Consider the following 72,089-nt stretch of genomic DNA (forward strand, 5'->3'; position numbering starts at 1 on the left):
TGCATGATCAGGTTATGGGTGTGTGTCAGTTGGAACCTTGATGAGATTATAAGGTGGGTTTTGATCTGTGAGTCATGACCATTGTCTGGAGTCATGACTAAGTGTCTGGTCTGGTGTGTATTCGGATCTGTCTTTGGGCCCCCCCCCCCCCCCCCCGATCACGTGGTCGGGCTGGCAGCTGCTGTCTTAAAATGAATACTGTTTGCTTTAAAATGGATACTGCTGGCTTAAAATGGAAACTGCTGGTTCTCCCAATGTGGGCCTTGCTCCACGATAAACACGGGGCAGTTTATCACCCCCCTTCAGTCCCCTAATCATCTTGTACACCTCGATCAAGTCACCCCTAAACCTTCTTTTCTGCAATGAAAACAGCCCCAAGTGCCTCAGCCTTTCCTCATACGATCTTCCTACCATACCAGGCAACATCCTGGTAAACCTCCTCTGCACCCATTCCAGTGTCTTCATATCCTTCCTATAGTATGGCGACCAAAACTGCACACAATACTCCACATATCATGACTCACTGCATCATAATTTCCCTGCCCCTAGCAATAACTCTTGCCCTGCAGTGCATACTTATCCCTCTCCACCACTAGACCAGTTCCACCACAGAACACACCAGATGGCCTCCTTCTTCAGAGACCACAATTTCCCTTCCCACATGGTTAAAGATGCCCTCCAAAGCATCTCGTCCACATCCCGCACCTCCGCCCTAAGACCCCACCCCTCCAACCGTAACAAGGACAGAACGCCCCTGGTGCTCACCTTCCACCCTGCCAACCTTCGCATAAATCAAGTCATCCACCGACATTTCTGCCACCTCCAAATAGACCCCACCACCAGGGATATATTTCCCTCCCCACCCCTTGCCGCCTTCCGCAAAGACTGTTCCCTCCGTGACTACCTGGTTAGGTCCATGCCCCCCTACCACCCCCCTCCCATCCTGGCACCTTCCCCAGTCACCGCAAGATTTGCAAAACCTGCGCCCATACTTCCTCCCTCACCTCCATCCAAGGCCCTAAAGGAGCCTTCCACATTCCTCAAACTTTTACCTGCACATCCGCCAATATCATTTATTGTATCTGTTGCTCCCGATGCGGTCTCCTCTACATTGGGGAGACTGGGCGCTTCCTAGCAGAGCGCTTTAGGGAACATCTCTGGGACACCTGCACCAATCAACCACACCGCCCTGTGGCCCAACATTTCAACTCCCCCTCCCACTCTGCCAAGGACATGGAGGTCCTGGTCCTCCTTCACCGCCGCTCCCTCACTATCAGACGCCTGGAGGAAGAACGCCTCATCTTCCGAACACTTCAACCCCAGGACATCAATATGGACTTCAATAGTTTCCTCATTTCCCCTTCCCTCACCTCACCCCAGTTCCAAGCTTCCAGTTCAGCACTGTCCCCATGACTTGTCCTACCTGCCTATCTTCTTTTCCACCAATCCACTCCACCCTCCCCCCTAACCTATCACCTTCATCCCCTCCCCCACTCACCTATTGTACTCTATGTTACTTTCTCCCCACCCCAACCCTCCTCGCACTTATCTCTACACCCTTCAGGCTCTCTGCCTGTATTCCTGATGTCGATTTTCCTGCTCCTCGGATGCTGCCTGACCTGCTGTGCTTTTCCAGCACCACTCGAATCTAGACATTGCTTTCCAGCATCTGCAGTCATTGTTTTTACCTACCGGACTGCAGATGCTGGAAACTAGAGTTTGATCCAAGTGCACAGCAGGTCAGGCAGCAAACGTGATGACTGCAGATGCTGGAAATCAGAATTTAGATCAGAGTGGTGCTGGAAATGCACAGCAGGTCAGGCAGAAAAGGTGAGGACTGCAGATGCTGGAAACCAGAGTTTAGGTCAGAGAGGTACTGGAAAAGCATAGCAGGTCAGGCCGCAAACGTGTTGACTGCAGATGCTGGTAATCAGAATTTAGATCAGAGAGGTGCTGCAATAGCATAGCAGGTTAGGCCACAAACGTGAGGACGGCAGATATTGGTAACCAGAAAATGAATCAGAGTGGTGCTGGAAAAGCACAGCAGGTCAGGTCACTAAAGTGAGGACGGCAATGCTGGAAACCAGTGGTGCTGGAAAAGCACAGCAGATCAGGTGGCAATAACAAGAACTGCTGATGCTGGAAATCCGAATTTAGATCAGAGTGGGGCTGGAAAGGCACAGCAGGTCAGGTAGAAAAGATGAGGACTGCAGATGCTGGAAACCAGAGTTTAGATCAAAGAGATACTGGAAAAGCACAGCAGGTCAGTCCGCAAAAGTGAGGACTGCAAATGCTGGAAGTCAGAGTTTAGATCAGAGTGGTGCTGGAAAAGCACAGCAGGTCAGGCTGTAAAAGTGAGGATGACAGATGCTGGTGTTAGAAATGGGGAAAAGTGTTGTTTTTGAAGATATAGAAAAAGTATGCAGAAAAGGGGTCCAGCAGGAAAACTATTAACTCTGCAGGTACTTAGGGAAGTGTATCTTTACTTTTAGTGAATAATCATGGTTAATTAAATACTAATTCTGGAGTATAATTAATATAAGCAAGTTAACTCTTTTATAATTAAGTCTTCAGCAAAAAACTGAGATAACCAAAATGTCTGAGCTGTACAAAATGATACAAAATTATGATACAAAATTGATGAAATGTACAGAGAATGGAATGTACCTAGTATTGATACAAAATGTATCTTAACGAACTGTCGACAAAATAATTATGGTCATGTCAGCATTAACAGAAGGGAAAATTGCCAACATGGGGAAGGGGAAGTAACAAGGGTGGAGCGAAGATGGGCAGTTGTATTGCCTAGTAAGACAGATTGGGTAATTAGGAGTCGAGAGAGGTGACCTCACTCAGCTCAAAGGTATAACTGTGTAGTACTTTGAATTCTCTTCATTTCAATTGCTTTCTGCAATTGGGGTCCTTTCTTGAAAGATCGTAAAATAAATTGTCTTGTTTCCAGCTTTGGTGGTCTCGTATAATTTTATTGAGTTTGTTTCTTACAAGGGGATCAAAGGTTACGGGGAAAAAGTAGGAGAATGTGGTTGAGAAACAGATCAGCTATGACTGAATGGGCAGAGCAGACTCGATGAGCTGAATGGCCCAAGTTCTGTTTCTCTGTCTTATGCTCGAAAAGTGCGGCAATGGAAAAGCACAGCAGGTCAAGCAGCATCCGTGGAGCTGGAGAATTGTAGTTTCGGGCATAAGCCCTTCATGAGGAATGTGCTTATGCTCGAAAGGTCAATTCCCTTGTTCCTCGAAATGCTGCCTGACCAGCTGTGCTTTTCCAGCACCACACTATTCGACTCTGTTATCCAGCATCTGCAGTCCACCCTTTCTCCTTATGGTCTTCTGATCAAAGGCAAATTTTGATGGAATTAGACAGGAGTTTGAAGAGGTTGATTGGAGTAATCTGTTTGCAGGCAAAAGGGACATCTGGCAAGTGGGAAGTCTTTGCAATGAGATCGCTAGAGTTCAAGGTCTATACGCTCTTGTGAGGGTTAAGGACAGGTTTCGCAGGAATAGGGAACCCTGAATGACAAGAGATATTGAGGCTTTGATCAGAAAATGGAGGAGACTTGGCTCAGATACAGGCAGTTGGGATCAAGGGAAGTCCTGGAGAGATATAGGGAATGCAATAGATACTGAAGAGGAAATCAGGAGGGCGAAGAGGGGGCATGAGATAGCCTTGGCTGAGAAGATTGGAATGAATCCAGAGATGCTCTTTAAGTATATTAAAGGAAAAAGAACGAGAGAGAGAATATGACCCCTCAAGGACCAAAGTATGCATGTATGTGTCAAACCACAGGAGATGGGCAACCTCAATGAGTATTTCTCCTGTGTTTACCGTGGAGAAAGACTTGAAGACTTGGAAACTCGGGGAAGTTAGTAGTGATATCTTGGGGACAGTCCATATTACAGTATAGGTGTTGGATGTATTAGAATATATGAAGGTGGATAAGTCTCCTGGTACCAACCAGATATGTCCAAGAACACTTCAAGAGGCAAGAGAAGAAATTTCAGGGCCCTATAAAGTAGAATGTAATAGTAGAAGGATACTTGTTGGACTGGAGGCCTGTGACTAGTCGAATGTCTCAGGGGTTGGTGCTGGGCCCATTACTGTTTGTTGTCTGTATCAATGACTTGGATGAGAATGTGCAAGGTATGATTAGTAACTTTGCAGATTACACTAAAGTAAGCAGTATCGTGGACAGTGAGGAAGGTTCTCAGCAATTGCAACAGGGCCTTGTTCAGCTGGGGAAACTGGGTGGAGAAATGGCAAATGGAGTTTAATATAGATAAGTGTGAGGTCTTGCATTTTGGAAAGTCAAATTAAGGTAAGAGTTTCATGGTAGGGCCTGAAGGACAGCAGTGGAACAGAAGGATTTGGAGTTCAGACAAACGGTTCTCTGAAAGTAGTGTCACAGCTAGATAGGCTTAAAAGTGGCCGAGCAGAGGCTGATAGCTAAGTTCTGTACCCATGGGGATGGCCTCAATGGGGATATTAGGTTCATGTCACACTACAGGTGACTCCATTACACTATATACACACACACTTTTACAGACCATCTTTCATACGGTCACACATACACTCCCATACATACCCTTTCACAGACTTATTTCCCCTTTACACTCACACTCAGACATATAATCTCTCTCACAGACACTCAAAATCCCACCCACCCACATACACACCCACATGCACATATAAGTTTGTGGGGTGAATTTGTCCTTGCAGAATTATATTTTACTTTGTTCAAAAACTGCAAGAATTCATGTAAGATTCTGTAAATCTGTTTTTTAGATTAGAATCAGTCTGACCATTGTGGCCCAGACAGCCTCACATAGGGAAGCTCACATACCTTCAATACATTATCTGGGCCGACATGACACCAATTGTTAAAGTTCACTTGAGAATGTAACTTTTCAAAAAACGTTTTGTGATTTACATACGGAAGAACTGAAATCTCTGTGGCAATTCTAAAAAGATGAGAGACTTAAATAATCTAGGTCTTTTTCAATATATAATTTCAGTTACATCACACTGTAAACTTTTGTTGTAAAATCTGTGTCTTGCAATCTTATTCTCCACAACCACCAGATGAAGGAGCAGTGCTCCGCTTCCAAATAAACCCATTGGACTATAACCTGTTGTGTGATTTTCAACTTTGGAACATTAGCCTTCATCAGTCAGGGCACTGAGTGTAGAAGATTGCAAGTTATGCTGCAGTTGTACTGAATGTTGGTGAGGCTGCACTTCGAGTATTATGTTCAGTTTTGGTTACCTTGCTAAGGGAAGGGTGTTATTAAACTGGAAAGTGTGCAGAAGTAATGTACAAGGATGTAGCCTGGACTCAATGGCCTGAGTTGCTGGGATAGGTCAGACAGCTAAAACAATTTTTATTCGGGTGAAGGAGACTGAGAGGGTTCTTGTAGAAGTGTATAAGATCATGAGAGGAATGAACAGGGTGAATGCACTCAGTCTTTTTTCCCCAGGATTGGGGAATCGATAACCTTAAGCTCATGCCTTCTTGGTTTGAGGGGAAAGAATAAAAGGAAAACCGAGGGGCAACATTTTTATATAGAGGGTGGTACGCATACGGAATGAGCTGGAAACAGAAGTGGTTGAGATAGATATATTAACACCATTTAAAAGGCATTTGGACAAATACATGGATAGGAAAGAATTAGAAGGACATGGGCCAAATGCAGGGAAATGGGATTCCATGGATGGACGTTTTGGTCGGCATGGACCAATTTGGGCCAAAGGGCCTGTCTTGGTGCTGTAGGACTCTATCCTTTATAATATATTTCGGCACATTCCCAAGGTACTGTCAGGCAAACGCAGTTTGGTTTCAGACTGACTGAGTTTTGGGAATCTTTGTGTAACAACCTGAAAAAGGTAGCTTACAAGTACAGTAGGTAATAGAGAAGGCAAATCAACTGCTTATTACGAAGGGAATGGAGCCTAAAAATAGGGATGAATTGCTAAAACTACGCAAGGTATGAGTCAGACAACACCTAGAATATTGTGAATGGTGCGAGTGCCCGAAAGATTAGAGGTAAGGTAGAGAAGCTCACTCACCTGATTTTGAGAATCAAGGACTATCCTAAGGAGATGGTGTTGAGGAAAGGTTGAGTCGGTTGAGCTTGAACCCACTGGTGTTCCAAAGAATGAGAGAGAAATTGAATGAAACACTCAAGATTCTGAGGGGCTTTGCCATGGTAGATGCTGGGAAGTTAGAAAGTAGAACAGTCCAACACAACAATAGGCCTTTCGGTCCACCATAGTTGTGCTGACCATGATGCTATTCTAAACTAATCCCATCTGCTTGCACCTGATCCATATCCCTCTATTTTCTGCCTGCTCATGTTTCTGTCGAAATGCCACTTCAAATTTTTGCTTACATTTTTGATTTCAACACCTTCCAAGTCACCTTCCACCCTCTATATAAAAAAATCCTTGCATCGCATACCTCATATAGACTTTCCCTGTCTCACCTCAATCCGATGCATCTTTGCATTTGACTCTTCTACACTGGAAAAGAGAGAGATTCCGATGTCCACATGATCTCTGCCTTGCCTAATGTTATAAATGTGCACCCAGTCATCTCTCAGCCTCCAATATTCTGGCAAAACAATCCATGTTTGTTCAGTCTTTCCATATAGATCATACGCTCCTGGCACAAGTGCTCCTAGCACAGGCAACATACTGATAAACCCCTTCTGCACTCTCTTCAAATCAACTACATCCTTCCTATCACGATGGGAGCTACACACAGTAGTCCAAGTGTAACCAAACCAAAGTCTCAAACAGTTACAACATGACATGCAAACTTCTATACTCAATGCTACGACCGATGAAGGCAAGCATGCCATTTGCTTTCTTTCCCAGTTGTGTTGCCATTTTCAGGGAGCTATGGACATGAACCAAGATCCCTCTGCATGTCAATATTCCTCAGTCTCCTCACCTTCTTCTTGCATTTGACCTCCCAAAATGCATAATCTCACAACAGTCCACATGAAACTCAGTTTATCATCTCTCCACCCAACTTCCAGCTGATGTATATCCTGTGACATAATTTGACAGTTTCCTCACTATGCACAACTCTACCAATTTTCTTTTCTGCAATAAATATTGTTCCAATTCATTTTGTTTCCATTGTGTGAGAATCTGTAGCCAGGGGGCATAATATCCCAGCAATGGCTCATTCATTCAAGAGAGATGAGAGGAATTTATTGACTCTGTGGATAGTAAACTGCAGAATTCAATGAGACAAAAGGGCAGAAGTTAGGCCATTTGGCCCATCAGGACTACTCTGCTATTCAACTATGTCTGATAAGTTTTTCAATCCCATTCTCCGACTTCCTCCCTGTAATGTTTGATCCCCTTGACAATCAAGAACCTGTCGATCTGTTTTGAACATACTCAATGAGCTGACCTCCACAGGCTTCTGTGACAATGTATTCAACAGATTCACCTAAAGAGGTTTTTCTTGATCTCATTTCTAAAGAATCTTCACTTTACTCTGAGGGTGTGTCCTTGGGACTTAGTCTCTCCTGCCAATGGAATCATCTTCCCAAAATCTATTCTGTCCAGGCTGATCAGTATTTTGTAAGATTCAATTATTTACCACCTGCTCCATCTAAACTCCATTGAGTACAAACCCAGAACTCTCAAATGCCTTTATAAAGTCTCAAAATTATATCCCTGCCTAAATATTCTCATCATCTCAAAATGAATAACAACATTTTATTTGCCTTCCTAATTACCGACTCAACTTGCAAGTTTACCTAAGATTTCTGAATTATCTTCCCATTTATAAAACAGTTCTTGCCTCAATTCTTCCTACCAAACTGCATGACTTCACAGTTTTCCACACTGTATTCCATGTGCCACGAATTTGCTCACTCTCCTAACCTGTCTAAATCCTTCTGCAGCCTTCCTACCTCCTCAATGCTACCTGACCCTCCACCTATCTTTGTATCATCTGCAAACCTATCCAGATTGCCCTTAGTTCCTTCACCCAGATCATTAATGCAGAAATTGAAACGTTGTGGTCCCAACACTGACCCTTGCAGACCATTAACTTCCACCTCGTCACCAACTTCCATCCTTAAAAAGGACCCTTTTATCCCCATACTCTGCCTTCTGCCAGACAGCCAGTCTGCTATCCATGCTAGTACCTGGCCACTAACACCATGTGCCCATATCTTTCTCAGCAGAATCCTGTGTGGCACCCTATCAAAGGCCTTCTGGAAGTCCAGACAGATAGCATCCATTAGCTCTCCTTGGTCTTACCTGCTCATTTACTTTGCAAAGAATTCTAAAAGATTTGTCAGGTATGATCTCCCCTTGATTAAAGCATGCTGATGTTGCAATTCCAAGTATGAAGAAAACTCATTCTTCTGTAATTCCTTACTGAAGGGATGTTGAAACTGGGTCATTAAGTATACTTAAAACTGAGATGGTCAGGTTTTAATCAATCAGGGGAATGAGGGTAATATGGAAAAGGCAGGAAAGGAGGAGTGAGGATTATCGGATCAGCCATGGTCTCACAGAAAGACAGAACATAGCCAATGGGCCAAATGTATGGTCTTCATTTAATCAGTTTCAAATTCAATAAAAGACTGCATAATATTATGGTTCTAAGCACACAAATGTCCTTTCCGTTGAGATTACTGGACATTTATCTTTACACAATATGTAATCGAGAATAGCCCATTTTCTTGATGGCTCATTGACATGCTATTACAGTAAACTATCTCGTACATAATCCAGGATTCCATTAATTACAGCACTGATACTCATTATTTATCTGGTCGGGATGAAGATTACTGTCACACACAGTTATTGTACTGCCCTTACTACAGGTATATTCAATTTCCTATACAATATCATCACGGTGCTGCATTTACCCAAAGTCCTACTAACGGTTCCTTCCTCATGCTGCTTCTCAGCTCCACCCAAATAGACTCCAAAAGTTGATCTTCAGATCCATGTGGCTGTCTCACTAATGCATTAACCTCACCCTTTCCTCACAACATTACTGGAGTTTGGCTTTTTGCCCATCCTGCCTAAATCCCGACAACACTTCAATATTCACTCCCCAGCCATGGTCATTCTGCAGCCACATCTCCATAATGACAGATTTATCATATCTGATCACTTCACTTAATGCTGTCATTCTTAATCCTAATGTAAAATACAATAACCTACCCTACATACCCCTCAACTCACTGCTATCCATGTGCATGTCCAGCAGTCGCTTAATTTTCCCTAATGACTCTGCTTCCACCACCACCGCTGGCAACGCATTCCATGCATTCACAACTCTCTACGTAAAGAACCTACCTCTGACATTTCCTCTATACCTTTCTTCTAATACCTTAAAACTATGACCCCTCGTACCAGTCAATCCTGCCCTGGGGAAAAGTCTCTGACTATTGACTATATTCCTCTTACCTTGTATACCTCGATCAGGTCTCCATTCTTCCTCCTTCTCTCCAGAGAGAAAAGTCTGAGCTTATTCAACCTTTCTTCATAAGGCAAGCCCTCCAGTCCAGGCAGCATCCTGGTAAACCTTCTTTGCACCCTCTCCGAAGCCACTGGATCTTTCCTATAGTAGGGCGACCAAGTATTCCAAGTGTGGTCTCACCAGGGACGTGTAGAGATGCAGCAAAACCTCGTGGCTCTTAAACTCTATCCCTCAGTTAATCAAAGCCAAAACACCATATGCTTTCTGAACAACCCTATCCACTTGGGTGGCAACTTTGAGGGATCTATGTACTTGAACACCAAGATCCCTCTGTTCCTCCAACACTGCCAAGAATCCTGTCTTTAATCCTATATCCAGCATTTGAGTTCGACCTTCCAAAATGCATCACTTCGCATTTATCCAGGTTGAACTCCATCTGCCACTTCTTAGCCCTGCTCTGCATCCTGTCTATGTCGCGCTGCAACCTGCAGTAGCCCTCTATACAATCAAGGGCACTGCCAACCTTTGTATCATCTGCAAATTTACTAACCCACCTCTGAACCCCCTCATCCAAGTCATTTATAAAAACTACATAATCAGAGGCCCAACAACAGAGCCCTGCGGGACCCGATTTAACACTGACCTTCAGGCTGAATACTTTCCATCTACAACCACTCTCTGCCCTCTGTCAGCCAACCAATTCTAAATCCAGATATCCAAATCTCCCTGTTTCCCATACTTTCTGACTTTATGAATGAGCCTACCATGGGGAACCTTATCAAAAGCCTTGCTGAGGTCCACATACACTACATCCACTGCTTGACTTTCGTCAACCTGACTTGTCAGCTCCTCAAATAACACCATAAGATTTGTGAGGCCCCTCACAAAGCCATGCTGACTGCCTTTAACCACACCTTTGCCAAATAGTCCCTCAGAATTCTTTCCAAAACTTTGCTAATCACAAACATAAGACTGACTGGTCTGTAATTTCCAGGGATTCCCCTATTACCCTTCTTGAAAAGAGGAACAACATTCGCCTCCTTCCAATCCTCCGATAAGACTCCAGTGGAGAGTGAGGAGGCAAAGATACTCGCCAGCGGCTTAGCAACCTTCTTACTCGCTTCCCAGAGTAGCCTAGGATAAATCTGGACTGACTCTGGGGACTTATTCATCTTAATGTTTTCCAAACTTTCCAGCACATCAACTTCATCAACCTTGATCGGGTCAAGCGTCTCAGCTCCTCAAAGTTTTCATTCATAACAAGGTCCCTTCCCTGAGTGAAAAGTGAAGCAAAAATCTCATTTAGGGCTTCCCCTATCTGCTCAGACCCCACACACAAGTTCCCTCCGCTATCCCTGATCAGCCCTACCTTATTATTCCCTTATTCCCTTATTCATTCCCTTATTACTCGCATATGAGTTAAATGCCTTTGGGTTCTCCAAGCCTTTTTTGTGCTTCCTCCTGGCTCTCCTCAGTCTATTTCTGAGCTCCTTTCTAACAAGCCTGTAATTCCTTTAAAGCTGTGCTAGATTCTTGCTTCCTCCATCTTTCGTAAGCTGCCTTCTTCCTTTTGAAGACACGCTCCTCTGTTCTCGTCATCCAAGATTCCTTAATCTTACCCGTCTCAGAGGAACAAATTCGTACACACTTGCAACAACTGCTACTTAAATAGTCTCCACATGTCTGCTGCGCCCTTTCTGTGGAATAATTGCTCCCAGTCTGTACTTCCCAACTCCAGTCTGATAGCATCATAATTTCCTTTTCCCCAATTAAATATCTTCCCTTGGTAACTGCTCCTTTCCCTCTGCAAGGCGATGGTAAATGTGAGGCATGTCACCAAAGTGTTCTCCCACTGTGAGATCTGACACCTGTCCTGGCTCATTGCCAAGCACCAGATCTAAAATGGCCTCTCCCCTCGTCGGTCCGTCCACATACTGAGTAAGGAAACCCTCCTGAACACACCTGACAAAAATGACTCCATCGAAACCATCTGCATTTAGGAGGTTCCAGTCGATATTGGGAAAGTTGAAATCACCCATAACAACAACCCTGCTATATCTGCATTTTTCAGACTCTGCCCGCCTATGACTTCTTCAATCTCTCTACTGCTATTAGGTGGTTTGTAGAAAACCCCCAGTGCGGTGGTGTTCCCTTGCTGTTCCTAACTTCCACCCATACGGACTCAGTAGACAAACCTTCCTCAACAACCTTCGTAGAGTTGAGGTGACAGAGATAGGGAGGTGTTCGGGATTGGAGGATGTTACAGAGTTAAGGAGCTGTTGGATCAGCTCAGTAAATCTCAGATTTGTGCATTTACATCTACAAACTATTTTGCTGTGGAAACCCATGGTCTGGTCAGAAAAATCTGTGATTCGAATTGTAACATCCTTCAGGATTAATAATCCATTCTCGGTCCCATCCTACAGGTTCTATGAGTCCCGCTATCTCTACCTCCTGCAGGATCCAAGTCTCTTCCTATGTTTGTACCATCCTCAAGGTTCTGCAGCTCCTCCTACCTCCGTAACATGACTCTTACAACTCTTCCTTCCTCTGCAACGTTCCCCAGAAGAACACTGGAGGATGGTGGAAGAGATTACAGAGATTTGGAGGGTTGAGGAGTGGAAGGTTTTGCAGACATTAGGAGGGTTTCAGTGGTAAAAGGAGGCTTCAGTAATTGTGAGGGTTCATGGTGATGAAGGAGGTTGCAAGAGAGACAGGATTGTAGGGACATGTGAAGGTTGACAGTTTGGCAGTGTTGCAGGGACTGGAGAATGTCACAGAGTTGTGGAAAGTTTTAGCGCTGGAGCATTTTATATAAACATGGAAGTGTTGCAATAGCAGGAAGAAGATTCAGAAAGCTGCAGAGTATGGGGTATGAACAAGGTTACACAAATGGGAAGAGTTGTTGGGAATGGAGGAAGTTATGGAGAAGGAAATGGTCTGATCTGGAGCAGACAATCTAGTCTGTGAGGGTTGTGGGTACTGGAGGTGGTTTCACGGGAAGGAAGGACCACACAGCCACAGGAGGTTACAGAGGTGGTGGACAGCTGTAGGGCCTACAGGAGTTCATGGACATGGAAAGGTTGGGAGGACGGAGCAGTTTACAAGGTTAAGGATGTTTGTTGAATAGGGCCAGTTTCCACAGACAGGCAGCGTTTTAGAGAACTGAGCAGATTACAGACATTAAGATGGTTGCATAGATTGGAAGACATATGGAGGGTAGTTGTGACTGAAGACTTTTAGAGACATAGGAAGGCTAATGTTCTGGGGGTTATTTAGATGTGAAAGCGACAGGGAGTATGGAGGTAAATAAGCAGCAGGATAGCATGTTTCCAGGCGGATTTAAAATTGAGGCAGACTGAGAATGCAGAAAAAAGCAAGGATAACTTAGGACATATGACTTACAACATCTCTAATAAGGAAGTTAGCATTAAGGCACTTTACCTGAATGCTCGTAGCATTCATAACAAAGCCGATGAATTAATGGCACAGATAATAGTGAATGATTATGATGTAGTAGGCATCACAGAGACTTGGTTACAGGGGGGTCAGGACTGGCAGTTAAACCTCCATGGTTTTTCAACTTATCGAAAAGACAGAGAGGTGGGCAGAGGGGGTGGGGTTGCCTTGTTAGTTAAGAACAAAATTAAATCTATGGTATTGAATGACATAGCGTCGGATGATGTGGAGTCTGTGTGGGTGGAATTGAGGAACCACAAAGGCAAAAAAACCATAATTGGAGTTGTGTACAGACCTCCTAACAGTGGTCAGGACCAGGGACGCAACATGTACCGGGAAATAGAGAAGGCATGTCAGAAAGGCAAGGTTACATTGATCATGGGTGACTTCAATATGCAGGTGGACTGGGTAAATAATGTTGCTAGTGGATCTAAAGAAAGGGAATTCATGGAATGTTTACAGGATGGCTTTTTGGAACAGCTTGTCATGGAGCCCACAAGAGAGCAGGCTATTCTGGACCTAGTGCTTTGCAATGAACCAGACTCTATAAAAGATCTTAAAGTAAGGGAACCCTTAGGAAGTAGCGACCATAATATGGTAGAGTTCAGTCTGGAGTTTGAAAGGGAGAAGACAAAATCTGATGTAATGGTATTACAGTTGAATAAAGGTAATTATGAGGGCATGAGAGAGGAACTGACTAAAATAGACTGGAAGCAGAGGCTAACCGGGAAGACACTCGAGCAAAAATGGCAGGAGTTTGTAGGTATAATTGAGGACACTGTACAGAGGTTCATTCCCAAGAAAAGAAAGATTAACCGGGGAGGGATTAGACAACCTTGGCTGACAAAGGAAGTCAGGAAATGTATTAAAGAAAAAGAGAGATCCTATAAAGTGGCTAAGAACAGTGGGAAATCAGAAGATTGGGAAGGATACAAAAGCAAACAGAAGATAACAAAGAGTGTAATAAGAAATGAGAGGATCAAATATGAAGGTAGGCTAGCCAGTAATATTAGAAATAATAGTAAAAGTTTCTTTCAGTACATAAGAAACAAACGACAGGCAAAAGTAGACATTGGGCCACTTCAAACTGATGCAGGGAGCCTAGTGATGGGAGATAAGGAAATAGCAGGAGAACTTAACAAGTACTTTGCGTCAGTTTTCACAGTGGAAGACATGAGTAATATCCCAAAAATTAAAGGGTGTCACGGGGCTGAGTTGAGTATGGTTGCCATTACGAAAGAGATAGTGCTAGAAAAGTTAAAAAGTCTTAAAATTGATAAATCTCCTGGCCCCGATGGGATACACCCTAGAGTTCTGAGAGAGGTGGCTGAGGAAATAGCAGAGGCATTGGTTGAGATCTTTCAAGAGTCACTGGAGTCAGGAAAGGTCCCGGATGATTGGAAGATGGCTGTAGTAACCCCCTTGTTCAAGAAAGGATCAAGGCAAAAGATGGAAAATTATAGGCCAATCAGCTTAACCTCGGTTGTTGGTAAAATTCTAGAATCCATCATTAAGGATGAGGTTTCTAAATTCTTGGAAGAGCAGAGTCTGATTAGAACAAGTCAACATGGATTTAGTAAAGGGAGGTCATGCCTGACAAACCTGTTGGAATTTTTTGAAGAGGTAACAAGTAGGTTAGACCAGGGGAACCCAGTGGATGTGGTCTATCTGGACTTTCAAAAGGCCTTTGATAAGGTGCCACACGGGAGACTGCTGAGCAAGGTGAGGGCCCATGGTGTTCGAGGTGAGCTGCTGGGATGGATTGAGGATTGGCTATCTAACAGAAGGCAGAGAGTTGGGATAAAAGGTTCTTTTTCAGAATGGCAGCCGGTGACGAGCGGTGTCCCGCAGGGTTCGGTGCTGGGGCCACAGCTGTTCGCATTATATATTAATGATTTGGATGAGGGAACCGGGGGCATTCTAGCGAAGTTTGCCGATGATACAAAGTTAGATAGACAGGCAGGTAGTACTGAGGAAGTGGGGAGGCTACAGAAGGATCTAGACAGGTTGGGAGAGTGGTCCAGGAAATGGCTGATGGAATTTAACGTGAGCAAGTGCGAGGTCTTGCACTTTGGCAAAAAGAATATAGGAATGGACTACTTTCTAAATGGTGAGAAACTTAATAAAGCCAAAGCACAAAGGGATCTGGGAGTGCTAGTCGAGGATTCTCTAAAGGTAAACATGCAGGTTGAGTGTGTGATTAAGAAAGCGAATGCAATGTTGTCTCTTATCTCAAGAGGGTTGGAATATAAAAGCAGAGATGTACTACTAAGACTTTATAAAGCTCTGGTTAGGCCCCATTTGGAGTACTGTGTCCAGTTTTGGTCCCCACACCTCAGGAAGGACATACTGGCACTGGAACGTGTCCAGCGGAGATTCACACGGATGATCCCTGGAATGACAGGTCTAGCATATGAGGAACAGCTGAGGATACTGGGATTGTATTCGTTGGAGTTTAGAAGATTAAGGGGCGATCTAATAGAGACGTACAAAATAATACATGGCTTTGAAAAGGTGGATGCTAGAAAATTGTTTCTGTTAGGCGAGGAGACTAGGACCCGTGGACACAGCCTTAGAATTAGAGGGGGTCATTTCAGAACGGAAATGCGGAGACATTTCTTCAGCCAGAGAGTGGTGGGCCTGTGGAATTCATTGCCACGGAGTGCAGTGGAAGCCGGGACGCTAAATGTCTTCAAGGCCGAGATTGATAGGTTCTTGTTGTCTAGAGGAATTAAGGGCTACGGGGAGAACGCTGGCAAGTGGAGCTGAAATGCGCATCAGCCATGATTGAATGGAGGAGTGGACTCGATGGGCCGAATGGCCTTACTTCCACTCCTATGTCTTATGGTCTTATGTGGAGGATGTGGAATCTGACAGATTGTTCCGGAGACAGAGACAGCAAATTTCATCGGAGATACAGTCACAGATAAGGGAGCATTGCACAAACTGGAGGAAATTTCTGCAGTAGGGACGGTCATGTTTACACAGATCGGGGTGGAGGTGATGGAAATGAATAGATGGATGGAGAGACTGGAGGAACTTACACTGACAGGGTGGGTGATAGCGAAGGGAGGATGTTACAAAGATCGTGAGTCTTGTAGGAACTGGATCAGCAGCGTCACAGGCATTGGATTGGGTTCTACAGATTGGGAATGTTGCAGGATCATCAGAGGATAACACAAATAGGAAGGACTGTAGGGTCTGTACAGACTCGAGAGTGTGGTTCTGGAAAAGCACAGCAGGTCAGGCAGCATTCAAGTAGCAGGAAAATTGATGTTTTGGGCATGAGGCCTTCATCAGGAATGAGGCTTGTGGGTCGGTGCTGAGAGATAAAAGGGAGGGGGGGAGGTAGCTGGGAAAGAGATAGTTGAATGAAGGTGAGGGAGAAGGTGATATGTCAGAGAGGGCAGTGATGGAAGGGTCCGGAGGGCAGTGCCGAATTGGAGGCTTGGGACTGGGATAATGTGGGGGAGGGGAAGTGAGGAAGCTGTTGAAATCTACATTTCTATTGTGTGGTTGTAGGAATATGAGGCCTTCCTCCTCCAGGCGTCGGGTGGTAATAGTTTGGCAGTGGAGGAGGCCCAGGACCTGCATGTCCTTGACGGAGAGGGAGTTGAAGTTGAAGTATTCAGCCATTGGTGGTGGGTATAGTAGGTGTGGGTGTCTCAGAAACGATGTTCTCAGAAACATGTTCTCAGAAACGATCCGCACGAAGGTATCCTGTCTCCCCGATATAGAGGAGACCACACCGGGTGCAACGGATGTAGTAGATAATGCTGGTAGAGGTACAGGTGAATTTCTGAGGGATGACAAAGGATCCCTTGGGGCATTGGATGGAGGTGAAGGGAGTGGTATGGGCGCAGGTTTTGCATTTCCTGCCGTGGCAGTGAACGGTGCCAGGACTGGGGTGTGAGCTAGTCGGGGTTGTAGATCTGACAAAGGAGTCACAGAGGGAATGGTTTTTCAGAATGCTGATAGGGTCGGGGAGGGGAATATATCTCTGGTGGTGGAGTCTGTTTGGAGGTGGTGGAAGTGGTGGAGGATGATACATTGTTGTGGAGATTGGTGGGGTGGAAGGAACTGGGGGGGGGGGGGGGGGGATTCTGTCCTTGTTGCATTGGGAGGGATGGGGTTCAGTGAAGTGGAGGAGATGCACTGGAGGGCATCAATCACCTGGGAAGGAAGTTGTGATCATGGAAGAAGGAGGTCATCTGGGACTTTCTGAGGTGGAATTGGTCATCCTGTGAATAGATGTGGTGGAGGTGGAGGATCTAGGAATAAGGGATGGTGTTTTTAAAAGAGGTAGGGTGGGAGTAGGTGTAGTCTGGGTAGCTGTGGGAGTTGGTGGGCTTGTAATATATGAGGTAAAAACAATGACTGCAGATGCTGGAAACCAGATTCTGGATTAGTGGTGCTAATAAAGGATGAAGGGCTTTTGCCTGAAATGTCGATTTTGCTGCTCCTTGGATGCTGCCTGAACTGCTGCGCTCTTCCAGCACCACTAATCCAGAAGCAGGCTTGAAATATATGTCTGTGGTTAGTCGGTCGCCAGAGACAGTGATGGAGAGGTCCAGAAAGGGGAGGGAGGTTTCCGAGATGGTCCAGATGAATTTGAAGTCACGGTGAATGGTGTTGGTAAAGTTGATGAACTGCTCAAACTCCTCATGTGAGTATGAGGTGGCGCCGATACAATCACGGATGTAGTGGAGGAACAGGTGGAGTGGGGGGGGGGGGTGGTGCTGGTGTAACTGCGGAAGATGGACTGTTCCACATATCTGACAGGCAGGCATAGCTGGGTCCCCATGCAGGTGCCCATGGTTTTGTGTGGAGGAAGTGGGAGGACTGGAGGGTGAAGACTCTTTTTGAGGGTGAAGATCAGGTCAGCCAGGCGGATAAGGGTGCCAGTTGAAGGGTAATGGATGGGATGGCGTGACAGGATGAAACAGAGACCTTGGAGACCTTGGTCGTGGCAGATTGACATGTAAAGGGACTGGATGTCCAAGGTGAAGATGAGACGTTGGGGGCCAGGGAAATGAAAATCTTGGAGGAGGTGATGAACGTAGGTGGGGAGTTCCTGTACTAAGGGGGACACGACAGTGTCGAAGTAGGAAGAGATGAGTTTAGTGGGACAGGCGCAGGCTGAGACAATGGGTCAGCCGGGGCAGGCAGGTTTGTGAATCTTAAGAAGTAGGTAGAATTGGACAGTGCGGGGTTCACAGACAATGAGGTTGGAGCCTGTGGACCAAATGCAAGTAGTTACTCCCATTGTCTGTTTGTCAGATCCTGTCTCATGATAGTGATAATGTGTAATGATGATGATCATCTAATAATATGGGGGTTCCCTAAATTTGGACATTCATTTCTGCACTATTCTTATCCATAATGACATTGAAACTTGGAGTTATGGCTACTATCCCCAAAAATCTATAAACATACTTATGTCCGTCATCCTGTCCAGTACCTACAGCCCACTCTGTCTATAACATCCAACCCTTACCAACCTTCCCATCCGTATATGTTCCTCCAGTCTCTCCAGCACATAGTATTACTGTAATCTACTCCCAGTCCTGACAGCGCTCCACCTCACTCCCTCAAACCTTCTCCCATCCATACCCCCCTCTCTATCTGTACAAATGCTTCCAGTTCCTACAGCCTTTCCTTCCAACCCACCCTTTGTGTAACATTCTGCAGTCCCTTGCTAGACCTGTAAACTCGCCTACTCTCAACAGTCTTCACCATCTCTGTGATTTCCTTCGGTTATGACAAGGTTTCTTACCTCTGACCACCACTGCTTTCAGTCACTGCTCTGTTTCCTTCCCACAATCCATAAATGTGCATGTTTGGTACATTGGCCATCATGAATTGACCATAGATTTCAGGAATGTGTAGATGGGTTAAACAGAGAAATGCAGGGTTAAATGGATAGGTATGGGAATAGAACGGGGTGGAATTCTCTTCAAAGTGATTTTGTGGTGGGCCGAATTTCCTATTTCCACATTGTGGAGATTCTATTCAGATCTTCACTCAGTCCTGTCAACCATCCCTGTCTCTTTAACCTTGGCTCATCCCCAATTCTCTCCTTATCTCTGTAATCTGCACAGCCTCCAAAACACTCCTTGCCTATATAAGCTTCTCCAGGTGGACGGTGGCTCAGTGTTTAGCACGGCTGCCTCACAACTCCAAACACCTGGGATCAATTCCAGTCTCTGGCGACTATCTATGTGAAGTTTGCACATTCTCCCTGTGTCTGCCTGGGTTTCCTCCGGGTGCTCCGGTTTCCTCCCACAATCCAAAGATATGCAGGTTAGGTGAAATGGCCAAACAGAATTGCCCATAGTGTTCAGGGATGTGTTTGTTAGATGCATTAGTCAAGGGTAAATATAGGATAATAGTGAAGGGGAGTGGGTCTGGTTGGGTTACTCTTTGGATGGTCAGTGTGAGCTTGTTCGGCCAAAGGGCCTCAATCCACACTAGGGATTCTATTCTGAGTCTTTAGAAAGATCGATATGACTTTTCATCATTTATATACATAATTTGGATTAGAGCGTAAGAGGTATAGTAAGTTTGCTGATGACACCAAAATTGGAGGTGTAGTGGACAGCGAAGGAGGTTACCTCAGATAACAATGGTATAGAACATAGAACATAGAACAGTACAGCACAGAACAGGCCCTTCAGCCCACGATGTTGTGCTGACCATTGATCCTCATGTATGCACCCTCAAATTTCTGTGACCATATGCATGTCCAGTAGTCTCTTAAATGTCCCCAATTTTTTTTTCCAGTGAAAAAAGCACATGAGACGATGCTTCAGAAATAATGCCACTTATAATTTTTACTGTAATTTTATTTTACTGATTCTAGAGTATAAAATCTTTGAATCTCCACTTATCCTGTACTGAAAATATCTTGGTATCTTGATCAAATGGGCCAGTGGACTGAAAGGTGGCAGATGGAGTTTAATTCAGATAAATGTGAGGTGCTACATTTTGGGAAAGCAAATCTTGGCAGGACTTAAACACTTAATGATAAGGTCCTAGGGAGTGTTGCTGAACTAAGAGACCTTGAAGTGCAAGTTCATAGCTCCTTGAAAGTGCAGTTGCAGGTAGATAGGATAGTGAAGAAGGCGTTTGGTATGCTTTCTTTTATTGGTCAGAATACTGAGTACAGGAGTTGGGAGGTCATGTTGTAGCTCTATAGGATATTGGTTCGGCCACTGTTAGCATATTGCGTGTAGTTCTGGTTTCCTTCCTATCAGAAGGATGTTGTGAAACTTGAAAGGGTTCAGAAAAGATTTACAAGGATGTTTCCAGGGTTGGAGGATTTGAGCTACAGGGAGAGGCTGAACAGGTTGGGGTTGTTTTTCCTGGAGTGTCAGAGGTTGAGGGGTGATATTATAGAGGTTTACAAAATTATGAGGGGCATGGATAGGATAATCAGACAAGGTCTTTTACTTGGGGTTGGGAAATGCAGAACTGGAGGGCACTGGTTTAGAGTGAGAGGGGAAAGATATAAAAGAGACCTAAGGGGCAACATTTTCATGCAGAGGGTGGTACGTGTATGGAATGAGGTATCAGAGGAAGTGGTGGATGCCACTACAATTGCAACAGTTAAAAGGCATTTGGATGGGTATATGAATAGGAAGGGTTTGGAGAGATATGGATTGGGTGTTGACAGGTGGGACTAGATTGGGTTGGGATATCTGTTAGGCATGGACGGGTTGGACTGAAGGGTCTGTTTGCATGCTGTACATTTCTATGACTATGACTCCATAACTGTCATATTTTACTGGTCTGAGAATCCTCCCTATAACTATTGCCATTTGTTACAACACTCCTCATCATTGTTACGTTCTGCAACTCCTAGAAACATTTATATCTTTGTGAACTCATCTGGATTGACTAAACTTCCCTTTTATCAGTTACGTGCTGAGACATCCTTGATATCAATAAAGTAATTAAGTCTTGGCAACTCATTATTATAACCTCCTCCAGCCTTACAGCACTGACTATCTGCATCAGCTATTTTTAATCTGACAGGCCTCCCCATGTCTGTAATCTACTCTACTCCCTATAAAACATTTTCTACGAGCTATGATAGCCCACTAAACACTCCATAATACTGTTTGTATCAGTGTCACCTTCTGCAGTAAACACAGCCTTTCCTATCTATGTAAACCCTACTGCAATTGCAATTCCTGAACATCATTCTACTAATGCAACCATTCCTGCGGGTGAATTCACCTTCAGTCCCTACATCCTTCCTATCTTTGTAACCTTCTCCATGATAACTGTTTCAGTCACTTCAACCATCCTGATCAGTGTAACCTCTTCCAGACCTGAAAACACTCCCTATCTTTAACTTTCTGAGGCCACACCATTCTCGTCTGTAAGATGTTCCTGCCTGAGAAACCTACCTCCCTCTGTAAACTGTTCTAAATGCTTGACACTGCATAAACTGCATCAACTCCTAGAGCTCTTGCTCGTTACATAATCTCAGACACCATCCCAAAGACACCATCAGGCTGTGCTCCCATCCCTGCAGTTGTCTTCACCATTCCCCCATAACTCTCCTTCACTAAGGGTGAACGTTTAGTCCTCAGTAATGGCCTCACCTTTATCCCTCTATGGTTCCAGATTAAAGGGTTGACACATGGTGCAACCTTGAATGTTTCTTCCACCGCCTCCACCTCCGTGCCTACCTTTTTAAGCAAGACACCCACCCATCCACCAAGGACCACTTCTCCTGCTTCCAACATACCCCATCCACCTGGACACCATGTGCTGGCCTGTTACCTGCCCTTGACCTCTTCATTTCAAATTGCTGCCATGACATCAACTACCTCAACCTGTCCAATTGCTTCTCCCACTCCAACCTCTCACCCTCACAACAAGCAGACGTCCACTCCCTCCGCTCCAACCCCAAACTTGCCATGAAACCCGCAGACATGGAGGTGTAGTAATAGTGTGGCGCATTGACCTCTACACTGCTGCAGCCAGTTGTCAACTTGCAGCCACCTCCTACTGCTTCCTTGATCACCACCTTCCCTCTCATCAGTATTTCAAAGTGATACAGTGAGAATTCAGGGCAAGCGCGTACTACAAAGAGGGAATGGAAAAGGCAGTAACTCCAGTGAATGCTGATCAAGCGATATTGTGAGTTTGATGAAAAAAATATAATGCAATAAAAACAGGCAAAGTCCTTCAAAAACATAAAGGGCATCCTTAAAAATGAGGCGCAAACAATGGTCATGAAACACCCTTGTCAAATACTATAAAGGAAAAGCCATCAGGTATACTTATTATAAGAGGATTCCCAGCTAAATATTGGGGCCTGTTAGAAACCAAAAGGACAAACTGTGCATGGAGCCAGAGGACGTAGGTGAGGCCTGAAATGAATAGTTCTCATCTGTATTCACACAGGTGAAAGGCATGGTAGCCAAGGATTTCAAATGGGATGATGAGGTTTCATAACATGGCAAGATCAATGTTTTCACACGCATAAAGGTGGAGAAATCCCCAGTGCCCAATGAAATGTATCCCAGGCTGCTATAAAAGGTAAGGGAGGAGATTACTGCAGCCCTGGTGGATATATTTAGATTAGATTAGATTAGATTACTTACAGTGTGGAAACAGGCCCTTCGGCCCAACAAGTCCACACCGCCCCGCCGAAGCGTAACCCACCCATACCACTACATCTATATCTACCCCTTACCTAACACTACGGGCAATTTAGCATGGCCAATTCACCTGACCTGCACATCTTTGGAACATTGTCAGCACTATCTTTCATTACTTTGGTGATGATTGGGAGTTGAAAGATGAGTCAGTGTTTGGTTAGATTAAATTTGTCTTCCACTTTGTGGACAGGATATACATTTCACTTTGGATATGTCAGTGCTTTGAATATACGGATTGGAGATACAGCTAATTATAGAGCACAGGTTTTCAGTACTGCAGCTGAAATTTTGCTGGGGTATGGCCTTTGCTTGCCAGTTTCTTGGAATCATTGGTGAATCTAATGGCTGAATACTGACATCTGAGGATAGATTTTCGACAGGACTTCTAACTGGAGTTTGATGGTCACAAATGTATCAGGCTTGTCTTTTATATTGGTGTTCTGAGCTCTTCCATCATCAAAGATGAGTCAATTCATGGAGTCCTTTTACCTCCTGTTCATATTTCAATGTCCACCCCCAGTCATAACTGAAGTGAGGACAGAAAATGCCTGAAATCTTCAACAGGTCTTGCAGAATTTGTGCAGAGAAATACGTGAATATTTCAGGCTGATGGCCTTAAACAGTTGGGTTTTGCTGAAAGTTCAATGACCTGAAACATTAACTTTATTTCTCTTTCCATAGATACTGCTACACTTAGAACTTGGCTGGCCACAGTTGAAGTGCTGAATGACTGGAGGATAGCCAATTTGGTTCCTTTGCTCAAGAAAGGCAGCAGGGATCGGCCAGGTAATTACAGAGCAGATAGTCTGACAGCAGGGGGAGGGAGATTATTGGAAATAATTCTGAGGGACAGGATGAATCAACATTTGGAAAGGCAAGAACCAGTTAGGGATAGTCAGCATGGATTTGGTAGAAGAAAACCCTGTCTGATGATTTCAGTTGCGTTTTTTGAAACGGTCTCATAAAGTATTGATGAGGGCAGTGCAGATGATAATAGTTACATGGACTTCATTAAGGCCTTTGACAAGCCCCGCATGGAAGGCAGGAAGAGCCCATGCGATCCAAGGCAAGTTAGAAGATTGGTGGATGGGTTGCTTTTGTGATTGAAAGCCTTTCGTCAGTGGGGACCATTGCTGTTTATTATGTACATTAATAACTTAGATATGAAAGCAGAAGGTATCATTCATAGGCTTGAAAGGAGAGGGTGTTGTCCATGGTCTCAGGCTTCAATCTGATATCGATCAGATGATAAACTGAGCAGAATAATGGCAGATAATTCACTTTGGGAAGTCTAATACACAATTGGCGTACACAATTGATGTGTACTGAGGAACACAGGGTCTTTGGTGGACAAGTTCATAGATCCTTGAAGATTTCAGTACAGATAGACAGGGTATGCAAGACGTTTGAACTGGATGCCGGAAGGGGTCCCATATCCTGGTGGGGAGAATTGGTAGACCTGCTTGAGAGGATTCAAACTAGTCTGGCGGGGATGTGGGATACTGAACAGTCCTAAGGCCAGAAAGAAGGTTGAGGCTGGTACACAAGTTAAATAGAGCAATGTCAGTAGACTAGGCAGGCAAGAAAAAAGCAAGCAAAGAGGAAAATCTGGTGAAATGAAGTGCACTAATTTCAATGCAAGGGGCCTGAAATGAAAGGCAGATATTGTGGCCATTTCGAAGACATGGATAGTGCAGGGTCAGGAATGGACGTTGCAGGTTCCAGGGTTTAGATCTTTCATTAAGATCAGGGAAGGTGGTAAAACAGGGGGAGGTGTAGCTTTGTTAGTCAAGAACAGTATAAGGATGGGTAAAACAATTCTTGACAAGGACTCATCTACTGAGGTGATATGGGCTGTGGCTAGAAAGACGAGAGGAGAGCTCACACTGCTAGGAGATTTTTTTGTAGACCTCCACAAAGTGCCAGGTGTGTGAAGGAGTGGATTGGCAAAGCGGTTCTGGGTAGGAGTGAAAGGAACAGAGTGGTCACTATGGTGAACTATAACTTCCCAAGATTGACCGGAAATATATATAACTCTAATATATCAGATGGATCAGTTTTTGTCCAACATGCGCAGGAGGGTTTCCTGATACAGTAATCGAAGGGCCGACAAGATGTGGAGGCCACACTGAATCTGGTACTTGGTAATGAATCAGCCCAGGTATTTGAATTAGTGGTAAGTGAACACTTTGGAGAGAGTGACCATAGTCTGTTACATTTAGTTTAGTGATAGAAAGGGATAGGTACATGCCACAGGGCAAGAGTTAGAGATGTTGGAAGGGCAATTATAATGCGATTAGGCAATACTTAGGATGCATAGAATATGGTAACAAAATGCTGGGGATGAGGACAATTGAAATGTGGAGCTGGTTTAAGGAACAGCATTTAAATCACTTCTCAACCTTCTTCCCTCGAACGAAAACAGTCTTCTCCATCAGCCTTTCCTCATAGGACCTTCCCTCCATACCAGGCGACTTCCTGGTAAATCTCCGCTGCATTATTTCCCAAAATTTCCATATCCTTCCTGTAATGCGGTGACCAGAACTTGTACAGCTTTGTACAGCTGCAACATGACTTTGTGGATACGAAACTCAATCCTTCTACCAATAAAAGCTAACACACTGTATGCCTTCTTAACAGCCCCATCACCCTGGGTGGCAACCTTCAGTAGTCTATGTACATGAATACTGAGATCTCTCTGCTCATGGAGAAAGTGAAGACTGCAAATGCTGGAGATCAGAGCTGAAAAATGCTGCCTGACCTGCTGCGCTTTTCCAGCAACACATTTTTAATCTCTCTGCTCATGTACACTACCAAGAATCTTATCATTCGCCCAGTACTCTTTCTTCCTGTTGCTTCTTCCAAAGTGAATCACCTCATACTTTTCCACATTAAACGCCTTTTGCCACCTCTCAGCCCATCTCTGCAGCTTATCTATTTCCCTCTGTAACCTGCAACATCCTTCAGCACTATCCACAACTCTACTGACCTTAGTGTCATCCACAAATTTACTAACCAATCCTTCTACACCCTCATCTAGGTTGTTTATAAAAATGGCAACGAGCAGTGGCCCCAAAAGAGAACACCACTTGTAACTAAACTTCAGGATGAACACTGCCCATCAACCACCATCCTCTGTCTTCTTTCAGCTAGCCAATTTCTGATCCAAACCGCTAAATCACTCTCAATCCCATGCTTCTGTATTTTCTGCAATAGCCTACCATGGGGAACCTTATCAAATGCCTTACTGAAATCCATATACACCAGATCAACTACTTTACCCTCATCCACCTGTTTGGTCACCATCTCAAAGAACTCAATAAGGTTTGTGAGGCACAACCTACATTTCACAAAACGGTGTTGGCTATCCCTCATCAACTTAGTCCTCTCAAGATGATTATAAGTCCTATCTCTTAAAACTTTTCCAACGCTTTACCCACAAGCAAAGTAAGGCTTACCGGTCTATAATTACCCGGGTTGTCTCTACTCCCCTTCTTGAACAAGGGTACATTTGCTATCCTCCGGTCTTCTGGCACTATTGACAATGATGAAATGATTTTCTCTATTCATCGTAGCCATGCCACTCATGATTTTATAAGCCTCTATAAGGTCACCTCTTAGCCTCCGATACCTCAGGGAAAACAGCCCCATGCTATTTAGCTTCTCCCTATATCTGAAAGCCTCCAACTGTGACAACATCCTTGTGAATCTTTTCTGAACCCTTCCAAGTTTCACAACATCCTTCCAATAGAAAGGAGACCAGAATTGCATGCAATATTCAAAATGTGACCTAATCAACACCCCACACAGCCGCAATATGACCTCCCAACTCCTGTACTCAAGCTCTCACCCATAAAGGAAAGCATACCAAACATCTTCTTCACTATCCTGCCTACCTGCGACTCTAGTTTCAAGGAACTATGAACCTGCACTCCAAGAAAAATTTGTTCAGCAAAATTCCCGAGGACCTTACCATTAAGTGTATAAGTCTTGCCAAGATTTGCTTTTCCAAAATACAGCACCTCACATTTGTTGAAATTAAGCTCCATCTGGCACTCCTCAGCCTACTGGCCCATCTGATCAAGAGCCCATTGTAATCTGAGGTAACCTTCTTCACTGTCCACTACCCCTCTAATTTTGGTGTCATCTGCAAAAGGTTGATCTGCAAACGTACTAACCATATGAACAGCCCTATGTTCACATCCAAATCATTTATATGAATGCACCAATCTTGTGGCACACCACTTGTCACAGGCCTCCAGTGTGAAAAGCAATCCTCCAACACCACCCTCTGTCTTCTACATTTGAGCCAGTTCTGTATCCAAATAACTAGTTCTCTCTGTATTCCATGAGATCTAACCTTGCTAATCAGTCTCCCATGGGGAACCTTGTTGAAAACCTACTGAAGTCCATATAGATCACAGCCACTTATCAATTCTGTTACTTCTTCAACAAACTCAAGTTTGTTAAACATGATATCCCATGCACAAAGCCATGCTGACTATCCCTAATCAATCCTTGCCTTTCCAAATACATGTAAGTCCTGTCCCTCAGGATTCCCTCCAACAGCTTGCTCACCACCATTGTCAGGCTCACCGGTCTATTGTTGCCAGCTTTTCCTTACCACCTTTCTTACCGTTATCCAACCTCCAGTCTTCCAGCACCTCACCTGTGACTATTGATGACACAAATATCACAGCAAGGGGCTCAGCAATCACTTCTCTAGCTTCCCACAGAGTTCTAGGTTACACCTGATCAGGTCCTAAGGAATTTATCCATTTTTGTGTTTCAGGACATCCAGCACATCCTCCTCTGTAATATGGACATTTTTCAAGATGTCATCAACTATTTCTCCACATTCTATATATTCCATGTTTTTCTCCACAGTAAACACTGATGCAATATACTCATGTAATATCTCCCCCATCTCCTGCGGCTCCACACATAAGCTGCCTTGCTGATCTTTGAGGGCCTCTATTCTCTCCCTAGTTACTCCTTTGTCTTTAATGTATTTATAAAAACCCTTTGGATTCTCCTTAATCCTATTTGCCAAAGCTATCTCATGTCTCCTTTTTGCACTCCTGATTTCCCTCTTCATTATACTGCTACTGCCTTTATACTCAGATTCTAAGGATTCACTGGATCTCTCCTGTCTATACCTGACATCAATTACTAAACACTTTAATACATGAACAGTTGCATGAGGAATTCTGAAGATGGAAGGGTAAAGATCTACACCTTGAATATTTTATGCATCTTTGCATAACTTTCTTTTACAATGTACAATTAGAAATGATACAGGATTTCTTGTAATCAACCACACATCGAATTAGCTGAGTAACCTGTCAATCATTACAATGACCCTCAAATTCCAATTTATTGCAATTTGACCCTGAATGCTGCTATCCAGGCTTTAGTTTTTGTACATGACAATTGAATAGTGTGCTGACTTAAAAAAACTTACTTTACTCACATTGGATAAGGAGGGAACTTATCAATTAATTTACCTTTTCCATTACTCTTCGAGCAATCTGAGAGAGAAAACACAAAACAGTTTGTGCAAACATAAGGAAATCCATCTATAGGAATGATTTCTCCCAGGGGAAGACGTCAGATCTTCGTTAGGAAAGATTTGTGAAGTCTAAAACATTTTATAAAAGACTGTGTTCCCAGGGGAAAAGAAAGATTAGGGATAGAGCTAGATTAAGTATCATGTGATGCAAAGTTAATTATTGCAGATCCAAATCCTGGAACTCCCTAGTTAAGAGCATTTTCAGAATATTGTCATAACATGGACTACAGCAGTTCAAGAAGGTGAATTACCACCATCTTCTTCTGAGTAATTAACTATGGCTATGAAGTGCTGCTTTTTGCCATGTGGGTCGCAACTGAATTTTTTTTTTTAAAAGGAGTCACACATTGACTGAATCAAAGGCAACAACACTTGTGTGTGTGGAACTGGGGTCCTCAATCATCAAACCATTTTACACTGACCACATTGAGAAAGCAAAGGGGATATGATACTGCTGATTCACTCTGAGCCAATCTTACCTGACAAGGGAAGAACTGACAAAGTTCTGAAAGGTCACTGTACTCAAAACGTAATCTCTCTCCAAGATACTGCCAAACCTGCTGAGTTTCTCCAGCATATTGTTTTTGTTTCAGCTCTCCAGTGCCTGTGGTACTGTGTTTTATTTTGGGGAAGAGTAAGCCAAGCCACAGAAATTAGAAGCAAAAATTAAAAAAAAATGGAAATAACCTTTGAGATTTTGAAATGTGACGTGACTCTATTTTAAAGTGAGTTACAAAGCTATTGACTGAATCCTCTTTCAGGTGCTGATTGACGTCCTCCAAGTTTCAAGCATTCTCTGTTTTCTCTTTACACTTTATGGTTCAACTGTATGCATTCATCTTTGCATTGCTATTATAAATAGGCAAGAGTAGTTATATCAAGGAACAAGAATTGTACATTTGAATATAGGATGGAAATATGCCTCAAACTATTTTACAATATGACTAAAAAGATGGAGAACTATATTGGGAGGCAGATTTTGGAAAGGTGCTGAAGTAACAGGGTTGCTATCATGGATGACTTTAACTTCCCTAATATTGATCGGAACCTGTTCACGGGCAGACGGGTCTATCCGCTCAAGGATAGATTACCTGTTTGTGTCCCATTCTTGGTCAGATCCACCAACGTCAAGCCGGTGTTCTTCTCTGACCACTGCCTCCTGCTGGCCGACTGTCATTTACAGGATGACCAGCGGGCTGGTAAGGGAACGTGGAAGCTGAACACCAAGCCGGTGACCCCGTGAAACATTGAGGAGCTCAAGAGGGATTACACAGGTTGGAGAACCGTGAAGCTCCTCTTTGAGTCTCCAGCAGACTGGTGGGAAACAGTAAAAGGGAACATCAAGAAGTTCTTCATCCTCAAAAGTGTCCAGGAGGCGAGAGAATGGTGGGGAAAACTGTCCCAACTCCAGGAAAATATGCAGAACCTGCTCCTGCTGTAGATGATGGGGGTCAATGTGAGGGAGGATGTCCAGGAGGTGAAGGGCCAGCAAGTCTCGCTCTTTGCCTCGGAGGCCTCCAAGATAATCTTCTGGTCCAGGATTTGCTCTGTGGAGCAGGACGAGACGTGCTCACGTTTCTTCTTCCAGAAGGTGCACAAAGACAGCTCCATGCTCAACAGCCTGAAGGAAGAGATGGCTTGGTAACGTCATCTAAGACTGACATCATGAGGATCAGCAAATCCTTCTGCACCAGCCCATATGACTCAAAGCCGACCCACAGCGTAGCCTCCCAGTCATTCCTGTCCTCTATCACGGGGGTCTTAGACAACAGAACACGGGAGAGGCTAGACCAGCCGCTATCTCTGGTCAAGCTGGCCAAGGCCCTCGAGTCCTTCGAAAAGAATAAAACTCCCAGAAGCAATGGCTTACCAGTCAAGCTCTGTTCTGCTCTGTGGGACTTGTTTGGCCAGGACCTGCTGCAAGCGTATGTCAGTATGCTTCTGGCAGGTACCATGAGTGAATCCATGAGGAAAGACATCATCACCCTCATTTACAAGCGGAAGGGGGAGAAGGACGAAATCTGAAATTGGAGACCAATCTCACTGTTGAATGTGGATTACAAAATCTTGTCAAAGGTCATTGCCAACTGGGTCAGGTCTGCTCTGGGATCGGTGATCAACCCTGACCAAACCTGTGCTGTACTGGGTAGGAAGATCGCTGAGAGGCTCGCACTCTTCAGGGATATGATCACCTACGTGCAGGACATGGGGGTTGGACACCTGCCTCATCAGCCTGGACAAGGAGAAAGCCTTTGACAGGATTTCACATATGCATATAAGAGATGTTCTCTTCAAAATTGGCTTTGGGGAGGAAATCTGCAATTGCATCAGACTGCTCTACATTAATATGTCAGTGCAATCTCAATCAATGTGTGGGAATCAGATAGCTTCCCAGTCAGAGCTGGAGTCAGGCAGGGTTGCCCTCTCTCTCCTGCCTGGTTTGTGTATTGCACATAGCCATTTGCCGAGTCCATCAGGAAGGATGCAAGCGTGAGAGGGATGACTATTCCTGGCAGAGGGGGCCGACAAGTTAAGGCCTCCCTGTACGTGGATGACCTCACCATTTTCTGCTTGGACTTAAGTGCATATGTGACCAGGTCGACCGGGCCTCGGGGGCCAAGGTAAATTGAAGCAAGAGTGAGGTCATGCTCTTCAGGAACTGGGCCAACCAATCCTCGATCCCCTTCACCGTCAGGACTGACCACCTGAAGGTGCTGGGTATTTCGATGAGAGGGGCTGGGGCATGTGCCAAGTCTTGGGACGAGCGTATCAGCACAGTGAGGCAGATTTTGGGCAGTTGGAAGCTCTCCATTGCAGGTAAAAACCTGGTCATCAGGTGTGACGCACTGTCAGTGTTGTTATATGTGGCACAGGTCTGGCCTATTCCCTGAACCTGTGCTGTCGCAGTCACCTGGGCCATCTTCCATTTTATATGGAGATCAAAGATGGACCAGGTCTGAAGGGACTCGATGTATAAAGACCTGGGCAACGGGGGAAAAAAACACACCAAACGCCACCCTCACCTTGATGGCCACCTTTGTGTGTGGCTGAATCAAGCTGTGCGTGGATCCCTGGTATGCAAACATCAAGTGTGAGGTTCTGAGGCTCTACCTGTCCCCAGTGTTGCGAAGGGTGGGCCTGGCCTCGCTGCCACGGAATGCTCCAAGAAGTTGGACTGTTCCATATCACCTGTCCTTCGTGGAGAAAATTATGAAGAAAAACACCTTTGAACACAAGTCCATCAGGAAATGATCAGCACGTAGTGTCCTTGACACTCTTCAGGAAAAGGAGAGGGTGGATCCTGTCGAGCGGTTCCCTGGGCAGACTGTCAAAGTCATTTGGCAGAATGCCTCATCGCCAGAACTTTCCAACAAGCATCAAGACATGGCTTGGCTAGTGGTGAGAAGGGCTCTGCCTGTGAGATCCTTTATGCACGCCCGGATTCTGCCGCACTGCACGCTGTCTTCGAAGCAGCTGTGGAGGGGATGAGACTGTTACACACCTCCTTCAGGAATGTGCCTACGCAATCGGAGTCTGGTGAAGAATGCAGTGGTGTTTGTTGAGGTTCGCCCCGAGCAGCTCCGTGACGCGGGACTCCATGCTCTACGGTCTGTTCCCTGGGACGCACACCAAGATGAACATCAACTGTGCCTGAAGGATAATCAACTCAATTAAAGACGCTCTTTGGTCTGTCCGAAACCTGTTGATCTTCCAGCTGAAGGAGCTGACCCCGACTGAGTGTTGTGGACTGGCACATTCTAAGGTCCAGGACTACATGTTGAGGGATGCACTGAAGCTTGGGGCAGCTGCCGCCAAGACGCAGTGGGGAAAGTCCACCATGTAACGTCTGCCTGCCAAAGAAGAACAGGGTGCCCATGCAGTAAGAGGGCTCCGCTGACGCCTCAGCTAAATTTATGGATGGTAAATGTACAGACCTGAATATATGAATGATTAATTCCAATCTCTGTATGTAAAGAAATGGAATGTATACATATGTATGGCACCATCAATTATACAGATCATCAAAATATTTTATGAATAAAGTATATTTTTGAATTAAAAAAACATATTGATTGGAACCTCCTTAGTTCACATAAATTGGATGGAGCAGTATTTGTCAGGTGTGTCCAGGAAGAGGTTCTGACTCAATATGTAGATCGGCCGACTAGAGGGGAGGCCATATTGGATTTGGTGGTCAGCAACAAACCATGCCAGGTGCCAGATCTTTTGGTGGGACAGCATTTCAGTGATTGTGATCACAACTCCCTGCCCTTTACTATACTCATGTGGAGGGATGAGACAGATGGTATTGGAAAGTATTTAATTGGGTGAGGAGGATTACAATGCTGTTAGGCATGAACTGGGTGCCTGAATTGGGAACAGATTTTGTCAGGGAAATGCACAACAGACATGTGGAGGTTGTTTAGGAAGCACCTGCTGATAGCGCTGGACAGGTTTGCCCACAGATATAAGGAAGGGATGGAAGGTTGAAAGAATCTTGGGTGACAAGGAATGTGGAACATCTAAGTCAGGAGGAAGAAGGAAGCTTACTTAAAGTTCAGGAGTCGAGAGTGTGGTGAATGGAAAAGCACAGCAGGTCAGACAGCATCCGAGGAGCAGGAGAATCGACGTTTTGGTCATAAGTCCTTCATCAGGAATGAGGTTTGTGGATTGGGGCTGACAGATAAATGAAAGGGAGATCGGGTTGGGGGGAAGGTAGCTGGGAAAGCGATAGGTGGATGAAGGTGAGGGACAAGGTCTGGAGGGTGGTGCTGAATTGGAGTTTAAGTGTTCAGCCATGCGACGGTGGTGTTAATGGGTGTGGTTGTCCCAGAGATGTTCTCTGAAACGGTCTGCAAGAAGACGTTCTGTCTCCCCTATGTACAGGACACCGCAACAGGTGCAATGGATGCAGTAGATGATATTGATAGAGGTATAGATGAATTTCTGAGGGAGGTGGAAGGATTCCTTGGAGCCTTGGATGGAAGTGAGGGGAGTGGTGTAGGTACAAGTTTTGCACTTGCTGCGGTGACCGGGAAAGGTGCCAAGAGTGGGGTGTGGGCTGGTGGGGGATGTGGACCTGACAAGGGAGTTGTGGAGGGAATGGTTTTTCCAGAATGCTGACAGGAGTGGGGAGGGAAATATATCTCTGGTGGTGGGGTCTGTTTGGAGGTGGCGGAAGTGTCAGAGGATGATGCGCTGTTTGTGGAGGTTGGTCGGGTGGAAGGTGAGGACCCGGGGGGGGGGGGGGGTTCTGTCCTTGTTGCATTGGGAAGGGTGGGGTTCAAGGGCTGTGGTGCATGAAGTGGAGGAGATGTGCTGGAGGGCATTCTTAACCACGAGGGAAGGGAAGTTGCAATTGTGGAAGGAGACCATCTGGGACTTTCCGATGTAGCGGAGGCAGACAAATTGGGAATAAAGGATGGGATTTTTAGAGGAGGTAGAGTGGGACGAGATGTACTCTAGGCAGCTGTGGAACGATGGGCTTGTGGTATATGTTTGTGGTGAAAGGTCCAAGAAGGGGAAGAAGGTTGCCAAGATAGTTCAGGTGAATTTATCTCTCAGCCCTGACCCACAAGCCTCATTCCTGATGGAGGCCTTATGCCCGAAACGTTGATTATCCTGCTCCTCTGATGCTGCCTGACCTGCTATGCTTTTCCAGCAACACACTCTCTACGCTGATCTCCAGCATCTGCAGTCCTCAGAAGGCAAGGTTCAGACAGGGCTCCAGAGGGTAACAAAGTAACCAGGAAGGAACTGAAGAATGGACTTAAGAGAACTAGAAGGGGGCACGAAAAAGTTTGAGAAGGTAGGGTTAAGGAAAACTCTAAGGCGTTCTGCATTTATGTGAGGAACAAAATGATGGCCAGTGTGAGTGTAGGGCCGATCAGCGATCGTAGAGGGAACTTGCGCCTGGAGTCAGAGGAGGTAGGAGAGGTCCTTGATGAATACTTTGCTTCACTACTGAGAGGGACCTTGTCAGTTCTAAGGTCAGTGTGCAACAGACTGATATGCTTGAACAGGTTGATATTAGCAAGGATGTGCTGAAAATTTTGAAAATCCCTTGGGCCAGATTGGTTATATACATGGTTACTACAGGAAGCGAGAGAAGAGATTGCTGCACCTTTGGTGATGGTCTTTGCATCATCACTGTCCACTGGAGTAGTGCCAGATATTTGGAGGGTAATAAGTGTTATTCCCTTGTTCAAGAAAGGGAATACGGATAATCTTAGAAACTGCAGACCTGTCAGTTTTATGTCTGTGATGGGTAAAGTATTGGAAATGATTCTGAGAGACAGGACAATAGACAATAGGTGCAGGAGTAGGCCATTCTGCCCTTTGAGCCTGCACAACTATTCATTATGATCATGGCTGATCATCCTCAATCATTATCCTGTTCCTGCCTTATCTCCATAACCCTTGATTCCACTATCCTTGAGAGCTCTATCCAACTCTTTCTTAAACGAATCCAGAGACTGGGCCTCCACTGCCTTCTGGGGCAGAGCATTCCACACACCCACCACTCTCTAGGTGAAGAAGTTTCTCCTCATCTCTGTCCTAAATGGCCTACACCTTATTTATAAGCTGTGTCCGCTGGTTTGGGACTCACCCATCAGGATCAGTTCCTGCGGATTAGAGGGTGGCTAATGTTGTACCACTTTTTAAGAAAGGAGCGGGAGAGAAAGCAGGAAATTATAGACCAGTTAGTCTGACCTCAGTGTTGGGAAAACTGCTGGGGAAATCATGCTTGACTAATCTTCTGGGATTTTTTGAGGATGTAACTCTGAAGATGGAAAAGGGAGATCCAGTGGATGTAGTGTACCTGGACTTTCAGAAAGCCTTTGATAAAGTCCCACATAGGAGGTTAGTGAGCAAAATTACGGTGCATGGTATTGGGGGCAAAGTACTGACTTGGATTGAAAATTGGTTGGCTGACAGGAAACAAACAGTAGTGATAAACGGCTCCATGTTTCCTGCCTCCAGAGTGTCCAATCCTTTAATAATCTTATACATCTCAATCAGATCCACTCTCAGTCTTCTAAACTCAAGGGTATACAAGCCAAGTCGCTCCAATCTTTCAACATAAGATAGTCCCACCATTCCAGGAATTGACCTCTTGAACCTACGCTACACTCCCTCAATAGCCAGAATGTCTTTCCTCATATTTGGAGACCAGAACTGCACACAATATTCCAGGTGCAGTCTCACTAGGGCCCTGTACAGCTGCAGAAGAACCTCTTTGCTTCTATACTCAATCCCTCTTGTTATGAAGGCCAGCATGCTATTAGCTTTCTTCACTATCTGCTGTACCTGCATGCTTGCCTTCATTGACTGGTGTACAAGAACACCCAGATCTCTTTGTACTGCCCCTTTACCTAACTTGACTCCATTTAGGTAGTAAACAGCCTTCTTTTTCTTGCCACAAAGTGGATAACCATACATTTATCCACACTAAACTGTATCTGCCATGCATCTGTCCACTCACCTAACCTGTCCAGGTCACATTTCACCCTGCCACCCAGCTTTGTATCATCAGTAAATTTGCTAATGTTACTATTAATACCATCTTCTATATCATTTATATATATTGTAAAAAGCTGCGGTCCCAGCACTGATCCCTGCGGTACCCCACTGGTCACCGCCTGCTATTCCGAAAGGGAGCCGTTTATCACTACTGTTTGTTTCCTGTCAGCCAACCAATTTTCAATCCAAGTCAGTACTTTGCCCCCAATACCATGCACCGTAATTTTGCTCACTAACCTCCTATGTGGGACTTTATCAAAGGCTTTCTGAAAGTCCAGGTACACTACATCCACTGGATCTCCCTTTTCCATCTTCAGAGTTACATCCTCAAAAAATCCCAGAAGATTAGTCAAGCATGATTTCCCCTTCATAAATCCATGCTGACTCTGACCTATCCTGTTACTGCTATCCAGATGTGTTGTAATTTCATTCTTTATAATTGACTCCAGCAGTTTTCCCAACACTGAGGTCAGACTAACTGGTCTATAATTTCCTGCTTTCTCTCCCGCTCCTTTCTTAAAAAGTGGTACAACATTAGCCACCCTTTAATCCGCAGGAACTGATCCTGAATCTATCGAACTCTGGAAAATAATCACCAACGTATCCATGATTTCTAGAGCTACCGCCTTCAGTACCCTGGGATGTAGACCATCAGGCCCCAGGGACTTATCAACCTTCAGACCTAACAGTCTCTCCAACACCATTTCCTGGCAAATATAAATTCCCTTTAGTTCAGGTCCTTCAGCCACTGTTACTTCTGGGAGATTGCTTGTGATCCCCAGTGAACACAGATCTGAAGTACCAATTCAACTCTTCTGCCATTTCTTTGTTCCCCGTAATATATTCCCCTGTTTCTGTCTTCAAGGGCCCAATTTTAGTCTAAATCTTTTTTTCCCCTTTCACATACCCAAAAAAGCTTTTACAATCCTCCTTTATATTTTTGGCCAGTTTACCTTCGTACCTCATTTTTTCTCTGCGTATTTCCTTCTTAGTAATCCTCTGTTGTTCTTTAAAAGCTTCCCAGTCCTCCGTTTTCCCACTTATCTTTGCTATGTTATACTTTTTCTTTTTAAACTTTATATGTTTTTTAACTTCCCTCATCAGCCACGGCCACTCTGCCTCCTCATAGGATCTTTCTTCCTTTTTGGAATGAACTGATCCTTCATCTTCTGCATTATACCCAGAAATATCTGCCATTGTTCCTCCACTGTCATCCCTGCTAAGGTATTGTACCATTGAACTTTGGCCAGCTCGTCCCTCATAGCTCTGTAGTTCCCTTTATTCAACTGAAATATTGTCACTTCCAATTGTACCCTCTCCCTTTCAAATTGCAGATTGAAGCTTATTGGATTACTTGGAAAACCATAGTTTAATAAGAGATAGTCAGCATGGCTTTGTGAAGGGAAGGTTATGCTTCACAAACCTTATTGAATTAGATTAGATTCCATACAGTGTGGAAACATGTCCTTCAGTCTAAAAAGTCCACACCGACCCTCCGGGGAGTAACCCACCCTGTCCCATTTCCCTCTGACGAATGCATCTACGGGCAATTTAGCGTGGCCAATTCACCTGACCTGCACATCTTCGGACTGTGGGAGGAAACTGGAGCACCCAGGGAAACCCACGGAGACACAGGGAGAATGTGCAAACTCCACACTGACAGTCACCCGAGGCTGGAATCGAACCTGGGACCCTGGTGCTGTGAGGCAGCAGTGATAACCACTGAGCCACCGTGAGGATGTGACAAAACAAATTGATGAAGGTAGAGCAGTGGATGTGGTGTACATGGTAGGCTCAATCATAAAGTAAGGAAGCATGGGATACAGGGGAATCTGGCTGTCTGGATTCAGAATTAGCTGGCCCATTGAAGACAGAGGGTGGTGATACATGGGAAGTATTCAGTCTGGAGCTTGGTGACCAATGGTGTTCCACAGTTCTGGGACCTCTGTTCTTTGTGATTTTTATAAATGAGTTGGATGAGGAAGTGGAAGGGTGGGTTAGTAAGTTTGCTGATGACATGAAGGTCAGTGGAGTTTTAGATAGTGTGGAGGACTGTTGTTGGTTGCAATGGGACATTGACAGAATGCAGAACTGGTTCAAAAATTGACAGATGGAGTTCAACCTGGAAAAGTGTGAAGTGAAGGTCGAATTTGAATGCAGAATATATGATTAAAGGCAGGATTCTTAGCAGTGTGAAGGAACACAGGGATCTTGGGGCCCATGTCCAAAGATTCCTCAAAATTGCCACCTGAGTTGATATGATTGTCAAGAAGGCGTATGGTATATTGGCTTCCATTAGCTGGGGGGGGGGGGGGGGGGAGGGGGGGGTTGAGTTTAAGAGCTGCAAAGTTATGCTGCAACTCTATAAAGCCCTACTTACCACACTTGGGATATTGTGTTCAGTTCTGGTCACCTCATTATAGGATTTGAAAGCTTAAGAGAGGGCTCAGAGGAGATTTACCAGAATGCTGCCTGGACTGGGAGGCATGTCTTATGAAGTGAGTTTGAGGGAGCTAGCACTTTTCTCATTGCAGAATGAGAGGTGACTTGATAGAGCTGTACAAGATGATGAGAGGCATAGATAAAGCGGATTCCCAGAGTGGAAATGGATATCACAAGGGAGCATAATTTTGAGGTGAATGGAGGAAGGTTTAAGGGAGGTGTCAGAGATAGCTTCTTTCCACAGAGAGTGGTGAGTATGTGGAATGCAGAGTTGTGTTAGGGACACTTAAGCAATGCCTGGATAGGCACATGGAAGATGAAGGGTACATAGGGTTAGTCTGATCTTAGAGTAGGAAAAAAGATCGTCACAATATCAAGGGCCAAAGGGCCTGTACTGTGCTGTACTGTTCTATGTTCTGTGGTCTATAGCCATGTACTGAAGAACACACTACAATTACACAATAGCTTGCATTCAGGAGTCATACCACAACGAATTGACAGACAAGAAAGTAGCTCTGAAGAAAAGATGAAAATGTCTGGGGAGAAATAGAAAAGGCACCATCAAATGGGTATTTTTCAAACACTATTATTGATAGTCTTTTCCGTGAATAGCAAACTATTTGAACTCGTTCGCAGTTGGCACTGATTCTACTACTGAGATCAATATCACCTAACTCGTGTCGCTTCTAGGATGGCATTCTGCTCGGATGGCAGAATGAATGCACATTACAGCTAATTAGCCAATCAAATTTTTCCACTTGTCTGAGCATCTTAAAATTATTGTGATAAGGTAATACCCATGATTCCATTAGGGTATTCGAGTGACAGTGTAAAAATGGCCTCATTGAGTAAGAAGAAGTGGAGTATAGCATGGAGTATAGCAGGCAGTATAGCATGGATTATTTGCGATATGGCTTTATTCAGTCTCTATCTAATAAGCAATTACCACTGTGCTTGCTCTGTGAACAAAGTTTTTCCAACAAGGCCAGGAGGCCTTCCTGTCTTATTAAACATTTGGAAAAGAAACACAGTGACAAAAAGGACAAAGATTTGGCATATTTTTAAACATTAAGAATAAATTCAATCAGCAACCAATGATTTCCATTGCTTTTTCAAAGATGGGAGCCACAAATGTGGATGGCCTTGTGGCATCATACAACATAGCGAAGCTAATTGCAAAATGTGGTAAACCTCATTCCGTGGGTGAATCATTGGTGCTTCCAGCTATTGCCGAAATATTATCAACCGTGCTACATCAGGAACCATCACTGACAATCAAGCATATTTCTCTTGCACCTTCCGTGAGAAGGTGCATCGATGAAATGGCCTCAAATATTGAGGATAAATTATGCACCCTTTTGATGTCGAAAGAAACTGCCATACAAATTACTATACGCGGAATTCAAGCTTTACTTTTGGGAGGCATTGCATGATTTCAAGGATAAGAAGGGGCGTTGAATACGGAAAGGTTGAGAAACACTGATGTACATGTCTATAAGTGCCATCTAGTATGCATTCAAGCTGTCACCTAGATAGGAAACAAAAATGTCTGCAAATCAACTTCCCAGCTCAGCGAACCTACTCACAACCATGGCAACAGGCACCTGAGCTACAAATCTTTACACAAACCTTGAATACCTAACATTGTGTTATCAGCAAATTTGGATATATGGCCATTGTGTCATTGTCCGATTAATCAATAAATAATGTGAATAACTGAAGGCCTAACACAGATCCCTACAGGACACCACTGATCACATCCTGCCAAATTTGAGTTCCTATCCATTATCCATCCATGTCAGTAATTTGCCTTCAATTTCATAGGTTTCTGCCTTAGTCTATTATGTGGGACTTCACTGCCTCTGTTGACATTGCCATGTCCTACCTCACTCACCTCGTCAAACAATTCAGAAGTTTGTCAGGCATGACCTACATGTCATGACGCTCATTGATTAACTTAAAAATCTTCAAGATATTCAGTTACCACATCCCTGATTATAAATTCCAACACGAAGGTTAACTGGTCAGTGTGTCCCAGGTTTTCCTCGGAGTGGTGTTATTTTCCGATCGAGAATACTTCTGCGCATGATTTTAATGAGGGAATTTCCTTTAACACACTCGGATGATAACGAGCAAATCCCGGGGATCTCCACTCTTTAAATCCATTACCTCCCTTATTACCAGAGTTATACTTATAACTGACCAACTTAATCCTAAAGCAGCGCCGCTCACAACCGCTGCCACTGCCGGGTCTCAGGGCAAGGAACGTCAGGTGGGGGAAAGCATTTAGTGCGCATGTTCCCTCCCAGGCAACCCCCTATTGCGCATGCTCTGGCCAAGAGCGGGAAGTTTAAACGGTTCAACGGAAAGTTCTGGAGTGTGGTGAGAGATGTCGTCAGAGCTGAGTGTGGTTGCGAGGGAAACGGCAATCAGCTTCAAGCTCATTTCGTTCGAGCCGTCACCCCCGGGGAAATGGCTGGGTTAAGGGAGGTGGGTGGTATCGTTGACTGCCGTCGGGTTGTGCCCCACCCCCCCTGGTGTATGGTCAGGGGGATACCAGGATCTAGTCAGTAGGATGTCAGGGTGAGCTCCTGAGGAGGGGGGGCAAGGGAGGCTCGTTTCGACTCCAACAAGCACAATATTGTGTAGCCGGTGGGGTGTGAGGGAGAGAAGGTCAGGGTCAGTGTGGGCTCTGAGGAAGATGTTGAGTTGGGTTCAGATCAGATGAGGGTTGTGAAGGAGTCTGGATGGGGTGGGGGGGCCCTTCGGCCCAACTGGCCCACTGGCCCTCTGAAGATTATTCCACCCAAACCAATTCCCGTAGCCTATTACTCTACATTTACCCTGACTAATGCAACTTACTTACACATTCCATTAACACTATGGGCAATTGAGCAAGGCCAATTTACCTAACCTGCACATCTTTGGATTGTGGGAGGAAACCGGAGTACCCAGAGGAAATCCACGCAGACATGGGGAGAACGTACAAACTCAGTGGGGGTGGCATGACGGCTCAGTGGTTGGCACAGCTGCCTCACAGCGCCAGGGAGGTTCGACCTCAGCGTCGGGTGACTGTCTGTGTGACGTTTGCACATTCTCCCTGTGTCTGCGTGGGTTTCCTCTGGGTGCTCCGGTTTCCTCCCACAATCCAAAAATGCACAGGTCAGATGAATTGGCCGCGCTAAATTGCCCATAGTATTGCATTCATCAAGGGTAAATATTGGATAGGGAGAATGGCTCTGGGTGGGTTACTCTTCGGCAGGTTGGTGTGGACTTGTTGGGCCAAATGGCCTGTTTCCATACTGTAGGAAATCTAATCCTAACAGGATCTAACCCACGCAGACCATCCTGTGAGGTTAGAATTGAACCCAGTTCCATGGTGCTGTAAGGCAGCAGTGCTAACCACTGAGCCATTGTGCCACTGAGCTGGTCAGTGCTAGGCCCATTACTGTTTGTTATCTATATCAATGATTTGGATGAGGATGTTTAAGGCATGATAAGAAAGTTTTCAGATTACACTAAAATAAGTGAGGAAGGTTCTCAGCAATTGCAACAGGGCCTTGATCAGCTGGGGAATTGGGCTGAGAAATGACAAATGGAGTTTAATATAGACAAGGCCGAGATCTTGCATTTTGGAAAGTCAAATCAATACAGGGGCTTCATGATGAATGGTCGGGTCTGAAGGAGTGTAGTGGAACAGAGGGACCTTGGATTCCAGGAGCACAGTTCTCTGAACTCAGGGAGACAGGGCAGTGAAGAAGGCTTTTGGCACACTGGCCTTCATCAGGCAGGGCATGGAACATCGAAGTTGGGAAGTTCTGTTGTAGTTGTACAGGATTCAGTTTTGCCCACCTTGCTGTCGGAAGGATGTTATTAAACTGGAAAGAGTGCAGAAGAAATTTACAAGGATGTTGCCAGACCTCAGCTAGACAGTTATAAAGAGTGGTTGGATAAGCTAGGACATTTTCTTTAGCGTGTTGGAGACTGAGGGGGATCCTTATAGAGGTGTATAAGATCATGGGAGGCATGGATAGGGTGATTTCACTCAGTGTTTAATCAAGGCTTGAGGAATCGAGGACAAAAGGGCATCAGTTTAAGGTGAAAGCGGAAAGATTAAAAGGGAACCTGAGGGCCAATGCTTTTACCAAGAGGGTTTACACATACGGAATGAACTTCCAGTGGAAGTGGTCGAGGAGGATACATTTAATAATATTTAAAAGGCACTTGGACAAATACATGGAGAGGAACGTATTGGAAGGATATGGGCCAAGTGCAGGGAAATGGGGTTAGGGTGGATGGACCAGTTTGGGTCAAAGAGCTTGTCTCCATGCTGTAGAACTCTATGACTCAATGAATATACCCAGGTGTCCCATAATACCGAAGCAGCCAAAGCAATAGGAACACCAGCTGGTACAAATGTGAAACAGTCCTGCAGAATTTGGCAGGAAGCCAGCCTGGCCTTGCGGTGAAGGATTCCTGGCACAGCAGCTGTGGTGAGAAGCCCATAGAGAACTGGGGAAGGATGCTGGAAAGCTCACTCCACTGCCGATAAACTGGGATAAGGCAGCTGGGATCCGGTCACCCCAGGGAAACCTACAGGCTGTGACAGAGCTAGGTCTCCGACACAATGAGCAGGACAGAATGTTGCAGGAAAATCTCACCCACATGGGACTACTCCAGTTACAATTGGGAAGAGCCCAATCCAGTGAAAGGAGGGTCTCTGGGGATGAGGAGGCAGCCTTAGGTTACATTGATAATCTGGAAGGACAGTGTATGAGCGACAAGCAGCTGCATGTGTCCTGTATGCCTGCAACACGGAGCAACACACATCAGGCCCTAGCAGGAGGTGCCAGGAGCAAATACAATCCCTAGGGAACCAGGGCTCCTCCCAGAATTGGTAATGTGTGCCTTTGGGGTTCTGCCTCCCCAGGGAGATAATGACAGGCCCCACGCTGACACATCCACACCTGCTCAAAGATGGAAACCCCCCCCCCCTCCCACTGCCTTTCTCTCAGGGCACTGCACCCTTTGCCCCCAGCCCTGACCCACAGCCCAAACCAGATTCCATGAATGTCAGCAGCTGATGGTCTCACTCCGTACACAACAGCCATTCCAGCCACCCAGCTAGTGGGTAGCACCAAAAAAGGTGACTCACTTTGATCCCGTCTCAGTCCCAGATACATTTTTGAATGAGATTGACTGATAGTCTGTCATACCCGGACTGGACACTGATGATCAAACAAATTAATCACCATGTACCTTCGTCCACCAGGCCATTCAGCCCTCCCTAATGGCCAGCAGCTACGGGGGGAAGTCCAAGATGAGATGACTCGAGGGCAGGTTAAGACAGACCCTATAGAGACGCTACATAACTGCAGAACAACAACAAGGGGATTGCCCACCACCACCCTATCAGTTTCATCAGGATACTCTGGGTCCAATTTGTCTGGATTTTTGGGGATATGACCTGCACCTCTCTTAGCGATGGGAAACTGGGCCCGACCCTTTGTCTCCCATGTCTCAGAAAGAAGGAGGGACACCTGGGATTCGACTCCTCAGATGCCCCCTGTAATGAGGCTTGGGCCCTCTGCTAATTAATCGCTGAATAGGAAATAGACTTTAGGGATTTCCACATTGTGTTACAGAGGCTCAGGGATCACAGGCGATTGGTGCGGTTTCCCTGAGAACGGGTGTATGGTAGTGAGATGCCGAGCACACAGCCCGGACAAGGAGCAGAGTTCAGACAGTGATATCTCAGGAAGCCCACCAGGGAGAATTCCTCAGGAACAAAATTAAGAATGGGCTGAGACCAGGAGTGAAGGCTCCTCCCACAGCTTGTCCACACATACCAGGTTCTTGCAATGGACTAGTCATTAAACTCACAGGGAATACCTTGTTTACCACAACTGACACAAATCATAATGAATGATCAGGGATACAGTAACAAGAGTGGTGTCCTTCTCCACTAAAATGATTATGTTCCCAACTGACCCACAGGATAATGGGATGAGGGACAGGGAAATAGGAGGGAAAACCCAGAACAGTAATTAACAGATGAAAGAAAAGAGAACTCCTTAATGATCTAGCCACGGTATACAGGGCAGGAGTTTTACTCGACAGTACGCTGACTTGTCTAATTTGCAGAATAAACTCAGGATCCTGACCCAACAACTCTCTAACGAGCCTGAGAAAGACAGAAAACCCAGAGGAGACCATGGAACAACTAGTGGAGAATCAGGCTAACCATCACTTAGTGACCAAACTGGAGGGTCACGCCAACATGATTAACCAGATCATCCAGGGTCCAATCAGAGATGACGGTGAGCAGTAAAACCGCAACCTGTGCAGTATCTACGGTAACGGGATGATGGAACAGCTGAGGGAGGAGCTCAGGCAGGTCAGCCAAGAGAAAATCCCATTCCAGGTTAGTGACAAACAGCGTAAATATTTGTTCCAGGAGAAGTCACACACCAACATCTCTCACTGTCAGTGACAGCAGCTCAGCTGCAAGGACACTCTCAGTGGGACACCTGGGCTTGGTGTGATGGATTCCAGTTATCCCAAGTGACAGAGTTATGATGAAGTCCAAATTATTGGAGTTGTATAAAAAAAGTATTTGGATGGGTTACCATGATTTCCTCCCAGTTACTGTGGTGATAGAGGGAACATTGGCAAGGACCATATTTACGTAAATGTGAAGGAACAGGTCATACTATGACATTCCCATAGCCTGTAATCCATGAATTCGGCTCCTCTCACATCAAGCTATGGTCCTAACCGCACTCACCTTGATATATCTCGGGATGCTGGTGGTTAGGGTTGCAGGCTGCAACAGATGGTTACGATCATGGTGAATAATGCCTGGACACACCCCCAGGGGCTGGAAGATAGATGGAACTCCCGGGGTGATCACCTTAGTTTCATTCATTTGCAGTGTTTGAGTGTTCCTGGCTGGGCCAATATTGATTGCCTGCCCATAGTTGCCATTACGACAGATTGGCCATATTAAATTGCCCATTGTGTCAAGGGATATTTGGGCTAGCTGGAATACCTATAGGAAATGCAGGGTTTCAGGGATATCATTGGGGGAGTGGGTCTGAGTTGGATTCTCTTCAAAGGGTCATTGTGGACTAAATGGGCCGAACAGCCTGATTCTGTTCTGTCAAGATTTTATGATATCAGTTTTCAGCCATAAGACCATCGGTTTGACCATGTACACAATGGCTTTTGCACAGACAGCTGGCTACTCTGACAACAAGCATAACCAGCTTTTAAAATTAGGTTTGTAATTTATTGCACAAGCTTCTTTCCATTCAAGTGGATGGGTTGTGGGAAATGTCACAACCTCCTGCTAAAACACAGATAGACAGGGAAGGCTTATTGGCCAAGTAAATCTCCCAAATCACAAAACCCTCACATCAAACACAATGCAAACACACCATAATGTAAAAGGCAACAGTTATTCTGGACAGACTATCCCCAACAACTTATCCCCAAACAAAGGAGGGCCCAGACAGGAAGGCACCGGGTCCTGCTACACAAAGAAACTTAACAGCAACAAGCCATCCAAATGATTGGCAATGCTTAAAACTATTAACTGATTCTCCTTAATGGCCAGAACTATAGAAAGTTCCAGAAAACCATCCAGAAATGAACAAAAACAGGGGTCATCTGAAGACTGATTTCTTGAATCTCTGGAGGCCTTCTGAGAAAACCAGCATGGCAAGAGACAGAGACCATCTGACCATCCAGAGAGAGAGAGGACGAGAGAAGGCAGTTTCGCAGACCCAGAGACAGAACCAGAGAGAGTGAGAGAGAGACACAGGCTGAAGCAAAACCCAGGAGCACGGGAGAGAGGGAATGTGAAAAACCATCGAGAGAGGGAGTTGGAACCAACTGGAATCACGAGTGTCGCCCCTTCAGTCTGTCCATGTTTCAACTCCTGTTTGTCTCAGTCTAACTTCCCCCTTCTCTCCCTCCTCTCTCTCTATGTCCTTCTGTCTGTCTGTCTCTCTCTCTCACTCTATCTTTCTCTCACTCTCTCCCTCTCCCCCTCTCCCTGTCTCTCTCTGCCCATCTTTCTCCCATCTCCCTTTTCCATCCCCACTCTCTCAATCTCTCTCTCTCTCTTTTTCTCACCCTCCCTTTCTGTTTTTCGCTATTTCAGATCTGAAAGATCTCACCCAATTTTGAACCCCCTCAAAAATACTATGCCCCTCATTTTCACTCTCCTCCCAAATTTATGCCCTTCCCAAAATATCTTCCCTCCCAAGTAATTACCTCAGCAAATGTGCCCCGCTCAAATATTTTGCTGCCCCCAACATTGCTGTGAGCCCCACCCCCTGGGGCAGAGGGAAATGAGTGGAAAAGTGTGGTACTGGAAAAGCACAGCAGGTCAGGTCTGAACCATCGACTCTCCTTCCTGACCTGTTGTGCTTCCCCAGCTCCACACTTTGCGACTCTGACTCTCCAGCATCTGCAGTCCTCACTTTCTCACACAGGTAAATGAGTCTGGGTTGACTGACTGGCCTGTGACTGTTTTAATGCACAGCAAGATCCCAGTGCCAGAATTACAGGTTTGTCTCACAGATGGAGTCCTTTCTGCCCATCATCCATTTGCCCATCCATCCTGGTCCTGTTCAGTATCCTCAGGATTGGCCCCTGAATGGCCTCACTGACTATCCTTTCTGTGGAAACCTCCCTCCTGTCTCAGATTTTGCATCTCATGCTATCCCTCCCTCCATCTCTCTCTGACAACAGCCCCTCCTTTCTCCACCAACCCCAAAACCCCATCAAACACTCCCCCTGTCTCTGGCTGTCCCACTCCCTCCTTGTCTCCCACTCTCCTCCTTCCCATGCAGACTCACAGCCCCTGGGCTGGAGGACATAGTGCAGAGACTAACACACCTTTTGACTGACTGTGGTCATGCACAGCAAGATCCCACTCTGCAACCATTCCCTAGGCACACACACTGTCCTTCTCCCTTCATATGTGTCCTTCCTCTCCCTGCAAAGGACCTCTACTCTTCTTCATCCACAGAAGAATCCATACACTAAGCAAACAGTTCTTCCTAGCCATATCGGAAATTAAAGACAGTAAGTACCAAAAACTTTCATGTACTTACCCCACACTCCGGATTCCTCAACCATTCCAGAATCTTCCATCGGCCTCCGGAACCGCTCGGGCGCCATTAACCACGCGGCCACAGCAGCAACTGCTGCCGCGAACCATGACGTCACCTCCTCCCCCACCAACCATGATTGCCGCCCAGACAACCACCTGCACGATCGCCAGGAAGACCATCGCCGACAGATTCGTGGCCTCCGCGGGGTCCACAACCACTGGGAACAACACCATTTCTGCATTCGCCGCAGCCACCTGCGACCCTGGAGTTGCCATCGCCGCATCTACTTCCACCGCCAGTGACATCACTCACCTGCACAATGACCATGCTGAATGCGTCTCCGTCCCCGTGCCAATCCCCGCCCCGCGACCGATCTCCGCTCCCACGCCTAACCCCGCTCCCACGCCTAACCCCGCCCCCACGCCGATCTCCGCCTCCACACCGATCTCTGTCCCCACGCCTAACCCCACACCTATCCCCACCCCCACTACCAGCTCCAGTTCCCACACCAGGTCCCAGGTCCTAGCTCCCAGTCCTGCCGTATTTTCACCATCCCTCCAAACCTCCCCCTCTCTGAGGATGAAAGATCAGTTCTCAGCAGAGGCCTCACCTTCATCCCCCTACGCTCCCCGATTAACGAGTTCAACACACAGCGGGATATCGAACAATTCTTCCGCCGCCTTCGCCTCCGCGCCTACTTCTTCAATCAGAAATCTTGCCCACCCTCTGATGACCCCTTCTCCTGCCTGCAACACACCCCATCCACCTGGACACCCCGTGCTAGCCTCTTACCTGCCCTCGATCTCTTCATAGCTGAAAATGTGTTGCTGGAAAAGTGCAGCAGGTCAGGCAGCATCCAAGGAACAGGAGGATCGACGCTTTTCCAGCAACACATTTTCAGCTGATACTGTAGCATCTGCAGTGCTCACTTTCTCCTCGATCTCTTCATAGCCAACTGCTGCCACGACATTGACCGCCTCAACCTGTCCGCTCCTCTCACCCACTCCAACCTCTCACCCTCACAACGTGCAGCCCTCCACTCCCTCTGCTCCAACCCCAACCTCACTATCAAACTGGCAGACAAGGGAGGCGCAGTGGTAGTTTGGCGCACCGATCTTTACATTGCTGAGGCTAAACGCCAGCTTGTGGACACCTCCTCCTACTGCCCCCTTGACCATGACCACACCTCCCACCAACAAACCATCATCTCCCAGACCATTCATAACCTCATCACCTCAGGGGATCTCCCATCCACCGCCTCCAACCTCATAGTCCCACAACCCCGCACCGCCCGTTTCTACCTCCTGCCCAAAATCCACAAACCTGAATGTCCTGGCCGACTCATTGTCTCAGCGTGCTCCTGCCCCACTGAACTCATCTCTGCACACCTTGACACGGTCCTGTCCCCCTTAGTCCAAGAACTCTCCACCTACGTTCGGGACACCACCCATGCCCTCCACCTCCTCCATGATTTTCGCTTCCCCGGCCCCCAACGCCTTATCTTCACCATAGACATCCAGTCCCTATACACCTCCATCCCCCATCACGAAGGCTTCAAAGCCCTCCGCTTCTTCCTTTCCCACCGAACCAACCAGTACCCTTCCACTGACTCCCTCCTTTGACTGACTGAACTGGTCCTCACTCTGAACAACTTCTCATTCCAATCCTCCCACTTCCTCCAAACCAAAGGAGTAGCCATGGGCACCCGCATGGGCCCCAGCTATGCCTGCCTCTTCGTCAGATATGTGGAACAGTCCATCTTCCGCAGCTACACTGGCACCACCCCCCACCCTTACCTCCGCTACATCGATGACTGTATCGGCGCTACCTCATGTTCCCATGAGGAGGTTGAACAGTTCATCCACTTTACCAACACTTCCACCCCGACCTCAAATTTACCTGGACGTCTCAGACTCCTCCCTCCCCGTCCTCGACCTCTCCATTTCTACCTCGGACGACCGACTCAACATGGACATTTACTATAAACAGACTGACTCCCACAGCTACCTAGATTACACCTCCTCCCACCCTGCCCCCTGTAAAAACACCATCCTACATTCCCAATTCCTTCGCCTCCACCACGTCTGGTCCCAATTCCAATACCGAACAACCCAGATGGCTTCCTTCTTCAAAGACTGCAATTTCCCCTCAGACATGGTTGACAATGCTCTCCACCGCATCTCCTCCACTTCCCGATCCTCCGCCCTTGAACCCCGCCCCTCCAATTGCCACCAGGACAGAACCCCACTGGTCCTCATCTACCACCCCACCAACCTCCAGATACATCGTATCATCCTTCATCATTTCCGCCACCTCCAAACAAACCCCACTACCAAGAATATATTTCCCTCCCCTCCCCTATTAGTGTTCCGGAAAGACCACTCCCTTCCCGACTCCCTCGTCAGGTCCACACCCCCCACCAACCCAACCTCCACTCCCAGCACCTTCCCCTGCAACTGCAAGAAATGCAAAACTTGCGCCCACACCTCCCCCCTTACTTCCCTCCAAGGCCCCAAGGGATCTTTCCATATCTGTCACAAATTAATCTGCACCTCCACACACATCATTTATTCCATCCGCTGCACCCAATGTGGCCTTGTATACATTGGGGAGACAGGCCGCCTACTTGCGGAACGTTTCAGAGAACACCTCTGGAACACCCGCACCAACCAACCCAACCGCCCCGTGGCTGAACACTTTAACTCCCCCTCCCACTCCACCAAGGACATGCAGGTCCTTGGACTCCTCCATCGCCGGACCATGGCAACACGACACCTGGAGGAAGAGCGCCTCATCTTCCACCTAGGAACCCTCCAACCAAAGGGATGAATGATGATTTCTCCAGCTTCCTCATTTCCCCTCCCTCCACCTTTTCTCATTCCCAACCCTCAGACTCAGCACCACCTTCTTGACCTGCAATCTTCTTCCCGACCTCTCCGCCCCCACCCCCTCTCCGGCCTATCACCCTCACCTTAACCTCCTTCCAACTATCACATTCCCAATGCCCCTCCCCCAAGTCCCTCCTCCCTACCTTTTATCTTAGCCTGCTTGGCACACCCTCCTCTTTCCTGAAGAACGGTTTATGCCCGAAACGTCGATTCTGCTTTGATGCTGCCTGACCTGCTGCGCTTTTCCAGCAACACATTTTTCAGCTTCTTCCTCTCCCTGTCTCTCTCACTCTGTCCTTCTCTCACTCTCTCCGTCTCCCTGTCTCTCACTGCCCATCTCTCTCTCTCTCTCCCCTCACTTTGTCCATCCCCACTCTGTCCATGTCTCTCTCTTTTTGTCACCCCCCCTGTGGGATATAGGTAAAGTAGTGTTACATAATAATAATTATTTCTGCAATCATAATTACCTATGCAAGGTAAACACACTCACACCAGTGAATAATTGTTTCAACCAAGAGCTGAGTCAACAAGAATGTAAACTTTGTGAAGGAAGTATATAATTGTTTTTGTATTAGCTAAAATGTGCATACAGGAATGAAACATGCCTGCAAATAATGGTAGATGTTACAGACAAATAGATAAGGTGCTGTGAGGATGTAGGTTAAGCCAGATATGCATATATAAGCAATAGTTATAAGCATCTGTTTCCCACTTCTGCAAAACCCAATTAAAAGGTCATAAGGATCAATATGGTTGGGGAAAGGGAGGAAATGTCACAGGTGGGGGACATAGATAGTAGTGAAGGAGGATATACCTAACAATGGGCCACAGCAGGATGTGGTGAAATGGCCAAGTAAAACTTGTACTTTGTTATGCACACGGCCGGATAAGAGATAAACAATAGTAATGGGCACCGGGTTTGGAGTAGTGAATCCAAAAAAGATATATACTTGCTAAACTCTGCATGTTTATTTCAAGCACCACGCTTGCAAGCATATAATAAACATACTGATTGCTTCAGATCTTGTCTCGGACTGAAATTATTGAAGTGAGTGAGCTTCGTTTCTCACAATTGGGGGCCATCCGGGATATTCTTCCATCGCCGGGGGGAGTGACTGGCCCTGGACACGAGGAAGATGTGTCCCATTCCCAATTGAGGAGCGGTCTCGTGCCCTGGTTTGGTCCGCTCCCTTGGGCGACTGGTACGAATCCCACAAGAGAGACATCTGAATCAGACAGTGAAAGGAGATCAGTACAAAATATGGCAAAAAGGGGCCAGGCAACTCTGTGCACAGACCAAGGTAAGAAAACTGACGTTTACATATTGCCTTGGTGGCCGGGAAAAGGCGTATTTAATCGCTGAGGGACTGGCGAGGGCCCCGAGAAATGGGGGGTAGGCAGAGTAACTGTCACAGAGTAAAGGAAGAAAAAGTCCCTGGTAACATTCCTCCTAAAGGTCCATTGGGGAGGATGTTGCGGGAATGGACAAGTAACACTTGTACAAGGGAAAAAGATAAAAAGAAAATGATTAAATATTGTTGTTTAGTTTGGATCAAAAAAACAATCCTTCTTCCGGCTGTCTTCTGGCCAAAGTATGGTTTGGACGAGGATTGGGTATGTCAGTATTTAGATTTGTATGTGAATAAAAAAACAACCTTTTAACCAAGAAGAGGTGGACTATGCGTCCTGTTGGAAGGGCAGTTTGGGAATGATGGTAGTAAAGACAAAGGATTCCCCCTCTGCCCCACCCAGTCCCTGGGATCCTCTTGGCTGCTTGCCCCCTCCCCCCCCCCACCCCATACAATAAAATCAGATTAGGTGAAAATGGGGGAAGAGGAGAGACAGACAGACAGACAGGGACAGGGAATGGATGACCCACAAGAGGAGGACGAAGGGGCAGTGGATGGGGATGGTGTTGTTCCCGACCCTCAATCCTCAACAAAGGAAAGGGAAGATAAAGTAGACATAGAGGAGGCCTCCGGAGTATCTAAACCAAAGCCTAAGGGGGAAAAACAAAAACAAAAAAAGGGGAAGAACATAAAGAGTTATCCCCTTCGGGAGGTACCAATAGGGATTGGGTTTGTAAGTGCCCCCCTCACCAGTGGGGAGGTCAGAACATTTAAAAAGGAGATGAAAGTCATGGTTGAGGATCTGGTAGGGTTGTCTGAACCAATTGATCAATTTTTGGGGCCCAGTCTGTATACGTGGACTGAGTTCATGTCTATTTAGAATATACTATTTACTGGGGAAGAAAGGGGACTTATACGAGACGCAGCCATTAAAATATGGGACAGGGAACATTCCATTGGGGAGGGGGATGCTGGACAGAGAGAGACAAAGTTTCCCCTCAGAGACCCCCAGTGGGAAAATCAAAACCCGGAGCATAAAGAAGAAATGAGGGAATTGAAAGACCTGATTCTAAAAGGAATAAGAGAGGCAGTTCCAAAGTCGCAGAATTTGACTAAAGCCTTTGAAATTAGACAGAAGAAAGATGAGAGTCCCTCAGCTTTCTTGCAAAGATTAAGATACTCAGTGCGGAAATACTCTGGAATGAACCCTAAGGACCCTGTGGCACAGCGTCTTTGTAAGTACATTTTGTGACAAAGGCATGGCCAGACATACAGAGAAAGATACAGAAGATAGAAGGGTGGAGCGAAACACCATTAGATAAATTGTTAAGGGAGACACAGAAAGTGTTTGTAAAGAGAGAGGATGAGAGACAAAAACAGAAGGCAAAAATGATGGTAGCTACGGTTGATGAGGTAGTTAAGAAAAGAATGGAACCAATAGTGAGCAACCGGAGTGGCAAGTGGCAGCATGTAGGACAGAGAGGAATAGGGAGAGGGAGAGGAGAAGGGGGAGCACTTGATAGAGGGTTCGGGCGACAGGGACAGAGATGGAAGTCTCCACAGGCAGGATGCTATTATTGCGGAAAGATAGGGCATTTTAAGCGGGAGTGTCCTGATTTACAAAGGGGAAAAAAGGACAATTCCGCTTCTGAATTTTGATGAAGAATAGGGGTGTCAGGGGTTCCTGCCCCCAGGGAGCCACCAGGATCTCTTGATAAACTTGAAGGTGGGACCCTGTAGGGAAGAGGTAGTTTTCCTAGTAGATACGGGGGTAGCACGGTCGTCGCTGAATTTTAAACCAAAGGAAGTAGGAATGTCAACACGGTCAATTATTGTTTCCGGGGTGAAAGGGGAAGGATTTACTGTTCCAGTATTTGAACCTATGATGATAGAAGGTCTGAAGGATACAGTCACAGGGGAACTGTTGTATATCCCTGATATAGGAAGTAACTTACTAGGGAGAGATTTAATTATCCTCTTAGGACTGGAGATTGGAATTCAGGAAAAAGAATTAATTGTACAAATGGCAATGTTGACAGAGGATGTGGAGAGAGAGGTCAGCCCTATTATATGGGCTAGAGAAGGGAATCGTGGAAAAATACAGATCCGTCCCCTAGAAATAAGTTTAAAAAGGAAAGGGGACGTTGTCTGTGAGCGACAATATCCCATTTCCATAGAAGGTAAACGAGGACTGCAGCCAGTAGTTGAGGGTCTGATTAGAGATGGACTGTTGGAGCCATGTATGTCTCCGTATAATACCCCAATTCTACCAGTGCGGAAATCTGATGGAACTTATCGATTGGTGCAGGAATTGAGAACATTGAATCGAATAGTACAGATCAGGCACCCAGTGGTGCCAAATCCCTATACGTTATTAAGTAAGATCCCTCATGACCACAAATGGTTTAGTGTGATAGATTTAAAGGATGCCTTTTGGGCTTGTCCCTTGGCGGAGGAAAGTAGGAATTTGTTTGCCTTTGAATGGGAAGATCCCAAGACAGGACGGAAACAGCAATACCAGTGGACCGCGCTCCCCCAGGGGTTTACACAATCCCCGAATTTATTTGGACAGATGTTAAAACAAATATTGGAGAAATTTAGCAGCCCCAAGGGAACTACCCTGTTGCAGTATGTAGACAACCTCTTAGTAACAGGAAAAAGAAGAGAAAGAGTAGTAGAAGCTACTAACAAATTATTGAACTTCCTGGGTCAGCAGGGACTGTGAGTATCTAAAAACAAACTAGAATATGTGGAGCAAGAAGTGAAATACTTTGGACATTTAGTTAGTGAGGGAAAGCGAAAGATAAGCCTGGAACAGTTAGAGGGAATAGTGGGGATGCCGCTGCCCAGGACTAAATGGGAGTTACATAAATCTTTGGGTTTAACAGGATATTGCAGATTGTGGATTGATTCTTATGTTCAAAAGACTAAGAAATAATATCTCAAACTATTAGAACATAGAACATAGAAGAATACAGCGCAGTACAGGCCCTTCGGCCCTCGATGTTGCGCCGATCAAAGCCCACCTAACCTACACTAACCCACTATCCTCCATATACCTATCCAATGCCCGCTTAAATACCCATAAAGAGGGAGAGTCCACTACTGCTACTGGCAGGGCATTCCATGAACTTACGACTCACTGAGTGAAGAACCTACCCCTAACATCAGTCCTATATCTACCCCCCCTTAATTTAAAGCTATGCCCCCTTGTAATAGCTGACTCCATACGTGGAAAAAGGTTCTCACTGTCAACCCTATCTAACCCCCTAATCATCTTGTACACCTCTATCAAGTCACCCCTAAACCTTCTTTTCTCCAATGAAAACAACCCCAAGTGCCTCAGCCTTTCCTCATAGGATCTTCCTACCATACCAGGCAACATCCTGGTAAACTTCCTCTGCACCCGTTCCAGTGCCTCCACATCCTTCCTATAGTATGGCGACCAAAACTGCACACAATATTCCAGATGCGGCCGCACCAGAGTCTTATACAACTGCAGCATGACCTCAGGACTCCGGAACTCAATTCCTCTACCAATAAAAGCCAGTACGCCATATGCCTTCTTCACTGCACTATTTACCTGGGTGGCAACTTTCAGAGATCTGTGTACATGGACACCAAGATCCCTCTGCTCTTCCACACTACCAAGTAGTCTACCATTAGCCCAGTAATCCATCTTTTTATTACTCTTACCAAAGTGAATCACCTCACACTTAGCTACATTGAACTCCATTTGCCACCTTTCTGCCCAGCTCTGCAGCTATTTCCCAGGTAAATAGTGCAGTGAAGAAGGCATATGGCGTACTGGCTTTTATTGGTAGAGGAATTGAGTTCCGGAGTCCTGAGGTCATGCTGCAGTTGTATAAGACTCTGGTGCGGCCGCTTCTGGAATATTGTGTGCAGTTTTGGTCGCCATACTATAGGAAGGATGTGGAGGCACTGGAACGGGTGCAGAGGAGGTTTACCAGGATGTTGCCTGGTATGGTAGGAAGATCCTATGAGGAAAGGCTGAGGCACTTGGGGTTGTTTTCTTTGGAGAAAAGAAGGTTTAGGGGTGATTTGATAGAGGTGTACAAGATGATTAGGGGGTTAGATAGGGTTGACAGTGAGAACCTTTTTCCGCGTATGGAGTCAGCTATTACAAGGGGGCATAGCTTTAAATTAAGGGGGGGTAGATATAGGACTGATGTTAGGGGTAGGTTCTTCACTCAGCGAGTCGTAAGATCATGGAATGCCCTGCCAGTAGCAGTAGTGGACTCTCCCTCTTTATGGGTATTTAAGCGGGCATTGGATAGGTATATGGAGGATAGTGGGTTAGTGTAGGTTAGGTGGGCTTTGATCGGCGCAACATCGAGGGCCGAAGGGCCTGTACTGCGCTGTATTGTTCTATGTTCTATGTTCTCTATATCCCGCTGTAACCTGCCATATCCTTCCTCACTGTCTACAACTCCTCCGACTTTCGTATCATCCGCAAACTTGCTCACCCAACCTTCTAACCCTTCCTCCAGGTCATTTATAAAAATGACAAACAGCAATGGTCCCAAAACAGATCCTTGCGGAACACCGCTAGTGACGGCACTCCAAGATGAACCTTTGCCATCAACTACTACCCTCTGTCTTCTTCCAGCCAGCCAATTCCTAATCCAAACCTCCAACTCACCCTCAATGCCATATCTCTGTATTTTCTGCAGTAGCCTACCATGGGGGACCTTATCAAACGCCTTACTAAAATCCATATATACCACATCTACCGCTTTCCCCTCATCTACCTCCTTAGTCACCTTCTCAAAGAATTCAATAAGGTTTGTGAGGCACGACCTGCCCTTCACAAAACCATGCTGACTATCCTTGATCACATCATTCTTATCCAGATGTGCATAAATCCTATCCCTTACAATTCTCTCTAAGACTTTGCCCACAACAGAAGTGAGACTCACTGGCCTATAGTTACTAGGGGGAACCAAAGTGTCTAAGTTGGGATGATGAGGAAAAACAACTAGTTGAGGAACTCAAAAGAGATCTGATCCATGCCCCCATGTTAGCCTTACCTTCTCTAGATAAACCTTTCCACCTCTTTGCTACCGTAGATAAGGGAGCAGCTTTGGGAGTATTAACCCAGAGGTGGGGAGGAATGAAACAGCCAGTAGCATATCTTTCGAAGCTATTGGATCCAGTAACCCGGGGGAGACCTGAGTGTGTGCAGGCCCTGGCTGCCACTGCACTGTTGGTGGAGGAAAGCAGAAAGCTTACATTTGGGGGAGCCCTAATAGTAAGCACCCCACACCAAGTCAAAACAATCCTAAACGAAAAAGCTGGGTGATGGTTGACAGACTCACGAATTCTGAAATATGAGGCAATATTAATAGAAAAGGATGACCTAGTGTTGGTCACTGACAATTGTTTAAATCCAGCTGCCTTTCTTTGGAAAGGGGAAGGAGAATTTCCTCAGAATCCAGAGCACAACTGCCTTGACATTATAGAATACCAAACTAAGGTCCGCATGGACCTGAGAGATGTTCCACTTCATGCAGGAGCCCGACTTTATATAGATGGATCATCCCGGGTGACTGAAGGGAAAAGACATAATGGGTATGCAGTCGTAGATGGGATGAAAGGTAGTGTGGTAGAGGCAGGAAAGTTGCCAAATGGGTGGTCAGCTCAGACCTGTGAACTCTATGCATTGGAAAGAGCCCTTAGGGCATTAGAAAATAAAGAGGGAACAGTATACAGTGACTCTAAATATGCATTTGGTGTTGTGCACACTTTCGGAAAGGTATGGCAGGAAAGAGGACTGATCAATAGCCGGAGGAAGGAATTAGCACATGAGGAGTTGATTAAACGGGTCTTGGAGTCCCTATTACTCCCCCGAGAAATAGCGATAGTGCACGTAAATGGTCATCAGAAAGGAAATGAACCAGAAGTTAGGGGGAATAGATTAGCCAATGAAGTGGCTAAGGAAGCAGGCCTGGACCCACAAGGAGTGCTGATTCATTCCCTAATACCTACTGTCCCAGATCCTTGGGAAGCTCCTATGTTTACTGAAAGAGAGAAAAAAGAATTGAAAGATTTAGGGGCTGCAAAGACAACAGAGGGACATTGGATTGTTACCAGATGGAAGGGAAATGTTAAACAAAATGATGATGCGAGAAATTATGACTGTCCTACATCAAGGCAGCCATTGGGGAGTACAAGCAATGTGTGATTTAGTTCTTAGGGAACATGGATGTAAAGGAATATATACAACTGCTAAACAAATATGTGAGGGATGTGTAATATACAGAGAGGTAAATAAGAAAGTCTCGAGAAAACAGACCCCGGGAGGAAGAGACCCAGGATTGACTCCCTTCCAGTAGATTATACTGAACTACCCAGAGTAGGAAGACTAAAATATATGCTGGTCATAGTAGATCATCTATCTGGTTGGGTTGAGGCATACCCCCGAGCTACCACCACTGTGTGTGGGGTGTCTACAACAATATTAGAGCACATAATTCCCTGATATGGGCTAGTGAACCGTATAGATTCCGACCAAGGAACTCATTTTACCTCTAAAATGTTACAGGGGGTAATGAAAGGTTGAGAATTTCCTGGGAGTTCCATACTCCATGGCACCCACCATCATCAGGAAGGGTTGAGGGAATGAACCAAACACTCAAACGACAGCTCTCTAAATTGATAATAGAAACCAGACTCCGTTGGACCAAATGTTTACCTATAGCTCTCTTGCGGGTATGAACAGCCCCAAGGAAAGATTTGGGACTATCCCCCTATGAAATCTTATTTGGATTACCTTATCTGGGAACGAATGGAGAATTGCCAATTCCCGAAACTAAAGACTTGTTCTTAAAGATGTATATTCTGGGCTTGTCCTCCTCTTTGTCTTTCCTCAGGAAACAGGGTTTATTGGCACAGGCTCCGCCCCTTGAATTCGTTGTTCATCCCATCCGGCCGGGAGATTGGGTCTTAGTAAAATCATGGACAGAGACTAAATTGCAGCCGGACTGGGAAAGGCCGTACCAGGCTCTTTTGACCACTGAAACAGTGATAAGAACGGCGGGGAAAGGAATGGACTCACTACAAAGGGAATGGCTGGGAAAGGAATGGACTCACTACACTCGGATCAAAGGGCCAGTGGAATCTCCAGTTGAGGAAGAAGTCTGGACAGCCGAATCAATGCAAGAACTGCTGAAACTCAGGCTAGAGACTTTGAGTAACTGATTATACAGTGGCGACGCGAGGGCGGGATTATTTCTGTGGGATTGTATATTAAGTCTTTTGGTGCCTCAACACAATTTTTAGAATGCTGGGGATGTTTAGGGTTACGATACAAGCTCTCTTAATATTGGGAGTTTGTCAAAGATTATTTTCATATGTGTTATTAACGGCTCCTGAGTCTGATAATCCACAAGTAATAGACCTGATGCATGTAGCTTAGTAAATTGTGGGGATATAGATAATCAGAGACAGTACAGCAGCTCAGAGATACATTTTAAATCCTTTGGGGATGGTACTTGGTATAATGGTCTTGTCACAGTACACCAGGCCCCCTTCCGATCAGCTCTTGATTGTCCCGATAAAGAGTGTAACCCAATATATCTAATAATAGAGAAAACCACATGGCACAAAGCAACTTTGGGAGTGAGGGACACCTATGATATACAATTAGATGAAACATTTGGGATAGAAATGAAAGCAAACGGGAAGGATTTCTCGGGCTGTTGTTTTCGAATTAGCGTAGGACAGGGAAAATGGGCAGAACTAGTGGATAATAAGATACAACCTTTCACCCCTTCCAATGACCCTAAAGTAGTAAAAATTATAGAGGTAAAGGACTTGAAACAGACCATTGAAATAGAAACTGGATATGGGGATGCAAATGCCTGGGTTGAATGGGTAAACTATGCTGGAAAAAATTCTGAACAAGAGCAATTGCCGGTGCATGTGTCTCCGATAGGCCAGTGGCCCAGGTGGTTCCCTTCCCGCTCGGGCGGAAGCGAGACAGGAAGGGCATGAAATGTATGATAGCCCTGTACCAGGATGAGACTGCATGGAATGATAGGAACTGTACCTCCCTATCTCTGATGTTCCCTCCCTTAGAGAAGAAAGATTCAAAAGCCCCCCCTACGTTTTCAGCTGCAGTTGGAAATCACACGTTGTGTGTGCGTAGACCAGGTACAAATCGGTCCAGAGACTTGGGGAACTGAAATTATGTATAGAGATTAAGAATGTCACCGAAATGTACAAGGAAGGGAACTACTCAGCACTGAATGTTTCCCGAGTGGATCTACGGTGGTACTGTGGAGGTAAGTATTGAGGAGAAAGTGAGGACTGCAGATGCTGGAAATCAGAGCTGAAAATGTGTTGCTGGAAAAGCGCAGCAGGTCAGGCAGCATCCAAGGAACAGGAGAATCGACGTTTCGGGCATCAGCCCTTCTTCTGGAGGGCTGATGCCTGAAACGTCGATTCTCCTGTTCCTTGGATGCTGCCTGACCTGCTGCGCTTTTCCAACAACACATTTTCAGGTAAATATTGAGACCCACCCTACTTCCAAATTGGAGACGGATATGTGCAATTGTACAATTGGCAATTCCATTTACCCTGGCATCTGAGAAGGAAAAGATAGTCGGGAAAAAGGGAAGGAGCAAGAGATCATTGTTAGACACTTCTTCCGATGACAGGATTTATCTCGATTCTGTCGGAGTCCCGGGGTGGGTGGGGTGGTACCTGATGAGTTCAAGGCTCGTATCCGGATTGCAGCAGGCTTTGAGTCAGTTCTCTTTTGTTGGTAACAATTAATAAAAATGTAGATTGGATAAATTACCTTTATTCCTAATAACACTGCGCCTGATTATTCAATTACTCGGGCCTTAAGGGGATTGACGATCTTAGCAGAGGAACTGGCTGAGAATTCAAGAGTAGTCACAGCTCTCACAGGATGGCTTGAATCATAGTTTGGAAAATGGAAGGGGGTGGTGGTTTCCATCCTTACTTCCCTGATAGTAGTAGCCGGGGTATTGGTAGCCATTGGCTGTTGTATCATACCCTGTATATGAGGACTCACCCAAACACTGATTGAGACAGCCTTCATGAAACAGATGCCCCTAAAAGGGAATTAGGCAGAGAAACTTTATTTATTAAATAATATGGGGATGAGTGAGACCAAGATGGATGAAATCTCCGGAATGATGCTTGCGAATTTTGGGGGCGATGCTTAAAAGAAAAATGCAGAAGATAACAAATGGTAATTAAAGAAAAAGGGGGAAATTGTGGGATATAGGTAAAGTAGTGTTACTTCTGCAATCATAATTACTTATGCAAGGTAAACGCACTCACACCAGTGTATAATCGTTTCATCCAAGAGCTGAGTCAACAAGAATGAAAACTATGCGAAGGAAATATATAATTGTTTTTGTATTAGCTAAAATGTGCATACAGGAATGAAACGTGCCTGCAATCAATGGTAGATGTTACAGACAAATAGATAAGGTGCTGTGAGGATGTAGGTTAAGCCAGATATGCATATATAAGCAATAAGGATTCCTGAAGAAGGGCTTATGCCCGAAACATCGATTCTCCTGTTCCTTGGATGCTGCCTGACCTGCTGAGCTTTTCCAGCAACACATTTTCAGCTCTGATCTCCAGCATCTGCAGTCCTCACTTTCTCCCCACAGAGAGAGATGAGCAAGGTGTTGTTTTGTGAATGATTGAATGATTAAGCATTCCTGAAAAACTTGGTGGGGTGACAAAGGGGCAGAGTGTTGTAGGAAGGGAATCTACAGGGAAATGTTAACAGGGCAGAGATGTGAAGGATGTTGAGAGATAGGAATTGAAGGAAAGATGTGGGAGAGACAGCTGGGAACACAGAAATAGACATGAGAGCTGTAGTGCGAGAGGGAAGTAGTGAGATCGGTGGGATCAGACTGTGCAGCTGCCCCCTCTCTAGCATTTTGCGTCTTTGTCCCTCCTCAGTCTAGAGCTCGCCCCCTTGTGGTAAAGTTACCATAGACAGCCTGAATCCCACAGTCTGTGTGTGTGTGTGTGTTCGCGCTCTCTGGTTCCAGCTCCTGTCTGATGATTCCTCATGGCAAAATAATTTGATTCTCTCTGTCTTTGTACTGTCCTGGTTTCAGCTCCCAAGTCAAATGCTAAATCATCCATGATCCTATTGAATACCAGAGCAGTCTCGAGGGGCTGGATGGTCTCCGCCTATTCCTATTTCAGATGGTCTTATATTCTTAATGCTGTCTCCCAGCTCTTGGCCCACACCCTGGAGGTTATAATTCCACAAGGGCCTGATCTGAAGAGTCTGCACTCCTCCGTGAGTCTCGGAGGGAACCAGCCTGATTTGGATTGGAGTTGCAGCCTCTCATTGAGAAGTGAAATCTCCTCGAGGTTCCCCAGAGCCTCTCACTGTAAGGTGGCGCAGGTCAGTCCTGGGGAAGCAAACAACAGGCCAGATCTGCTCTGTCCTCCAGCTCCATTTCAGAAGGCCATGTGGGAGGTGCTTGTTTCCTTCATCAGCTTCCCATGCTCTCCCTTCTGGGTTAGGGTGGGGCCAGAATGGCCTTGCAACTGGCTCCAATTGTGGTGCAGGCAGCTATGATTGAGTTATACAGGGCATGCCCCTGGAGTGAGGTCGGTTAGCTCAGTTGGCTGGGCAGTTAGCTTACCACACCAGCTAGAGTTACTCTGAAGGACTCTCCTTCCCAACCTCTCCCCTCAGCTGGGCCATGCTGACCCTCTGATTAAAACACCACCAGACTCTAATGAGTCATGCTCTCGTAAGACATTACGTTGGTTTGTAACTGGAGAACTGTGTGCAGGACTAGTCACTGCATTGCCAGAGGGATGTTAGTGTGTGGGGAAGGTTTACTGGATGAATCCCCACTGGAATGAACAGCACTCTCTTTCCCCCAGTAAAGTCACTCTTGCAGCTTTTGTGTCTTTGGAGACACAAGGACCAATTCACCTGAAACAGCAGCTGGGCACACAATAAGACTGGCTAGTTTACACACACACACAGACAGAAACACAGACACACTCTCTCTCACACACACAGAAACACACACACAAAAACACAGACACTCTCTTTCTCACACACACAGACACACTCTTACACATGCACACTCTTTTGCACACATACACAGACACACTCTCACACATACAAACACACTCACACACACTCTCTCACACACACAGACACACACACACAGACACTCTCTCACACACAAAAACACAGACACTCACACACACAGACACACTTTCTTTCTCACACAAGTAAAATATCTCTCTCAAACACACAGACACACTCTCTCACGCACACACACACTCTCTCACGCACACACACAGACACACTCTCTCACACACACACAAATACAGACACTCACACACACACACAGAAACACTCACACACACACACACAAACACAGGCATACTCTCACACACACAGACACACTCTCTCACGCACACAGACACACACTCTCTCACACACACAAACACAGACTCTCTCACACACACACTCTCTCTCTCACACACACACACAAACACAGACACACACACAAACAGACACACTCTCTCACACACACAGACACACTCTCATGCACACAGACACTCTCTCACACACAGACACTCTCTCTCACACACATTCTCTCACACACAAACACAGACTCTCTCACACACACACACTCTCTCACACACACACAGAAACACACTCCCTCTCACACACAAACACACTCTCTCTCTCACACACACACTTTTACACACACACAGACTCACTCTCTCTCCCTCACACAGACAGAAACACACTCTCTCACACAGACACACTCTCTCTCACACATACGCACTCTCTCTTACTCTCCCTCTCTCATACGCACAGAGACACACTATTTCTCTCTCACACACACAGACATACTGTCTCTCATACACACAGACACATACACTGTCTATCACACATGCACACTCTCTCACACACACAGACACTCTCTCTCTCACACACAGACAATCCCTTTCACACACAGACACAAACTCTCACACACACACACACAGACACACTCTCTCTCACACATACGCACTCTCTCTTTCTCTCTCTCACATGCACACAGACACACTGTCTCTCTCACATGTACAGACACACTCTCTCTCATACACACAGATGCATACACACTCTCTCTCTCACACACACAAACACACTCTCTCATGGACACAGACACACTTTCTCCCTCACAGAGACAGACACTCTCTCTCTCACACACACAGACACATTCTCTCTCACACACACACAGAGACACTCTCTCTCACGCACACGCACTCTCTCTTACTCTCTCTCACACACACATTCTCTCACACACAAACACAGACTCTCTCTCACACACACACACTCTCTCACACACACACAGAAACACACACACAGACACACACTCCCTCTCACACACACACACTCTCTCTCACACACACACTTTTACACACACACAGACTCACTCTCTCTCACACACAGTGACACTCTCTCCCTCACACAGACAGAAATACTCTCTCACACAGACACACTCTCTCTCACACATACGCACTCTCTATTACTTTCCCTCTCTCATACGCACAGAGACACACTATTTCTCTCTCACGCACACAGACATACTCTCTCTCATATACACAGACACATACACTGTCTATCACACATGCACACTCTCTCACATACACAGACACTCTCTCTCTCTCACACACACAACACACTCTCACACACACAGACACTCTCTCTCACACACACAGATACATTCTCTCTCACACACACAGACACTCTCTCTCACACACAAACACAGCCACTCTCTCTCTCACACACAGACACACTCTCTCACACACACACACTCTCTCTCTCTCTCACACATACGCACTCTCTCTTACTCTCTCTCTCTCTCTCACATGCACACAGACACACTGTCTCTCTCACATGTACAGACACACTCTCTCTCATACACACAGATGCATACACACTCTCTCTCACACACACACACAGACTCACACACACAGACACACTCTCTCATGGACACAGACACTCTCTCCCTCACACACAGACACACTTTCTCCCTCACAGAGACAGACACTCTCTCACACACACAGACACATTCTCTCTCACACACACACAGAGACACTCTCTCTCACGCACACGCACTCTCTCTTACTCTCTCTCACACGCACACAGACACACTTTCTCTCTCACACACACAGACACACTCTCTCTCATACACACAGACATATACACTCTCTCACAGACACACAGTCACACTCTCTCTCACATACACAGACACTCTCTCTCTCACACACAGACACACTCTCTCACACACACACACACTCTCTTACTCTCTCTCTCACACACACAGAGACACTCTCTCTCACACATAGAAACACACACACACAGACACACTCTCTCATGCACACAGACACTCTCTCCCTCACACACAGACACACTTTCTCCCTCAAAGAGACAGACACTCTCTCTCACACACACACAGAGACACTCTCTCTCACGCACACGCACTCTCTCTTACTCTCTCTCACACGCACACAGACACACTTTCTCTCTCACACACACAGACACACTCTCTCTCATACACACAGACATATACACTCTCTCACAGACACACAGTCACACTCTCTCTCACATACACAGACACTCTCTCTCTCACACACACAACACACTCTCACACACACAGACACTCTCTCTCACACACACAGATACATTCTCTCTCACGCACACAGACACTCTCTCACACACAAACACAGCCACTCTCTCTCTCACACACAGACACACTCTCTCACACACACACACACTCTCTTACTCTCTCTCTCACACACACAGAGACACTCTCTCTCACACATAGAAACACACACACACAGACACACTCTCTCATGCACACAGACACTCTCTCCCTCACACACAGACACACTTTCTCCCTCAAAGAGACAGACACTCTCTCTCACACACACACAGAGACACTCTCTCTCACGCACACGCACTCTCTCTTACTCGCGCTCTCTCACATGCACACAGACACACTCTCTCTCTCACACACACAGAGACACTCTCTCTCACACAGAAACACACTCACACACAGACACACACTCTCACACACACAGTCACACTCTCTCTCACATACACAGACACTCTCTCACACACACAGGCACTCTCTCTCACACACACAGACACTCTCTCTCACACACACACACAACACACTCACACACAGACACTCTCTCTCACACAGACACTCTCTCACACAGACACTCTCACACACACAGACACTCTCACACACACAGACACTCTCTCTCTCACACACAAACACTCTCTCTCACACACACACACTCTGTCTCAGACACACACACAGAAACATTCTCTCTCACACAGACACACACACTCTCTCTCTCACACACAACACACTCTCTCACACAGACACTCTCTCTCTCACACACAACACACTCTCACACACACAGACTCTCTCTCACACACACAGATACATTCTCTCTCACACACACAGACACTCTCTCACACACAAACACAGCCACTCTCTCTCTCACACACAGACACACTCTCTCACACACACACACTCTCTTACTCTCTCTCTCACACACACAGAGACACTCTCTCTCACACATAGAAACACACACACACAGACACACTCTCTCATGCACACAGACATTCTCTCCCTCACACACAGACACACTTTCTCCCTCAAAGAGACAGACACTCTCTCTCACACACACACAGACACTCTCTCTCACGCACACGCACTCTCTCTTACTCGCGCTCTCTCACATGCACACAGACACACTCTCTCTCTCACACACACAGAGACACTCTCTCTCACACAGAAACACACTCACACACAGACACACACTCTCACACACACAGTCACACTCTCTCTCACATACACAGACACTCTCTCACACACACAGGCACTCTCTCTCACACACACAGACACTCTCACACACACAGACACTCTCTCTCACACTCACACACAGACACTCTCTCTCACACAGACACTCTCTCTCACACAGACACTCTCACACACAGACACACTCACACACACAGACACTCTCACACACACAGACACTCTCTCTCTCACACACAAACACTCTCTCTCACACACACACACTCTGTCTCAGACACACACACAGAAACATTCTCTCTCACACAGACACACACACTCTCTCTCTCACACACAACACACTCTCTCACACAGACACTCTCTCTCTCACACACAACACACTCTCACACACACAGACTCTCTCTCACACACACAGATACATTCTCTCTCACACACACACTCTCACACAAACACAGACACTCTCTCACACAGACACACACTCTCTCAGACACACACACAGAAACACTCTCTCATGCACACAGACACACACACTCTCACAGACTCTCTCTCACACACAGACACACACTCTCTCACACACACACAGACACACATGCTCTCTCGCACACAAACACACTCACACACACAGACACACTCTCACATGCACACAGACACACACACATTCTCTCTCAGACACACACACAGACTCTCTCTCACACACAGACACACACTCTCTCTCACACACAGACTCACTCTCTCTCACACACTCAGTGACACTCTCTCCCTCACACAGACAGAAACACACTCTCTCACATGCACACAGACACACTCACACACACACACTATCTCTCACAGACACACTCTCTCATACACACAGACACATACACTCTCTCTCACACACACACACTCTCACACAAACACAGACACTCTCTCACACAGACACACACTCTCTCAGACACACACACAGAAACACTCTCTCATGCACACAGACACACACACTCTCTCTCTCACACACAGACACACTCTCTCTCACACAAACACACACACATTCTCTCTCAGACACACACACAGACTCTCTCTCACACACAGACACACACTCTCTCTCACACACAGACTCACTCTCTCTCACACACTCAGTGACACTCTCTCCCTCACACAGACAGAAACACACTCTCTCACATGCACACAGACACACTCACACACACACACTATCTCTCACAGACACACTCTCTCATACACACAGACACATACACTCTCTCTCACACACACACACACAGACACTCTCATACATACGCACAGACACACTCTTTCTCTCACACACAGGCACACTCTTTCACACACAGGGACACTCTTTCTCTCACACACAAACACGCTCTCTCAAACACACACAGACCCACTCTCTCCCACACACACAGACACACTCTCTCACACACACACAGACACTCGCACACAGACACACTCTCTCACACACACACACAGACACTTGCACACAGATACACTCTCTCTCACACAGACAGAAACACTGTCTCTCACAAACACAGCCACTCTCTCTCACACACACACAGACACACTCTCCCTCACACACACACTCTCTCTTACTCTCTCTCTCTCACACATACAGACACTCTCTCTCACACACAACACACTCTCACATACACAGACTCTCTCTCACACACACAGATACATTCTCTCTCACACACACACTCTCACACAAACACAGACACTCTCTCACACAGACACACACTCTCTCAGACACACACACAGAAACACTCTCTCATGCACACAGACACACACACTCTCTCTCTCACACACACACACTCTCTCATACACAAACACACACACATTCTCTCTCAGACACACACAGACTCTCTCTCACACACACACAGACACACATGCTCTCTTGCACACAAACACACACACACACAGACACACTCTCTCATGCACACAGACACACACACACTCTATCTCTCACACACAGACTCACTCTCTCTCACACACTCAGTGACACTCTCTGCCTCACACAGACAGAAACACACTCTCTCACATGCACACAGATACACTCTCACACACACACACTATCTCCTAAAGACACACTCTCTCTCATACACACAGACACATACACTCTCTCTCACACACACACACTCTCACACACACACAGACACTCTCTCTCTCACACACACACTCTCATACATACGCACAGACACACTCTTTCTCTCACACACAGGCACACTCTTTCTCTCACACACAAACACGCTCTCTCAAACACACACAGACCCACTCTCTCCCACACACACAGACACACACTCTCACACACACACAGACACTCGCACACAGACACACTCTCTCACACACACACACAGACACTTGCACACAGATACATTCTCTCTCACACAGACAGAAACACTGTCTCTCACAAACACAGCCACTCTCTCTATCACACACACAGACACACTCTCTCTCACACACACACTCTCTCTCACACACACACTCTCTCTCACACAGACACTCTCACACACACAGACACTCTCTCTCTCACACACAAACACTCTCTCTCACACACACACACTCTGTCTCAGACACACACACAGAAACATTCTCTCTCACACAGACACACACACTCTCTCTCTCACACACAACACACTCTCTCACACAGACACTCTCTCTCTCACACACAACACACTCTCACACACACAGACTCTCTCTCACACACACAGATACATTCTCTCTCACACACACAGACACTCTCTCACACACAAACACAGCCACTCTCTCTCTCACACACAGACACACTCTCTCACACACACACACTCTCTTACTCTCTCTCTCACACACACAGAGACACTCTCTCTCACACATAGAAACACACACACACAGACACACTCTCTCATGCACACAGACACTCTCTCCCTCACACACAGACACACTTTCTCCCTCAAAGAGACAGACACTCTCTCTCACACACACACAGAGACACTCTCTCTCACGCACACGCACTCTCTCTTACTCGCGCTCTCTCACATGCACACAGACACACTCTCTCTCTCACACACACAGAGACACTCTCTCTCACACAGAAACACACTCACACACAGACACACACTCTCACACACACAGTCACACTCTCTCTCACATACACAGACACTCTCTCACACACACAGGCACTCTCTCTCACACACACAGACACTCTCTCTCACACACACACACAACACACTCACACACAGACACTCTCTCTCACACAGACACTCTCTCACACAGACACTCTCACACACACAGACACTCTCACACACACAGACACTCTCTCTCTCACACACAAACACTCTCTCTCACACACACACACTCTGTCTCAGACACACACACAGAAACATTCTCTCTCACACAGACACACACACTCTCTCTCTCACACACAACACACTCTCTCACACAGACACTCTCTCTCTCACACACAACACACTCTCACACACACAGACTCTCTCTCACACACACAGATACATTCTCTCTCACACACACAGACACTCTCTCACACACAAACACAGCCACTCTCTCTCTCACACACAGACACACTCTCTCACACACACACACTCTCTTACTCTCTCTCTCACACACACAGAGACACTCTCTCTCACACATAGAAACACACACACACAGACACACTCTCTCATGCACACAGACATTCTCTCCCTCACACACAGACACACTTTCTCCCTCAAAGAGACAGACACTCTCTCTCACACACACACAGACACTCTCTCTCACGCACACGCACTCTCTCTTACTCGCGCTCTCTCACATGCACACAGACACACTCTCTCTCTCACACACACAGAGACACTCTCTCTCACACAGAAACACACTCACACACAGACACACACTCTCACACACACAGTCACACTCTCTCTCACATACACAGACACTCTCTCACACACACAGGCACTCTCTCTCACACACACAGACACTCTCACACACACAGACACTCTCTCTCACACTCACACACAGACACTCTCTCTCACACAGACACTCTCTCTCACACAGACACTCTCACACACAGACACACTCACACACACAGACACTCTCACACACACAGACACTCTCTCTCTCACACACAAACACTCTCTCTCACACACACACACTCTGTCTCAGACACACACACAGAAACATTCTCTCTCACACAGACACACACACTCTCTCTCTCACACACAACACACTCTCTCACACAGACACTCTCTCTCTCACACACAACACACTCTCACACACACAGACTCTCTCTCACACACACAGATACATTCTCTCTCACACACACACTCTCACACAAACACAGACACTCTCTCACACAGACACACACTCTCTCAGACACACACACAGAAACACTCTCTCATGCACACAGACACACACACTCTCACAGACTCTCTCTCACACACAGACACACACTCTCTCACACACACACAGACACACATGCTCTCTCGCACACAAACACACTCACACACACAGACACACTCTCACATGCACACAGACACACACACATTCTCTCTCAGACACACACACAGACTCTCTCTCACACACAGACACACACTCTCTCTCACACACAGACTCACTCTCTCTCACACACTCAGTGACACTCTCTCCCTCACACAGACAGAAACACACTCTCTCACATGCACACAGACACACTCACACACACACACTATCTCTCACAGACACACTCTCTCATACACACAGACACATACACTCTCTCTCACACACACACACTCTCACACAAACACAGACACTCTCTCACACAGACACACACTCTCTCAGACACACACACAGAAACACTCTCTCATGCACACAGACACACACACTCTCTCTCTCACACACAGACACACTCTCTCTCACACAAACACACACACATTCTCTCTCAGACACACACACAGACTCTCTCTCACACACAGACACACACTCTCTCTCACACACAGACTCACTCTCTCTCACACACTCAGTGACACTCTCTCCCTCACACAGACAGAAACACACTCTCTCACATGCACACAGACACACTCACACACACACACTATCTCTCACAGACACACTCTCTCATACACACAGACACATACACTCTCTCTCACACACACACACACAGACACTCTCATACATACGCACAGACACACTCTTTCTCTCACACACAGGCACACTCTTTCACACACAGGGACACTCTTTCTCTCACACACAAACACGCTCTCTCAAACACACACAGACCCACTCTCTCCCACACACACAGACACACTCTCTCACACACACACAGACACTCGCACACAGACACACTCTCTCACACACACACACAGACACTTGCACACAGATACACTCTCTCTCACACAGACAGAAACACTGTCTCTCACAAACACAGCCACTCTCTCTCACACACACACAGACACACTCTCCCTCACACACACACTCTCTCTTACTCTCTCTCTCTCACACATACAGACACTCTCTCTCACACACAACACACTCTCACATACACAGACTCTCTCTCACACACACAGATACATTCTCTCTCACACACACACTCTCACACAAACACAGACACTCTCTCACACAGACACACACTCTCTCAGACACACACACAGAAACACTCTCTCATGCACACAGACACACACACTCTCTCTCTCACACACACACACTCTCTCATACACAAACACACACACATTCTCTCTCAGACACACACAGACTCTCTCTCACACACACACAG

Source organism: Chiloscyllium punctatum, chromosome 10, assembly GCF_047496795.1.
Source record: "Chiloscyllium punctatum isolate Juve2018m chromosome 10, sChiPun1.3, whole genome shotgun sequence".
NCBI classification, from domain to species: domain Eukaryota; kingdom Metazoa; phylum Chordata; class Chondrichthyes; order Orectolobiformes; family Hemiscylliidae; genus Chiloscyllium; species Chiloscyllium punctatum.